At 56.2% G+C, this 70,599-nt stretch overlaps 3 protein-coding genes, 1 long non-coding RNA gene and 1 other non-coding gene across 5 annotated transcripts in view; 2 read left to right on the plus strand and 3 right to left on the minus strand.

The window, feature by feature from the left end:
• Window positions 1-4,209: 4,209 nt before the first annotated feature.
• Window positions 4,210-37,007, minus strand: LOC119111319 (importin-13). The gene is made up of 19 exons (XM_037235133.1): window positions 36,809-37,007; window positions 30,917-31,119; window positions 25,348-25,515; window positions 24,078-24,218; window positions 22,693-22,765; window positions 22,263-22,426; window positions 21,318-21,458; window positions 20,636-20,848; window positions 18,134-18,313; window positions 17,532-17,664; window positions 16,606-16,731; window positions 10,833-11,014; window positions 9,293-9,463; window positions 8,760-8,957; window positions 8,122-8,259; window positions 7,140-7,356; window positions 6,501-6,656; window positions 4,926-5,055; window positions 4,210-4,321 (listed from the first exon to the last, which is right to left on the minus strand). The coding sequence occupies exons 2-19, from the start codon at window positions 31,091-31,093 to the stop codon at window positions 4,210-4,212; spliced, it is 2,820 nt and encodes a 939-aa protein (XP_037091028.1). The 5' UTR covers window positions 31,094-31,119; window positions 36,809-37,007.
• Window positions 37,008-46,859: 9,852 nt separating this feature from the next.
• LOC119111736 (uncharacterized) lies at window positions 46,860-50,726 on the plus strand. Its single transcript, XR_005095598.1, has 3 exons — window positions 46,860-47,140; window positions 49,666-49,797; window positions 50,589-50,726. It is a non-coding gene; the product is annotated as an uncharacterized LOC119111736 (long non-coding RNA).
• TRNAG-UCC (transfer RNA glycine (anticodon UCC)) lies at window positions 50,174-50,245 on the minus strand. Its single transcript has one exon. It is a non-coding gene; the product is annotated as a tRNA-Gly (tRNA).
• A 977-nt stretch (window positions 50,727-51,703) lies between the features above and the next one.
• LOC119111320 (zinc finger and BTB domain-containing protein 17) lies at window positions 51,704-56,248 on the plus strand. Its single transcript, XM_037235135.1, has 7 exons — window positions 51,704-52,313; window positions 52,590-52,763; window positions 53,183-53,272; window positions 53,665-53,829; window positions 54,911-55,096; window positions 55,380-55,516; window positions 56,060-56,248. The coding sequence occupies exons 1-7, from the start codon at window positions 51,704-51,706 to the stop codon at window positions 56,246-56,248; spliced, it is 1,551 nt and encodes a 516-aa protein (XP_037091030.1).
• Window positions 56,249-58,581: 2,333 nt separating this feature from the next.
• LOC119111321 (PHD finger protein rhinoceros) overlaps window positions 58,582-70,599 on the minus strand; it is a 26,452-nt gene continuing 14,434 nt past the window's right edge. The window contains exons 13-17 of the mRNA XM_037235136.1: window positions 64,146-64,255; window positions 61,568-61,661; window positions 59,128-61,306; window positions 58,827-59,057; window positions 58,582-58,736 (exon numbers count right to left, since the gene is read on the minus strand). Of these exons, the coding sequence (XP_037091031.1) occupies window positions 58,582-58,736; window positions 58,827-59,057; window positions 59,128-61,306; window positions 61,568-61,661; window positions 64,146-64,255 (2,769 nt within the window). The remainder of the gene's footprint in view (window positions 58,737-58,826; window positions 59,058-59,127; window positions 61,307-61,567; window positions 61,662-64,145; window positions 64,256-70,599) is intronic.

The following is a 70,599-nucleotide window of genomic DNA, read 5'->3' on the forward strand; positions in this document are numbered from 1 at the left end:
TCTCATAAACTGTTTCACACTTACACTTTACCTTGTCAAAACACGACACAGGAATAAAAGCTGAAAACGTTTCACGCACAAAAAGCAATCCCGGACCGCGATCGATCCATCGTCAGCACGTTTATCAGCACCAGTCACTACCCAGTATTTTCTCTACGTCACGTGACCGCAAAGTCACGTGGTTTGTGGCACCGCGCGCCGTCTGACGCCGCTGCCAGGGCCCCGTTCGATCTGTCGTCGGCATGACTGTCGGCGGTATGTGTGACGGCATACGTGCTGACGGAGCGTTCGGTGTGCGGGATGATGGAAAAGTCTTCAACTTAACCTTCTTTTTTCTTTTACTTTTAACTACTCCAGTTCAGACCACGCTCTAACTCTGGCGTACCACCGACTATGGCACACCTATAAAGTGGTGTTTGGAAGTGTGGCTCCTGTTCCGGCATTACCAGCAGCTATCCCATCGGCAAGTCAAAGGCTTTTCTTTGACTTCTGGCCGGCTCTTCAAAGGCTTCAAAGTCAAATCCCATTCTCATGTCATTTAATTTCTTCTCTTTTCATTTTAAGCGTTCACTCAATTTTTGTGTGGAAAAGGTCTATCGATCCTTCACTGCTGCAATCGCTAAGGCCTATCGATAACAACTTAACGATATTTCACCGGACACGGTAACTCACACTATTGTCGCACACACGATAACACTATTGGTTTTCGGGGAGCGCAACTACACCACACCAATTAATGTCACCAATCTTTTCGTGGTTACGCATGGCACTTCAATTTCCCCCTTATCTATCCTATGTCGCTTTCTCCCAAAATTAGAGATAAGTGCCCCCACCCAAGGCAATATGCACGCCAGCCCCACCTAAGGTGCTCGCAAACGCAAGAGCTACCGAATCGAAGTCCCGCTTCTTGGTCGGTGCGATTTTTACCCGCTAGTCAGCGAAGCGCGTTTTCGCTATGCTGACGGGCTAACATAAAATTCTGGCAGCAGCGTCAGCAAGTGCGTGACGTCACAGATCACGTGAGCTTGTAGTCACGTGACGTGACGCACGCAGAATACTGGACCGTAATTGGTGCTGACAGACGTGCTGACGAAAGACCGAACGCGGCCGTTGTCTACAGGTAGAAGTTTGATAACATAATGAACTACATGCCAGTATAAGTAGCAATGAAGGGTCGATAGATTTTTTGTACAAAAATTGAGGCGAACACTTCAAAATGAGAATGGAAGAAATTTAAATGAGATGGGGATAGGACGAAGCACTCAACCTGCGAATGGGATAGACGATGGTAATTCCGGAGCAGGAGCCACAATTTCACACGCTATTGTAAGACTAAAGACAGTGTGTCATGGTCGGTGGTAAACCAAATTTAGTGCATGGTCTGAGGGAGTTAAGAGGTAAAGGGAAAAAGGAAACTAAAGTTAAAAACTTCCCTTCAGTTCGCCCACCGTCAGCACGCATAACGTCACGCATTTCAGCCGACAACCGTGCTGACGACAGATCGAACACGGCCCAAGACTTCGGACCAATGTGCATCTATACCGGCAGATATAAAAGCACCACAGATGCCACTCATAGCAAAAATGTGCTGCAAAGCCACCAAGTTCGGGAAGGAACTAAACTGCCAACCAAGCTTATTGACAGCCCTATGCTCCGAGACCATGGCACGGATTGACATGAAACCTTCACCATTCGATGCCGCTTGATCGATAACCTGTCCTCTCTGGAATATGATGACCTTGGGTCACATCAAAGGTCACACAAATTCAAAAAGCGGAAAAATAAGTTTGCCGACAGCCCCATGCTCCACGCCCATGGCACCGATCGGTATGAAACCTTAACAATCGATGCGTCATAATCGATATCCTATCCTGTTCAGAGCATGGTGACCCTGAGTCAGGTCAAACGTCACCAAAAAACGGCCGAAACCACCAAAATAGGTTGCAGAGAACCCCATGCTCCGTGCCCATGGAACTGATCGCCACCATGCCTGTACCAAACGATATACCATAGTCGATAATCTGTCCCTTTTCAGAAGATGGCAACCTGGGGTCAGGTCGAAGGCCACTAAAAACGTCCAAAACCGCCTGGAATTAATTTGCAGACAAACCCACGCTCCGAACCTCTGAGACTGATCAGCACCAAATCTTCCAATGAGACTGATCAGCGAGTCAAAGGAGCCTTCTAAGCTGTCATTGATCTCTTGATCACTTGATTGATCATTGAACATTTTTTCGAAGGTGATCCCGGCACTGCTGTTAGGACACTATCTGCTTCCATGCCTAGGCACCATGGATCGACCAGGGGCCATCCACGTATTCTTCCCAGTCGCCCGAAAAGCTCTATGCGCTTCTTCCGGGGGCCCATACGCTAGGGTACTCAAATGCCCAGGGGCCTTCATATTAGTTTCGGGTGTGGCCTTGGGTAATTCACCTTTGCTCAGAGGGTCCCGTGCACTGGCCGGGACCTTAATATCAGCCTGCTGGGCATTACCGATCGTTTAGATTCTTCGACGTTGACCTTGGGTTCTTTTCGCTTGCTCTGAGGACCGTTCCTATTTTTGTTGATCGAGGCCTTTTTGTTGGCCCAACGCGGCATCCACGATCGCACAGGTTCCGTCTGTAATGGCTTTGGTGCCTAGACTTAGAGCAGCAGTCGGATATACGCCGATGATTTTTTGCGCGCAATTGTCGAACATAATTTTACGTGTCGCTGACGTCGTGTTATTTCCCTGGGATATTGAGTGTGACACTTGTCATGCTTGTGGAACCCGTTTTTAACACGTTTTGAATGCTAAGATGTTTTGTACTACTTACTAACAACAAAAAATTCTGCATTAGTTATTAGCCATCAGCTGATTACATCGCCCAGCCGGCTAGAGATAAACAAGCTAGAAATGAAGTACGCGCTTGGTTTTGGTGGTACTTAGCAGTCAACTTGAGCTTATTTTGCCTGCTGTTCCGAGACACTTAGCCTCAGAATCACAGGACTCAACATGACACGGAGAAAATGAGTGGGCTGCATGTCTGTGCACGCGTAGCATGTCTGGCTTTGTAAGGCTGCGCTCGGTAGGATGGGTTCCCATGTTTACTACTATATATATATATATAGGTCTGGTGTCTGCAAGGTTATTGAAACGTACAAAAATCCTTGATATTTCGCCAAGAATGAGCAGGGTTAGCTGTCATATCAGGCAATGCTGGTTATCTGTCAGGCAGTAAAATGAAGGCGAAGTACCTCCATTTCACGTGACGTGCTTCTCTTGTGGGGAGAAATGAGAGTGAAAGTCGTGTCTAGTCAAAACATGCACTAAGATCCATTGCTTTCTCCTGGCCCAATATTTGCAATGCCGACCTTGCCACCACCGTTGTGCTGCACACCTTCATGGATACAGCAGAATGTGCGCGGTTGGTACCCAGCTCGTTGGCTGATTTCACTGCACAGCACAGTATAGAACGCCAGCCCGTTGGGCACCGAACTGGATTCCCAGCTGGCACACTGATCCGGGCTGACTCCAGTCCACTGCGCCGGCATCCTCGCAGCGAATCAGACAAAACAATGAGACATCGGTGTATTCGACACATTACTGAACACGTCTCCGCCAAATAAAGCGATGCGTGGCCCGGCGCTGAAGAGCGACGTCCGGCGCAGCGTGATCTGGCCGGGGTAAATAATATCACAGAGCGTCAGCGGCTAGCCTGGGCTGGGGTCAGCAGGCTGGCAGGCTGGACGCCGAGCCGCCCGGCCAGCCGTGCCGGCTAGCGCACCGACTCACCAGCAGCCGGGCGCGCCGCACGGCGCATCGACGCTGGCGCCGACCACGGCAGGGGGGCCCCGACCGAGTGGGCCGGCGCCCTGGTCACGCGGCACCGCACCGGCACTGTCCGGACAGCCTGGTGCCCCCCCCCCCCCCCTGTCCCTCCCCCGGTGACGGAGTGACACGTTCGAGATTCGCCGCCACGGATCTGGTGAGAGAACGCGTGCCTCCGATGTCAGCTGCTGCTAAAGCTAGTGGTGCGCCTGCCCTCCGGCTGGTCCCGGTGGCCGCACGCAGCGCTCGGTGCCTCGAGCCGGTCACCAGCCGGACCGTCCGGGGGCGAGGCCACCCAATAGGAGCGGCGGCCGGCGCACGGGACCGGCCCGGCCGCAGGCCGGCAGCGGGCAGCAGCGGCGGCCGTGCGCAGCTGATGGCCGGCTCGGACGCGACGCTCAGCCGGCCGTGTTGAGTGTAGCCGCCGCGTACTCGGTGCCGTGCAGACCGCGGCACTGCTGACTGAACACGGCTATCTTGCTGCGCAGGAACGTCTTGTTGTTACGGTTTCTGGAGGCAGGGGATTCGCCGTTAAACTCGGCCTTCGGTTTCCGGTTGTCAGTAACACAACACAACACGAGATGAACAGATGGCTTTGGTATGTTTTGGCTCCAGTCATAAACAACTCAACAGAGCAAGAAATAACGCAGAAAGCCAGCGTTCATGTAATGAAGATTTCAAAGATTTCTCAGGTTTCTGATCAAAGATAGAAGACTTCGGGCGAATGCTTTCAAGCTGACTTGTTCAAGCCATCAATAAATCCATAAGGTGTCGTAGAAGATAGAACAACCAGGCAGGCAACAAGACTCCTCCAAGACCGGTGGCGAAATTATTCACAAGGAACATAGCCAGTGCTGAGTGGCGGTAGTGGCGTAGCCAGTGCTGAGAGTGGCGATAGTGGCGTAACCAGCGCCACCCTCAGCCCGAGCGGTGGTTCTGACCGGAATTCCAGCCAAGTTTAACTTGTCCGCAAAAATGCCAGGAGACAAAACATTGCCCTGATCACGGGCACCAGTTCGGCGCCGACCCTGTGACCCCGCCAAGCGCGTACGCGGCGCGCCGAGTACTAACTGGAGCACGTGTTAATAAAGGCCTTCTTGTCGCTTGAGGTGACCTCCGGCTGGGGAAGGCGTCCTGGGCCAAGATGGCGGCCAGCCACCGGCTGAGCTGGCCGGCGTTGGCTCGGTTCAGCGCCAGTAGTACGTCGGCCGTGTGGTCCACGCAGTCCCGCGGCACCGCACCGCCTGAGGGGAGTACACCGGCCGGGCGGCGGTCAGGCACGGCACGGAGCACGCAAGGCACAGGTGGACGCGGGAGGTGACACACCGCGCCGCCTGAGGGGAGTACACCGGCCGGGCGGCGGTCAGGCACGGCACGGAGCACGTGCGGCACAGGTGGGCGCGGGAGGTGACACACCGCGCCGCCTGAGGGAGGCACGGCACGGAGCACGTGCGGCACAGGTGGGCGCGGGAGGTGACACACCGCGCCGCCTGAGGGGAGTACACTGGCCCGGCGCCACAGTCAGGCACGGCACGGGGCACATGCGGCACAGGCGGGCGCGGGAGGTGACACACGGCACACGGACAGCGGAGCCACGCGCTATCGCCACAGGCGGCATACATGACACATGTTTGACGTTTCAGTTTTGACGTCTGTTCGGTTACGACGGAGGGCTGCAGTAGTCTTTGACTGTAGTAGTCTGCTACTACTGCAGTCAAAGGATGGGGGTCGGGGAGGGGAAGAAGAAGACCTGCTGGAGAGGAGGTCCGACCGCGGATCAGCGCTAGTAGTCCGCACGGGGACATGACTGAGGTACGCATGCTTTGCCTGCTCTCACAAACAACGGGAGCGGGCTTGTTCTGAACCCTCACACTTTCGACCAATGGTCAACTGACGGCCTCGATTAGCCGACGCAATGCAACGCAGGGAATACTACACTGCCGTGCGTCTCGCTGTACGCTGCACATGCCGAATAATGAATGCCTCAGGCGCTGCAGCCATCCTCGTCCAGAAGGATGAACCGAGGTACACTGAGCAGCGTCACGCGTTGATGAGTTCCGCATAATGTGGTACATCACGGTCTCCGTGCGTTAGCTAGCATCATTGCGTAACCTCCATTGATCGATGTTTTTTTACGGGATGAGCAGTTGTGTACAAACATTGCTTTACCTCTTAACAGATTATTCACAAATATTGAAGCTACGCGGAAGATGCCGTTTTAAGTCGCAATCGTTAGGAGCAAACAGCCCTTCAATCTGTGAGCAACAAGACGCGACCTTTTCACTTTCCCTCTGGGCAGTAAAAAGTTCACCTCCGGCCCGAGACGGTTCCGTTATGCCCCAAAATACCGTCACTGCAGATTACGACGTGCATTGCTGATTACGACGCGATACCGGCGATGGCGCCAGATCCACACTCACGTGGCATGACCTCATGACCCGAGGAAACATCCAACCCAGGAACGTACCAATGACAGGCGATACGCGACGGCCCACAGCAGACGCCACGCGAGGGCCCAAAGCAGGTGACGCACGGGGGCCCAGAGCAAGTGACACACGAGGGTCCACAGCAGGCGACACACGAGGGCCAGAGCAGATGACGCACCAGGGCCCAGAGCGGGCGTCGACTGGTGTGACATCGATGACACCACACGGCCGGGACCGGTGGCGGACCGACGACGCTCACTCACCGATCGCCCGAAGCAGGTTAGAGACCAGCCGGCCGCCGCCCTGTTCCAGCGTGGAGGCGAACAGCTGGCTGTCGGCAGCCTTGGCGGCGAACTGCGCCAGGAACGACGCGGCCGAGCGCATCACGCGCCGGTCCGACTGGCACACACACTCGCAGGCTGCCGGCGGAGGGGGTAGCAGTCCGGATCATACGGCCGGCAAGTAGGCCGTGCACGACAGACGGGGCACAGTGCACACCGACAGCGAACAGAAGCGACTGCAACTGCTAAACGTGACGCGTCGTCACTTTGTCTTTCCATGGACGCTAACAGCCATACCTAGTTTACAAAACCTAGTTTACCTAGTTCTACAAAAAAATCGTAACCTCACGACATGCAGTCATGTCGTGAGGTTATACAGTCATTTAGTCATAGAGTAGAGTATCGTTAGTATCATTTAGTAGTATCGTAGTACATAGAGTATCGTTTTCTACGCACCCACGGTCCAATCATAAGGCTTCCTACCCACCCACAATTGTGCTTTCTACCCACCCACAGGCCAATTATGCTTCCCACCCACCCACAGGCCAATCATGAGGGTTGCGCCTGGCCAGCGGCTCTACAGCCGACCGGCGACACGCTGTGAATACCGGCGCCACGCACCGAGCAGGAACAAGTCGTTCAGCTGAGCGGTCACGCCCGCAATGTACACCGACTGCTTCTTCATCAGCTGCGCTAGAACCTCGAGGAACTTGACCAGCGCCTCGGGAAAGCGTCCGAGGTCGCCGGCGAAGTAGCGCAGACTGCCGGCGCACACCTGGCCGAACACGGCCTGCATCACCGGGCCCAGCGGACCATCCAGCCGGAACGTCAGCAGCATCTGAGGTCAGCCGGACCGCAGGTCACCGATACACCAGGTCACAGCCCTCTATCAGAAGCTGAGACGAGATGAGACAAATATGTGGTCAAAGGGCAACTGATGCATCGCTCGACGCATCGCTGGCCACCGAGACGGACCGCTCTCCGCACGTGGGGTGGTACGGGTCAGCTGCGATTTCTCACCCCACTCCTGCTAACCTCTGCTCTCAGTATGCGGTCGTTGCTGTTTTTACCACAGGTGGGTGGCCGGGCCTGGCATCAATGTCCGGCTCAGATTAACGGAATAATCGCGAGTCCGATCACAGACCGCAGACAGCTGTCACACACCATAGGCCATAGACAGCCGTCACACATACCAGGCCCCAGACAGCCATCACACGCCTCAGACCCTAGACAGCCATCACACGCCTCAGGCCCTAGACAGCCGTCACACGCCCCAGACCTTAGCCAGCCATCACACGCCTCAGGCCCCAGACAGCCGTCACAGGCCCAGGCCCCAGACAGTCATTGCACACCCCAGGCCCCAGACAGCCGTCACACGCCCCAGGCCCCAGACGGCTGTCACACGCCTCAGGCCCTAGACAGCCATCACACGCCCCAGGCCCCAGACAGCCATCACACGCCTCAGGCCCTAGACAGCCATCACACGCCCCAGACCTCAGCCAGCCGTCACACGCCTCAGGCCCCAGGCAGCCATCACATGCCCCAGGCCCCAGACAGCTATAACCCACCGCTGGAAAGTGCCAGTGGGCGTAACCACACTAACCTGCCGGACCAGGTCGAGGACCTGCGGGTGCGGCTCCTTCGAGTAGAGCGTGCTGAGTACGGTGAGCGCCGGGTCGACGAACGGCTCCATGCCGTCGCCCAGGCTGGCCATGGTGCGCTGCAGGAAATGGCAGATGCACTGGCCGGATAGGGCCAGATCAGGTTAGGCCACCGTCACCCTCAGCTACCCCGGCCGGTGAAGCCGTGTCGAACAGATCATCGCGCCGTCAGATGAATGGCGCATGGATCAGCTTCAAAAATGGCGTACCCATCCTATACATTGTCGAGCTGCCCAGCTCTCGGTGGCCTGAGGTTCTGGCGTCATAGGTCCGTTCCGGCACATCAAACAGACATGTTCAGTTACAGCAAGACCACGCCATGAAAACAACTCAACCTGCACACCATAGCACAAAACAGCAGGGGTCCTAATCCAGCGCAGATGCGCGTAACAAAAAGAACAAAACAAAAAACAAAACAAAAACAAAAAAACACGTAACGCTGAAACGGCACCCCACACGCTACTGATCCACAGCAAATAGTGTAAAACTTATCGATGATGACTGGTTCTTAAGGGCATGCCCACGTCCAACAGACAGCGACAGACTCTCGTACCCAGGCTCGCGTGCCCAGTGTGCTCACCTCTGCCATGACCTCGTCCTCGGCGCTGCACGAGGCCAGCACGAGCAGCGAGGGAAGCGTCTCCCGCAGCAGCAGCAGCAGCGGGTGCACAAACTGGCCAGCCGTCTGCTCCGGCTCCTCGAAGCAGAGCGATGACGCTAGCGAGGCGAACATATTGACGCGCACGACCAGCAGACTCTTGTTGCTGACCACCTTCTGCTGCCGGAGGCGGGGACGGGCCGTCAGCTGGCTGGACCGCGGTGGCCGTCTGCTGAGGTACGCACCGCCGGCAGGCCAGACTGCGGTCCATGACGCCAGTGCCGTGCTCCAGCCAGGCCCCACACACAGACGGATCAGGCGCCGCCCGCCGAATGTAACAGCTATACCGCCGGCAGCTGCCGGCTGCGCTACCACTCCAGAGACCCGCCGTATCTGACGTCCGACTCACCTGATGCAAACAACGCAGTAAATGCTCCCCGCACAAGAACAGCGGGTTCACAAGGTCGGTGGACGATATCCAGCTGCGGGGCAGCCGGCGGTGGCTGGTGCCTTACCGAGCTTTTTTCGTCCAGCAGTTGTTTGAACTCCTGGACGAATGGCCTAACGATGTCGTCCATGCCTTTGAGTCGCTCTTGATGGTCGGCGACGAAGCGAAGGAGAGCGCCGACAACGTACATCAGACGCACACACTCCCGACCCGACAGCCGGCCGCCCTGCAGAACATCCTGCAGGAAAAGGTCACACGTCACACACCTCCAGCCGGGACAGGACACATGTCACACACCCCCTGCCGGGATAGGTCACATGTCACACACCTCCTGCCGGGATAGGTCACACGTCACACACCTCCTGCCGGGACAGGTCACACGTCACACACCTGCCGGGACACGTCACACACCAGCCGGGACAGGCCACACGTCACCCACCCACTGCCGGGATAGGCCACACGTCACCCACCCACCGCCGGATAGGCCACACGTCACACACCTGCCGGATAGGTCACACGTCACACACCTCCTGCCAGGACAGATCACACGTCACATACCTTCTGCCGGGACAGGTTACATAATGTTGGGCGAGACAAGTCACACTTCACATGTCACGACAGCGCAGGTCACACAACGCCTTGTCAGTATATGAACACACCGTTTGTATGCATGGCGAATGCGTCGTTTGCGCACAAACGCAGCAAAATTCATCAGTTGGCTGGGCTGCCGCGACGTTATATAACAGTATTTCTTACGAAGTCAATAAACACCCCTGTAGCTGGACATTACGTAACTGCTAATGACTCATTACCCAGCCTACAGCCACAGCAAAAAGCGGGGCGCATGTATGCGGGAACCTGGCGCCAGTTGACAACCTATGGACCTACTAATTGACCGCAAACCATGTATTGCGACGGCTTTCACCGTTAGGCGGAGCTGGTATGTAGCTATCTGGCCATGCGGTACAGTACTACTGTCTCAGCCAGGCACAGCTTCCGAAACAGCAGGATCTGGACCAGCACTGGTCCCGCAGACCAACTGGAACTCGATCTGCCTCAGTCAGGCACACCTTCCGAAACAGCAGAATCTGGACCTGCACTGGTCCTGCAGACCAACTGGAACTCGGTCTGCCTCAGTCAGGCACACCTTCCGAAACAGCAGGATCTGGACCAGCACTGGTCCTGCAGACCAACTGGAACTCGATCTGCCTCAGTCAGGCACACCTTCCGAAACAGCAGGATCTGGACCTGCACTGGTCCTGCAGACCAACTGGAACTCGATCTGCCTCAGTCAGGCACACCTTCCGAAACAGCAGGATCTGGACCTGCACCGGTCCTGCAGAGCAGCTAGAGCTCGATCAGCCCAACATGCGTAAATGGCCAGGACCTTGCAGACCACACCTAGCCTGACCTTGCACGCAAGGTCGCGTCCTAGACTGACATTTCAGATCGGCGGAACGCGTCATGACCGCTTAGATCAGCAGGACCTTGACTGACCTTGGGTGCTGGCACCACCTGGCGCCGGACTAGTCGCCCGGATAGAAGGGCATGCATTGACGTTTCATGCAAGCAGTTCTCTGCCTGACCTAGGTATGACCTAGACTGACCTTGCAGGCGACCAGGACGGGAGCGGCGTGCGGCGCCATCGAGTGCGGCGCCTCCTGACAAATGTCCTTGAGCGCCATGGTGGAGTAGAGCGCCACATCCGCGTCCGCCAGGCCGGCCAGCAGCATCGGCAGCAGCTTGTCCAGACAATCCGGGTGCAGGTCCAGACACGGGCTGTTCGAGTCTGCCAGAAACAGACGATCTCGTTGTCAAACGAGGCGACATGCCGCTGCCCGCCGCCCCGACGCGGAACAAACGCGTCAAACGAGGCGGCGTGCCGCTGCCCACCGCTCCGACGCGGAACAAACGCGTCAAACGAGGCGACATGCCGCCGCCCTCGTCAGGGTCACAGAACAAATGTGCGCAGGGCAACACACGTGCGGCGTGAAATGCCAAGCTGGGAACTGACACGGAGCATGAATTGCTGAGAAGAGTGCGAGTGCTCATCTAGAAAACGCCTCGAAACCAAGTGCTTGCACTGAAGTTAGCGCAGCCCAGGCGGCACACAGCTACCGTTCGCAGGTGTCGTCCGCGGAAAACTACAGGTGAGATCGAGGTGGGCTTTTGGTAAGCACGGAGCTCATGAGTTATCACATGACGCTGCGCATGTCACCTTCACTCAACCTCCACCAGCTTTCGACGAAATGCATGCGGCACAGTTTGCAGCCTGCGTAACACAACTTATACTTTTAACATACTACAAGGCATCAATGACTTGGTAAATTCCATCCAATTATTCACATGACACCTTAAATAGTTAACTGAGGAGTTTCTTATGGGATACGCTGTTTTATATACTATAATGGCTATGAAAAAAGCTTCCAGTTTAACCAGCTTGCGTGGGCTGGTTCACTATTTCAAAAATACTTTGGATTATTGATGCTGGATTTATGTATATTGGCGATGTTGATGCTCCTGGCGGTAGTGATCGTATGCTATATGCACTGTTTGTCAGGAAACGATCGTTTACATAAATAATGCATGCATTTTTCAGTGAAAGAATATATAGAACCCAACACCTGCCTGCTAGAATTCCAGAGGAAGGGCCTAATTTGACTGAAAAAGGCGCTAATATCGCTCTGTCTCGAACAGTCCTGGTTACCACTGATCATGGTGACGTCCCAGCCGTCAGTCAGTCGGACAGTCACGCCGGCCGTCTCAGTCGGCGAGGGCGACACTTCGGCAGCCACAGTTGGCGAGGGCCAGTTCACCGAGTGGGCGGGATGGACAGTCGTCACGTTGGCAATCGTCGCGAAGGTTGTGGTTAGACCGGTACATTCGGCAATGGTGACGCTGCCTCGTCACCGTCACGAACCCGCCGGCTACCGCGGTCAGCTGGCGATGACACTGGCCGTCACAACAGAGCCGCCACAGCTGGCCTCACACAGCGTCAGTGATCAATAGCCATTGCGATGCCGTATTCATGAACGGCGACTGATTGAAATGAGCCGTCATGCCATCATGTATGGAGTGGGCGGATAATCATTAGCCGTAAATATTGAAGACCAGTTTGCTGAAGATAATGGGGAGTGGGGGATATACCGGAGGGTGGTATGATGGTCGAGCGTTGATTTCGTTGCCGAAAACAGCGAAGGTCTGCGCATGTGACACTGCTATAAACGCGCCGTCGGTCGCACGTTCAGTGCTAAACGCGCACATGCGGTACACACGGATACAAGAGGCGACAGAGCCGAGTGTGGGAGGTGGATATGAAGGGGACGACTGGAGCTTCGTCGGCTTCGCCCGAGTTATAAATCAGATGGAGGAAGCGGCTGTTTGCACAGAAACGTTCTGCTGGATTCAACTGTCTCATTTCCTACACATTTCAAAACAGCGCCTCTACCAATAATCCCAGAACCGGCCCGCATACATACCCTTGAATATTTTGTCACAGGAATATGTTCCGATTTGCCCCACCATGCTTCTGGTGGGGCAATATTCCCGGCTTTCTGGGTGCAATACCCAATTTGTGCCTGGATGAAGGGCACGTTCGGACCAAACGCTGTCGTTTGAGAGTCCGCTGGACAAAAGAAATCATGGACATTCCACGTCCCGCGCATGGATGCACCCGATGGTCCCGTAGAATTCGATAGACATTCACGGCACGAGAAAACATCTATATTATATAGATGCCAGATAAACTCATTTCAAAGCGCACTGGCAAGAGGTCATCTACAAATTACGTTACGCATGGAGCGGGAGGAGAAGGGGTGATGAAGGGCAAGCGAAGCCTAGCAAAGAGGGGGGCGGGGGGGGGGGGGGGTAGTAACGTTGCGCTCAGGCGTGGTTGCAAATCATTTTGAAATATTTTCGAAGTACGTTTTAACAACGTAACCATGGGGTCCCGCCAGTGTAGCTCGCGCGCAACCAAAACAAAGGGAGTCTCTGTCAAAGGCGTCAAAGCAATGTGTAACGCTATTCATGGACGTCATTTATGGCTGGCCTCTACTCCCATATATTTTTCCGGCACGACGTTGCCAAGAATCAGCTTACGCGATTTGCGATATTCAAACACCTGACGCTGCCTCATTCTGTCGCACATGCAGTATCTGCGTTGTGACCGGACCTCCACGTGGGACAACACGGGCCCTCGAAGGACCCGCCTGACGCGTCCGCCTGTGCACCAACGCTGACCGTGACGTAGTGACCCAAGATCACCACACGTCGCTCCTCTGCCGACTCTGTCAGAGCCGGAAAATGCCGAGAGGGCCACACGGAGGTCGTGCGTCGCTGGCACACGCCTTCTGTGGTGGACAGCAAATACCGACGCGCGCTGCACTGCATCTCCGTGCACCACTGTACGCAGAGTCCGGGTCGGCGGCACATACAACACTGCTCTGCTCACGACGCCGCGGTCAATACCGGTACATGCGGCCCGGTATGATGATTTCAGGCTCATCGCATGGAGAGCATACTCATACCAGGCTTCAGTTCGAGGTTAGGCACATGTACGCCGGTTCCATCGTTGTCGTTCACTGGATAAAGCACCACTTCTCGAGACGTTTTGTGCCGCCACGTGTTTGGCCAGCCGGTCGACAGCCTGTTCCTTACCTCACATGTCACGTGATCAGAACGCACAAACAGATTTTTGCATCTCACTGCCCATTGTCCCCACATCTTCGTACCAGAGTACTTTATTTTTTACCCCGTATGCAGCCTTGGGCCGGCCGAGGGCGTACTTACTTTGTTACAGGTCACGTAACCACACGGTTAATGCAATCAGACCCCTCGACCAATAGCAGATAGTTCAGCCAAACTGCCAGCGTTCCTAACTTTTCGGACTAAAGCCTTCTACCTGGTGCACAGTCTTGGAAAATGAAATACAATTCAGTTCACCGGATACCATTGATTTCAACTAGAGCGATACGGAGCACACTACCAGACTTGTCCTCGATCCAGATTTCCTTGTCTGGGTAGAGTCGCTTCTGAATCTGAATAAACGCGAATATTCATTATCACCAGTCCGAACGTGACAGCGTGGTCATAAAGAACCACCTGTCCCACGACACCTCTGTGCTTCCATTGGTTCATGAGATGTACCAGTTCCGGTGTACTGCCGGCGACTGTGCGCTCCGCAGACGCTGCCTGGCGCGCTTCAAGAACGGGACCACCAGCGAGCGTTCCAAGCGCGGCAGAAGCGCTGGCAGTGGTGTCACGCTCCGAGAGGTAACTACGTCGAAGGCGACGGCGGCCAAATTGAAATCGAATCCACTTCCTGCCTTTTTAGTGTTGTCTCGGAACTTTTAAGATCGCCGTGTGCAAAATAACTATACCCCAATGAATATCGCAGCCTGTCAGGCGACTGTCTTTTACGAAACAATGCAGAGCTTTTATAATGCACCTGTATGAGGGAACAGGCGCAAACTACTGCACACAACGATGTTTAGCAGGGAATGGCATGACATATGAACACTACAGTTCAGATATAGAAAATTTTTGATTCTGTCGCAAAATGTGAATAAATTCCGAACAGGATTCGCACAAACAGCCGGTGGAGCCGAATCCAGTCCCCGACAAAACGGAAGCAGTCCCGGGATCAGATGCGACTTTGCCAGTTCGACTCACGCCTAAACACAACTGCGAAGTTTCAGAGAATAGTTAAGCAAGCAAACGCGACAGAAAATGAAAGAGACCCTCAGAGTGAGACTGCCTCACGCGATATTTCGCGATTGTGGAAATAACGCGCACGTGCCCCGGTGCAGCATAACCGCGTGCAGAACAAATAGCCCGTCGCAGCAGCCACTGAAACAAGAACGTGGGACTGGAGGCAGACAATGCAATATTTCATTAATTTTGCGATGGGCAGTCTCATGATAGGTCCGTGGTGCTACGCAGAACGCACAACCCACACAGCTGCCACGCTGAGCCGGGACCCCGCTGGGGACGGGCCGCCGCCTAGGCTGGGGACGGCGGTGGCCAACGCCGTTCTGCGGGACTGCCATTCCGGCCATTGCTGTCCTTGCTCCCGAGATCGCGGGCGCGCAGGCTCAAACCCTTTGATGCTATTTGATTTACTTGGAGATTCGGCACAAGAATGACCGCCCTTATGGGAAAGATGGAATGAATAGAATTGTTTATTTTTAACTCATTTCGACCCTATCTGTTCAACAATCATGGGACCTCTTACCGCTTTTCGGGCAAGGGGCCCCTTGAGTCTAACACTAGGAGAGGCGCATTCTTGTTTCCGGTCAAGGGCTGAAGGGCCATTCCGTCCCACCGCGGGGCGTCCTCCGGCCGCCATTCTGACGACACGGGGCGGAATTCTCTCGTCGATCCGGAGGCCCTTAGAGGGATAAATCACCTTGGCCTCCTCACTGGTGCGGAAGGCCTTCTGAACGCGCAGTCCTTGACACAACGACATCCCTGATCGCCGCAGGTAGTCCGATGATTGGCACGTAAGACTAATCTGGCTTAATGGGCCCAAGCTGAAACTGAGTTGTAGGGCTCAACGTTCGGCACTCGGGGTACTGACCGACACAGGGCCGTTCCACTGTCTCATTATGAACGCTCATCATAAGTTCTGGTATTTTCTTTCATTGCCAGAGGTCCCCGACCAACGTAAGAGGCCCTCTGTCCTCTAAGATTCCGTCCCCATGCCTGTTGAGCCGACGTTCTCCTGGCCGATGCGAGGCCCCTTGCTGACACAGGACCCCCTGTTAGGCACTGCGGGCCCCTGGCCATCTCGGCAGGCCTGGCCCCAAGTCCGGTACGAGCCGAGCGCCACGGCAACAATCACAGCACCGACCACTGCCAGAGGAGAGCTGAACAGGTTCCTATCCCAGATCATACATATGCCATATGTCACATCCAAGGCTGGTAAGACGTGCGTAATACCAATCAAGACTAAAAGAAATCGGTACAGAAGCACACTGGGAGGCGTTTATAAATCAACAGTGCCAGCTGAAACTAAGACAAGCTTGCACCACACCAAAGCGTAGACACTTTAGCATAACTAACGGGAAACAGTGAACGCCTTTAAAGGCCTAATGTGCGTGGTAAATTGTTCGTAGTTTTATCGTTCACTTGGTACGGCGGACTGCGCAATCCATCAAGGGTACAGTAAACTGACGCCTGGCAGCTGGCTGTGCGGCACCGAGGCCCAGTGGTGTCAGCTCCGTGTGGGTGTGCACAGTGGCACCCGTCACCGGGCCTTCGCCGATGTGTGACCGATAACCTAGTCCAGCTATCCAGTGTACCCTGCATCCTGACCGAGTGGTCACCGCCGGAGAGCAGTGGCGCCGACGTCAGTGCCGACATCCCACGCTGCGTACGTACCGATCAGCTTGAGCGCCGCCGACATGAGTTTCTTGTTGTTGCTGTAGGGTATCTCGGGCAGGGTGAGCAGCACGGTCCGCATGCTGTCCGCCACCGACAGGTCGTCGTCGCAGGACTCGCCCAGTCCTGCACGGCCAACCACGTCACTCGCAAGCCGGCCGAGGCGGGGTCATCACACGACTAACACAGCCCTGCACGGCCAACCACGTCACTTGCAAGCCGGCCGAGGCGGGGTCATCACACAACTAACCCAGTCCTGCACGGCCAACCAGGTGATTCACAAACCGGACAAGGCGGGGCTATCACACAACTAACCCAGTCCTGCACGGCCAACCAGGTGATTCACAAACCGGACAAGGCGGGGCTATCACACAACTAACCCAGCCCTACACGGCCAACCGCATGATTCACAAGCCGGACAAAACGGGGCTATCACACTACTAACCCAGCCCTACACGGCCAACCATGTGACTCACAGTTCGGACAAGGCGGGGTTATCCCACAACTAACCCAGCCCTGCACTGCGAACCACGTCACTCACAGGGTGGACACAGCAGGGCCATCACATGACTCACCCAGCCCTGCAGATCATGAGCACCAACGGGTGACGGCACACATCTGAACGGGTCGGTAACACCGGCCACACACGTGGTGCGATACAAACTACACATCAACCTTCCTACAATTTATCAATATAACAATGCGCCAAGGAAAAGGCTATACACCACAAGCCAATATGCGACGCATCCTGATAAAAAGCACACAAAAACAAAGCATGTCATAACGGAAGCGATGTCCAGGCGCAATTGACTACCACCGCAGACAGTACTTTGACGACCAACGAAGGGACAAGGAACGACCAACGACGACCATTCGCGGGCGCGTCGATCCTGTGAGGGCGCGGACCGTCCGGCCGTTCGACGCACCCGTCAGCCCGTGCAGCACCGACTCCAGCGCCGGCCAGGCGCCCGGGTCCTCCCGCACAGCCTGCATGGCGCCGTGCAGGTAGATGATGAACGAGTTGAGGATGTAGTCGCCCAGCAGCGACTGGGTGTACGTCTGCAAGGGCCGACCGACAGCACGGTGAAGCACGACTGTCATCTACGGGGCGCCGGTAACAGCCAGCGGCGCGACACACGGCAAACAGCTCCACATTGGGCATACGTGGGGACGCTGCCTAATGTAAAACCACAAACTGCTGATCCCCGAAGCCGCAGCGGAAGCACAAGTCTCTGAATAGTGTGGAGCGGATTAAATGGCAAGAACTTTGCCTCCACATGCTAAGATGAGACTACACGATGTTCACGCGCAGTGCCTAGTCCTTCTTGCCTGCCCCACATAGGCGATACCAGTTTGCCGCAGGCGACACGGACAAACGTCAGCCGACACGAGTCCACCGCAGTCGATACAGGTCTCTAACTCGGACCCACATACGGCCAACACAAGTCTCTGCAGTCCACGCAGAGCGCACCACAGTGGACAAAGGTTCGCTCGCGGCCCCTTTCTCGCCGGCGTCCGCCGCACTCACATAAAAGTCGAGGATATCCTGGCGGTAGCGGCGGAATGCCTCGGCCTCGTCCGAGCTGTACTCGCCCGGGTCCCTGGGCAGCATCGACTTCTGCACCATCACGTTGAGCAGCGAGCTGTAGACGGGGTGCAGCTGCTCGGTCAGCATGGCCTGGTGCTCGTCTGACGCCAGGATGTCGTCCTGTGGTGTAGGCGGCGACCGGTCACTGCCGGGCGGGCCCCCCACATGCCCCTCGCACACTCGGCGGACGTCCGCAGCCGTACAGACGGCAGGAGCGCTCGTCGACAGTCGACTCCAGCCCGGCCAGACACCGAACGCTGTGTTCCGATGCGCACCGTCGGCGCACATCAACGGCTAACCTTGCCCGACAGATGGCAGCGGCACTCGGTCGGTGTGCCGACAACACCGCAGCATGTGGTGTAACGTGCCTGCGGCTGTACCTGCGGCGTGTACCGTGCTCAGGCGCTGGTGTACCGTATCTACAGCGTGTGGTGTAACGTGCCTGCGGCTGTACCTGCGGCGTGTACCGTGCTCAGGCGCTGGTGTACCGTATCTACAGCGTGTGGTGTAACGTGCCTGCGGCTGTACCTGCGGCGTGTACCGTGCTCAGGCGCTGGTGTACCGTATCTACAGCGTGTGGTGTAACGTGCCTGCGGCTGTACCTGCGGCGTGTACCGTGCTCAGGCGCTGGTGTACCGTATCTACAGCGTGAGGTGTAACGTGCCTGCGGCTGTACCTGCGGCGGGTACCGTGCTCAGGCGCTGGTGTACCGTATCTACAGCGTGTGGTGTAACATGCCTGCGGCTGTACCTGCGGCGTGTACCGTGCTCAGGCGCTGGTGTACCGTATCTACAGCGTGTGGTGTAACGTGCCTGCGGCTGTACCTGCGGCGTGTACCGTGCTCAGGCGCTGGTGTACCGTATCTACAGCGTGTGGTGTAACGTGCCTGCGGCTGTACCTGCGGCGTGTACCGTGCTCAGGCGCTGGTGTACCGTATCTACAGCGTGTGGTGTAACATGCCTGCGGCTGTACCTGCGGCGTGTACCGTGCTCAGGCGCTGGTGTACCGTATCTACAGCGTGTGGTGTAACGTGCCTGCGGCTGTACCTGCGGCGTGTACCGTGCTCAGGCGCTGGTGTACCGTATCTACAGCGTGTGGTGTAACGTGCCTGCGGCTGTACCTGCGGCGTGTGCCGTGCTCAGGCGCTGGTGTACCGTATCTACAGCGTGAGGTGTAACGTGCCTGCGGCTGTACCTGCAGCGTGTACCGTGCTCAGGCGCTGGTGTACCGTATCTACAGCGTGTGGTGTAACGTGCCTGCGGCTGTACCTGCGGCGTGTACCGTGCTCAGGCGCTGGTGTACCGTATCTACAGCGTGTGGTGTAACGTGCCTGCGGCTGTACCTGCGGCGGGTACCGTGCTCAGGCGCTGGTGTACCGTATCTACAGCGTGTGGTGTAACGTGCCTGCGGCTGTACCTGCGGCGTGTACCGTGCTCAGGCGCTGGTGTACCGTATCTACAGCGTGTGGTGTAACGTGCCTGCGGCTGTACCTGCGGCGTGTACCGTGCTCAGGCGCTGGTGTACCGTATCTACAGCGTGTGGTGTAACGTGCCTGCGGCTGTACCTGCGGCGTGTACCGTGCTCAGGCGCTGGTGTACCGTATCTACAGCGTGTGGTGTAACGTGCCTGCGGCTGTACCTGCGGCGTGTGCCGTGCTCAGGCGCTGGTGTACCGTATCTACAGCGTGTGGTGTAACGTGCCTGCGGCTGTACCTGCGGCGTGTGCCGTGCTCAGGCGCTGGTGTACCGTATCTACAGCGTGTGGTGTAACGTGCCTGCGGCTGTACCTGCGGCGTGTACCGTGCTCAGGCGCTGGTGTACCGTATCTACAGCGTGTGGTGTAACGTGCCTGCGGCTGTACCTGCAGCGGGTACCGTGCTCAGGCGCTGGTGTACCGTATCTACAGCGTGTGGTGTAACGTGCCTGCGGCTGTACCTGCGGCGTGTACCGTGCTCAGGCGCTGGTGTACCGTATCTACAGCGTGTGGTGTAACGTGCCTGCGGCTGTACCTGCGGCGTGTACCGTGCTCAGGCGCTGGTGTACCGTATCTACAGCGTGAGGTGTACGTGCCTGCGGCTGTACCTGCGGCGTGTACCGTGCTCAGGCGCTGGTGTACCGTATCTACAGCGTGAGGTGTAACGTGCCTGCGGCTGAACCTGCGGCGTGTACCGTGCTCAGGCACTGGTGTACCGTATCTACAGCGTGTACCGTGTCCAGGCCCTGGTGTACGTGCCCGGGCTCTGGTGTACCGTGCCCAAGCTCTAGTGTACCGTACCCAGGCTCTGGTGTACCGTGTCCAGGCTCTGGTGTACCGTGCCCGGGCTCTGGTGTACCGTGCCCAGGCTCTGGTGTACCGTGCCCAGGCTCTGGTGTACCGTGCCCAGGCTCTGGTGTACCGTGTCCAGGCTCTGGTGTACCGTGCCCAGGCTCTGGTGTACCGTACCTGCAGCGTGTACCAGACGCCAAACGTGAGCTCGGAGACGGTCTCGTCGGTGGGATAGCGGCCAGGCACGGAGGCCAGCTCGAGGATGGCGGCGACAGTGCGGCGGGCCATCTCCGCCTGCTCGCCGCTGGGCCCGGCCAGCGCAGACACGAACGTGCGCGAGTGAGACGCCACCAGCGAAGTGAACACGTTGCCGAGCGCCACCAGAGACTCCTGGCGGCAGCGGCGAGCAGCTGTGTCGGCATCGGCGGGCCACAGCGGGACGGACCCTCGACACACAGCGTGGTCGCGTACTGGTGTTCCAGGAACGCCAACGGCCCGCTCTCACTCAGCGACCAGCTCAGTTAACTTAGTAACCAGATAGCCAGATTGCGACATTTTCTCTGGAAAAGGTGAGTGAAGGAAAGCTTGTCGCATTGAGCGTTTTTCGGTGGTAGAGAAACACGCACTATAATAAACCACGGCAAGATTAAGCAGCATACATGACATGACGACTTGAGTGCGACGGTCCCAGTGCCATCGATTCATCAATGACGCGACGATTTGAAGATTCACCGGTGACCAATACGCAGGCAAGCAAGTGAAGCATTTGCATATTATAGACAAGGCTTACTGTGACATCAAAAACAGTCGGCATGTCCCTGAGGGTCGCAGCTCTCGCCGCGGCGAGTCAACAACGTACGGGCTCCTTTTCACTGACGAACTGTTTGATGAACGGCGCCAACGTGAGCACACGGCTGGCCAGCTGCATCACTGTGCTGGGGTAGTTGTAGTTGAAAGGACTAGTCACCACCCTGTCCATCATGTCCAACGTGACGCTGATCTGGCGGCACAGGCGAGGCGTCAGGACACGCCGACAGGGGGAGCAGCGATGCCCAGCACCGGCGCCGCACGTCCGAACAGGGCGGCTCGGCCACAGGCGCGGCGTCAGGACATACCGACGGGGGAGCGGCGGCGCCCAGCACCGGCGCCGCACGTCCGGACAAGGCGGCTCGGCCACAGACGCGCAGCTGGCCCGCCGCACCAGACTGCACGGCGCTCTTGCTAACCAGACTGCACAGCGCCTTTGCTAGCCAGACTGCACGGCGCCCTTGCTAGCCAGACTGCACGGCGCCCCCGCTAACCAGACTGCACAGTGCCCTTGCTACGAATGCTAAAGACGCGTGGGTGCAGTTAGTAGCTATCAGCAGCAATAAATGTGAACATTCCTGCTGCCCGCTCAAATGACGGCTTACGTTAGGTGCCAGTATAACTTATGATGCTTTACACCAAAAGCGAATAAAACTATCAGCCATTTTTAAATACGCTTTTAGCCACGAGTACTAATCAGTTGATTAAATTTCGGGCGATCCTGGAACTTTGGGCTGCGCCGTCACCGATGACATAATCAGCCAATCTTTCACTGCCAAAATTGGATATGTAACCAAGCACAAAGTTACAACAGTCACAGCTTCAAAATAAAACCAAACGTTAGTAAACACGTTCTCCATGAAAAGCCAATAAGGAAACGACGCCAATTCGGATCCCACAACTTTCCAGTGTGAGCATGAGGTGCCCTACGTGGCCCGGAACTAGACCGCTGCTTGTCCCGACGCGGAAACGGTGGTCGGACGGCTGGCCAACTGACCAGAGCCGGCGAGGCGACAAACGGCACCAGCACCAGGTCCAGAATGGGCAGCAGGTCGGAGCCGAGCACCTCCAGCTCCACCCAGGAGGCCAGCAGCTCCATGCAGCGGCTGGCCACTTGCTCACTGGGCCCCTGCTTCAGCAGATTCAGCACCAGGTCCAGCACTGGAGCAGCGCCACAGATGGGTCAGCTACAGCCCCCCTCCCCCCGCAATACGGCCGATACGATACAGGTTCGGCGTTCGAGGTTAGAGTTCACGGCATAAGCTTGGAGTCGGCGTTCGCGACATCACCGGTGTCATCAGAACATAACCTCGACTGAGACTGCAATTCTGACACGATTGCAGGGCTCCGATGACCTTTGCCTTGGAGGTATGACTCTCCGGGCCGGGCTGCTCCAATTCAGCACAAAAATCACAGAAGATGCTTACCGTGCGGAATGTGTTTCTTTAAGCTTTCTTTTACCGCCGCTCGCTTTGTTGTACTGATGTGGCATTTGTTAAGCTGAAAAGTAACACAACCTGGTAAATATTAAAATGGGCTTTTGCCAAATCAATTGCACTACACAAGTACAATGTAGCACATTACAAAGCACCATTAAAAAAACAAAGTCCGCCAGCGGCACAGAAAAGACTCGAATACGCTGATGAGGGCAGTCAAGTGTACATATGTGAGCCACTCTGAGGCAGTCATGTTTCGTTGCCGGCTCCGCAGTGCTTTTGCCCCCGGGAGGCCCACTGGGATCGGCGGCTGTGTCATCATATCCAGAGGGCCGCGTGCCGTTCGCCGGGCTCGGTAATGAGGCCACCCGCGGCCCGGCAGCATATGGCAGAAATGACAGCGGTGACGGGCCAGGACCGGGAGCCGGGCGAGCTCCACCCGACCGGACTAGGACCGGGAGCCGGGCCGAGCTAAGCCGGACCGGGCCAGGACCCGGAGCCGGGCCGAGCTCCACCCGACCGGGCTAGGACCGGGAGCCGGGCCGAGCTCCGCCGGACCGGGCCAGGACCCGGAGCCGGGCCGAGCTCCACCGGACCGGGCTAGGACCGGGAGCCAGGCCGAGCTCCACCGGACCGGGCTAGGACCCGGAGCCAGGCGAGCTCCACCGGGCCGGGCCAGCCTACTGGGAGTCAGCAGCCTTATAAGTAGGGAGCCGTGTCTCGCGACGAAGCCCCACTGTGCTTGCACACCATACGGGAGTGAGCAAAGCATGACGGCACGGCTGGTGACGAGGCGACAGCCGGCCAAGTGATTCACCGGCCCCAAAGTCCATCGCGCCTGCCGTCTGGACGCCTACGGCGGGGCGTGGGCGCACATCCAGCACCCTCTGTTTGCGCCCCCCCCCCCCCCAAGCGTTGTGTGATCAAAACTGACGTCTTCCCACCGCCCCCACCTCATCAGACCACGCGACCCGCCACTCCGCACCCGTCCCCCCCCCCCCCCCCTCCCCCGCCGCCGCCAGCAACGCCGAACTATGTACGTCGCACACACAACAGAGAGGTCAGTCTCAAGGTCACAGCGACGCTGAGCTGTCCACTGAGCAATAGCCCGCGATAGGAAATCTCAGTAAAACCACGGCCGCCGCGCTCTGTACGCAGCGCACTGCGTCGCCACCCTCGCTCCATATCGCCAGCACAGGTCGCAGCATGTCCCAAGCGGCATGGGTCATGGACCTCTTAGGTGTGATCCGGTCGCAGCCGACAAAACGTCACCTCTTCTGCTCTGGCCCACCGGGGTCCTGACCCCGCGCCGAGGGAAGGTCAGATTCACTCAGCGTGGGTCACGGGCGAGGCGGAGCGGAGAGGCCGACCCCTACCTCGTTCGGCAGCTCGGTGAGCACGCTGAGCAAGACGCGCGCGCCCAGGTGGGCGTCGCCCAGCGCCTGGCAGGTGTGCGTCAGGTCGGGCACCACGTCTGGCCAAACATCCGGCGTCAGCTGCACCGCCAGCGCCGCCAGCTGCCGGACGGTGGCAGATGATGACGTCACGCGCACTGTCACCGAGACGGTACAGACCGACGGCCGCAGACCACGGAGCGCGCGCGCGCGCAACCACCCTTCTCCCCCCCCCCCCCCCCCCCCACACACACACAGCAGACGCATGGTGCAGAGAACACAACAGACACATGGCAAAGACACGGCACAGACGACACAGCAGACACATAGCACAGACAACACAGCAGACACACGGCAGAGACGACACAGCTGACACATAACACAGGCATGACATAAACGACACAGTAGACACATGGCGCAGACGGCACAGCAGACACGTGGTACAGACGACGCAGCAGACACATGGCACAGACGACACAGCAGTCACAGCAGTCACATGGCACAGACGACACGGCAGACACATGGTACAGGAGACACGGCAGACACGGGGCACAGGCGACACAGCAGACACATTGCACGGACGACACAGCAGTCACATGGCACATACGACACAGCAGACACATGGTACAGACGACGCGGCAGACACACGGTACAAACGTCACAGCAGACACATGGTGCAGACAACACAACAGAAACATGGCAAACATGGCACAGACGACGCAGCAGACATATGGCACAGACGACACAGCATATACACGGGACAGACGACACAGCAGGCACATGGTACAGACGACACAGCAAACATACGGCGCAGACGACACAGCAGACACATGGTACAGACGACACAGTAGACACATGGTGCAGACGACACAGTAGACACATGGTACAGACGACACAGTAGACACATGGTACAGACGACACAGTAGACACATGGTACAGACGACACAACAGGCCGCAGTTAAACACAGATCAGTTCCAGCACGGAGCTGCAGTCAAATGCAGATCGACCACAGCACGGAGCCGCAGCCAAACACACGAACTGCACGCCAACCCGGCCACGGCCGACCGTGGTCATGTTCGCTGCCAAAGGCGGGTAGTAGCAGTCTTCTGTCACCGGCCGGCTCTGTCACCGCTGCAGCATCGAAGCCGTGCGCCTGACACGCAGCACGCACCACCAGCAGCCCAACAACACAAGAAACGCTGTCCGGGCCGAGCCAGCCTCCGACGGACACCAGCCAAGCGCAGGCCTTACCGCTTCGTTGAGCGTGCGCGAGCACGAGTCCTGCTTGGTCTGGGCGGCCACGGTGCTCTCCAGGAGGCGCGCCTTCAGCGGCACCGCCTGCTCCGGCGGCAACTCTTCCCAGTGCTCGCGGATCTTGTCCCGCAGGAACGAGGCGCCCAAAAACTGCTCGGCCGAGCTCTGAAAGCGCGCCCGGCCGCGGTCAGCGCGACCCGGAGCGCCGGCCGCCGGCGTGACGTCGTTCCGGGGACGGCGAGTGAAGAGCCGAAAGCGGCTGCGTCACGGCCAGTGCTTCCGCTGGGGTCCGCAGATAGTGCCCATGGCGCGGCCGCCGCCGGACGGGGAGACGACCGCACCCCCTCCCCCGACGACCATCCAGTCCCAGCCTTACACCGTGGCTGGGACTGGGCAGAGCTGCAGCTGAACCGCAACATCACGCGGAGCGGGATACGAGGTACGAGGACATGTAGTCTTCGACATGATTACAACACATCAGCAGACCCATGCGGACATCCACGGCAGCTGGCTACTGTCAACAGCAAGGACGACCCGATCTGGGTTCCAACGCACAACGGCGAGTTACCAAGTCAAGTCACGCAACAACATGTTATGAGGAAGAAAACGGGGCTAGCCGACCAGGATGCATCGCGCTAATGGCGACAATCACCATTCGGATTTTGGGGAACGTCGATAGCTGCGACCAACTTACGCCCATAGTGGTGTTTAGGCGAGAAGTGGCGTCAATGGTGGGCATGAGGGGTGCCGATCGCTGAGAACTGTTGGTGCTTTAGAGATAAAAACCACCGACACGAACAAGTATGGAGAAAGTCATTCAGATAGTGCCGCAACAGGTCATCGTCGGAGTTTCCCGACCGACCTTACGCAACCACGCTGCCTTTAAAGTGGATACGACTGTATCACGTCGTTAACGGTAAGTGGCGTATCACAGTGAAGGCAACATAGCGGATCTTCATCTCGTAACAGACAACAAAGGGTGGCATCGCACGCGTATTTCCGATTCACTGCAAGGGAGCACTACCTTCTTTCTGTCGTGCGTGAACACGATGTCCCAACTGTGGTCTTCTTTCTCCCAACATCTTTCCCATATCACCCTAGATCGTGACCATTTGCCTTGATACCCCGGCTGTGATAGGATGGTAACAGTCTGGCAGCATCGACAGACATGCGACAGGGGTGCGCGTGCTGCCTGCTTTGCAGTAGACATGCGCCAGGGGTCCGTGTGTTGTCCGTATTGCAGCAGACATACGGCAGGGGCCCGTGTGTTGTCCGTATTGCAGCAGACATACGGCAGGGACCCGTGTGTTGTCCGTATGCAGCAGACACGCGCCAGAGGTCCGTGTGTTGTCCGTATTGCAGCAGACACGCGCCAGAGGTCCGTGTGTTGTCCGTATTGCAGCAGACATGCGCCAGGGGTCCGTGTGTTGTCCGTATTGCAGCAGACATACGCCAGGGGTCCGTGTGTTGTCCGTATTGCAGCAGACATGCGCCAGGGGTCCGTGTGTTGTCCGTATTGCAGCAGACATGCGCCAGGGGTCCGTGTTTGAGTGCAAGCGCTAACATAGCACGCCAGTGAATACGTCCCCATATTACTCGTAAGTCTAAGACTGCAGGAGCAGTTGTATTTCGGCGCTTACAGATCTTGATGACAATCCCCTACATATTCTAGCGATGCAACTGCCAAATGTATGTCATACATCAGTCTGTCGCATTTCGCTACTTGTGGCTTTTCTGGACTCTTACGAATGGCGGCCTCTATTTATTTGCTATAAGCATAATTTTGGTGGAAAAAAAACGCCATCCAGTATACAAATTGTGCATCAGTTTGCTGCAGTTACCGGAACATAGATAAGACAGTGGTAATAGCCTTATTCCTCGAAGAAAACCAGGAGAATGTATATATATATATATATATATATATATATATACATCCAATGATATTTCGACAACATGCCTTTATCGAAAAAAGCAGAAAATCGTCTGCTTTATCCTATATCTTCATTCTCCTGGTTTTTCTCCGGTGAATAAGGTTATTACTACAGTCCTATCTACGTCAACAATATTCCTCGCAAATGCACTTCACAACTTATGTAACCAGGACATCTCAGATTCCAGGACTGCATTCCGACTCCTCTGAGACCATTGCATTAAAAAAGTACCAGGATTAACATCACCTGGCGTCGTTAACCCATCTGACGCTAGTCTTCCGCCAAATGCATCCAAACATGCCGACATGCATTTGAAACAAACCCGGTGGGCAGACATTCCTAAGAGGCGGTGCACTTTATAAGGCTCGGTGCTATAATGCCCGAGATCGGGGCGTCGGCATGATTGGCGAGAGGAGGGCGGGGAGACGGCACGTCTGACCACCGCCAGTGCGCGGCGGCATCCATCCAGCGCGCGCGCCAGCACCAGCGGTGCGGGAACATGCCACCGTTACATGACGTTCTGACCGCAGACACATGCTTATATGGCGGCGGTCGTCGCCGCGGCCGGAAAAGGTGACCGCCGACGCGGGCGCCGCCTTCCGCAGCGTCACCGCTATCGGACGCTGGGGGTCCATCCTCTCCCGGATGCATAATAGAGCGGACGGCGTCGGCCTGCAGCCAGTTCCGCGCGCTGCTGTGTAGACGCCACGACGGAGAGAGAGCGTCCGACACACGGCCGGACTAGCCGCACCCTCAGGTGAGTCGAGCGGGCGGAGGACGGAGAGAGATCGTCCGACACACGACCGGACTAGCCGCGCCCTCAGGTGAGCCGAGCGGGCGGAGGACGGAGAGAGATCTCCGACACACGACCGGACTAGCCGCGCCCCCAGGTGAGCCGAGTGGGCGGAGGACGGAGAGAGCACACGGCCGGACTAGCCGCACCCTCAGGTGAGTCGAGCGGGCGGAGGATGGAGAGATATCACCGACACACGACGGACTAGCCGCGCCCTCAGGTGAGCCGGGCGGGCGGAGGACGGAGAGAGATCCCCGACACACGACCGGACTAGCCGCGCCCTCAGGTGAGCCGAGCGGGCCGCGACCCCGACACCGCGGCTCACGTGCCACACCGCTGCTGCAGTACACGCGCCGTCGCGGCGCCAGCCTGCAGCGGGACGGCATGTATCACAGGCGCGTGATGGGCGGCGGAGGTGCTGACGCGTGGCCACTGTCGGACAGTGACGCACCAATGCGCGGTGCCGCTGCCAGCCCACGGCGTGATGGCCGGGGATTCAACGTGAGCAGTGGGAGCGTTCACGCCGCAGCCAGGCGCCCGACGAGACGCGCCCTGTCGCTCCCTCGCTCCCGGCCGTGTGACACCTGACGGTAGCTGCGCGTCGTGCGTGTGCCATGATTCGCGCAGTCTCAGCAGCGCTGTGGGGTCCCGCAGGCCAACCCGATGCCCGCGATGTGCGCGCCGTCTTCGGACGACCCGCTGCCGCGGCTGGACTTCGCCGACATCATGCCGCTGGTGTCGGCTGTGCTGCAGCGCTGGGGCGGCGCGCTGCCCGTCCCTCGGCCCTGCCCGATCGCCCGCCTGCACAAGGTCTCGCGAAACCCCGGTGAGAAAGCGTGGCGTCGTGAATACACCGCCAGTCTGGCTAGGACGACTCAGTCCCAAAATGCAACGCACGATTTAAAACAAGTCCCGCCGGGTGCAGAGCGTCACCTCTGGAGACCCGCGGCCTGAGAGTGCGCGTCATGACCTGGTCAGCAGACATCTTATCTCGTCGTACGCAGACAGCGCACGCCGTCCTGTCCGGTTATAACCACCTGTGAAGTTGGCACTGGGCGGTGCGCCCGACGGAGAGGCCCGAGCCGGGGACGCGGCGCCCCCGCCCGCCACGTGCCGTGCGTGACGCGGCCCTCTGTCGCCAGGGATCGGGCCGGGCCCGTGCCGGCGGCCGTGCTGCACGCCGCTGCTGACCGTCATCCGGCAGGACCTGACGCCGGCGCAGCGCCGCCAGCTGCTCGACCGCGTGCGAGACCTGCTCAGCGCGCTGGGCGTCAGCTGCCTGGCGCAGGCGCGCCACATGCTCGCCGCCCGCAGGGACGCGCGTAACGCGGTGCTGTACGAGCTGGACCAGCTGGTGGCGCGGTACCAGCTCCAGTAGCGCGCCGACCGGACGCCGCCGCACCTGAGTCCAGTACACAGTGGGGCCGGCTTTGCCACGGGGCCGGTGAATCGCGTGTGAAGACGCATGCGGGCTCCTGCCGATCGAGGATGACGCAGTGCATGACGAGTCTGGCGATTCAATGGTCTAGTTTGGTTTGGCCATTCACGAGACTGCTCAGACACCCGCAGTGCGACGAAATGCATTGATTGCTGCTTCGCCTTGCGTGGCATGGCCTGTTCACTAGTCAAGGCATGTTCCTCAGCGCAATACCTGGCCACGGTCAGGACGGACGGAAAGGCCGGCGCCAGTGCTGAGTATCACATGTGGTAAATGTTTGAATGTGTGCGTCGCGTGTCCTTATGTAGTTATCATCGTAATGAGGGGGGGGGGGGGGGTGACGAAACCCATCGCGTGGAGATCTCAAAAATATATGGGCAATGTACATGTGCAATGTCTTATAATGATGACAGGAAACGGTAATTTTGGGTAGGTCTGCCTACAGATAGGCCACACGGCCACGTCACTAGCTTACTTGAAATTTGAGGAGCAGACTTAGAACATACGCTCACGACAGCTTAACACGCCATGCACAAAATGAAGGCTTAAACATTAAGCGTAAGAGCTGAAACCTTAGTTTTCCTGAAAAATTCAGCGCTCACACCCGCAAATTTTGCAGCTTCCCTGGCCATGACAGAAGACAGCAGCCCAGCGTGCGACGCCACCAGTAGTGCGTATGGCGATAGCCGACTGGTGCGGTCTCCGCTCCGGTGTGGCCAGACTAGCGCGGTCTCCGCTCCGGTGTGGCCAGACTAGCGCGGTCTCCGCTCCGGTATGGCAGGGGAGCTGCCTGGTGCAACCCCGACCTTATCAGACGTGAGCAGCTCCCAGGCTGCAGGGCGCAACACTGACCTTGTCAGACGTGAGCAGCTCCCAGACTGCAGGGCGCAACACTGACCTTGTCAGACGTCAGCAGCTCCCAGACCGCAGGGCGCAACACTGACCTTGTCAGACGTGAGCAGCTCCCAGACTGCCTGGTGCAACATTGGCCTTGTCAGGCGTGAGCAGCTCCCAGACCGCAGGGCGCAACACTGACCTTGTCAGACGTGAGCAGCTCCCAGACTGCCGGGCGCAACACTGACCTTGTCAGACGTGAGCAGCTCCCAGACTGCCGGACGCAACACTGACCTTGTCAGACGTGAGCAGCTCCCAGACTGCCGGGCGCAACACTGACCTTGTCAGACGTGAGCAGCTCCCAGGCTGCCGGGCGCAACACTGACCTTGTCAGACATGAGCAGCTCCCAGACTGCCTGGTGCAACACTGGCCTTGTCAGGCGTGAGCAGCTCCCAGACCGCAGGGCGCAACACTGACCTCGTCAGACGTGAGCAGCTCCCAGACTGCCGGGCGTAACACTGACCTCGTCAGGCGTGAGCAGCTCCCAGACCGCAGGGCGCAACACTGACCTTGTCAGACGTGAGCAGCTCCCAGGCGAAGTCCCAAGCCTGTGGCGACACCTTGGCGTCCGTCAGCCAGCGGCTGGCCGCCTGCATGGCCTCCGGGTTCGCTGAGCCATACAGCTGGCGGATCGCTTCACGGACGTTGGCCAGCGTCACCGGCAGCTGGCCCAGCTCGCTGGCCATGGCTGTGGGCACCGCTCCACCCCGATCTGTGGCACAATGGTGGCCAGCATTAGATGAGAGCGGTCTGAATGCTGAAGTACGTGATACTGCTGAGGCAGCTGCGTGTCAATGTTGCGGACTGCTGCACCCAATACCACCATAACAATGCACAGGATGTTACACAATATAAACAGGCCTATGCTTATGTTATGCACAATACAGAATAGCGATGTGATGGTGGGCTTTAAACTCTGCAAATGTTACAGAGACTGGCTCCCTCCAGCAAAGTCAAGTCATAATTTTCTACGAATCGTTTGGTATGCATGGCTTAATGTTTGATTCTAGACAATGGGTTACAAGTTGCGCGACACAAAGAAGATGGGGCGACTATGATGACACATCAAGAGGATGAGAAAGGCCTACAAAGTCACACAAACCCCTCTTCTTCACAATGATCAAGTTTAGATCTGAGCCCAGCACGGCTTCGGGATGTGTGTGTGTGTGTGTGTGTGTGTGTGTGTGCGTGTGCGTGTGCGTGTGCGTGTGCGTGTGCGTGTGCGTGTGCGTGTGCGTGTGCGTGTGCGTGTGCGTGTGCGTGTGCGTGTGCGTGTGCGTGTGCGTGTGCGTGTGCGTGTGCGTGTGCGTGTGCGTGTGCGTGTGCGTGTGCGTGTGTGTGTGTGTGTGTGTGTGTGTGTGTGTGTGTGTGTGTGTGTGTGTGTGTGTGTCATTGGGGCTTTACGACGCTCTCAGCTGCTGAGGCTATATGGCGTCACCTGCCTCTCACCCTGGCAGGAAGGACGGGCACCACGGGGAATCGAACCCCGTACCTCTGATTCCCCAGACGCGTAATGGTTAACGCAGACGCGTTAACCACGACAATACCGGCACCCCTCTTCGGGATGTCATAATGATCGGCGGCAGGTGGTTCCAGGACCGCCACCCGGCCACGAGGGAAATTTAGAGCTCTGAAAACGCCAATGTGGTCGCGGAGCGTAACGAGGTCACTGATTCCGCGCCAGCTCAGCGACCTGACGACCGGTGAAATATTATCTCGACCCCACCCCCCTCGACGATCCTGGCCACGAAATTCATTATTTTCTGCACCCGGCCGGGATGGCAAGCGGCAGCTCCGCCCCAGACTGAGAGGCAGAGGCAGAGGCGTGATGTTGGGGGAAACAAGGGTCTGGATGAGTATGCGAGCTTCGGGTGTGAGATGACAAACTTTGTACAGACAAAACAAGATCGAGTTGCACTTTAAACTACTTTGGGTAGGAGCCACTCCCGGGGAAGGGTACGATCGATAGTCATTCTCGACATCTTCACAGACAGCGAGGGGGCTAATCTTAAGTTGGAGGTGTTAAGATGGAAGGATGATGTTTTTATGGCTTGGGGCGTGCCAGTTACAAAACGGGTAGTCTTGGTGGGGTTCATCCACAGGGAACTGGCAGTAAAGTAGAATTGAAGGGCCAGGATGGTTTCTTACTGACACAATTTTTGGGTCGACAAGTGGTCGGGGTGGGCGGAGTCGGGGAGCTGGGTATCGTCAGCGCGGGAAATAAGACGCCCGCGAGGCAGGTGGGATGAAAGATCATTGATGCAGACGCTGAAGATGATTGGGCCTACCAAGGGCTCCTGATGGACACCGTGGGACAAGGGAAGGAATGGTGAACACCTCTCACCGCCTGCCGCCATTCATTAAGACAACTTTTAAACTATCGTGGATCGATGCCGTGCCACTGCAGCTTCGGCAGGAGGACGCCGCGGTTCACGCTGTCGAAAACTCGACTTAGGTCTACGGAGGTGACGGCGGCGACATGTCCAGAGTCGATCCGACGCGTAATCCACTCCACGGCGTCAACCACAGGGTCCTCCGTTGAGTGGCACGGCCTACACGCATACTGTGAAGGGGCCAAGAGGCTGTGGGCATCAAGATGAGACAACAACTACTGACGGACAACCTCTCGACAACATATGTATGTTTTCGACAACACAGCTAAAATTGATTTGGGCCAAAAATTGCCGGCAACGTCGTGTGTACCAGACTTGTGGAGGGAATGAACTGAAGCTTAATTCCCCGCACAGGAAAACGCGCGTGACAATGGAAGAATTGACTACATGAAGCGAGTGGGTACCTATTAGAGCCAAACAGTTTTTTACCGCAAGCAGGCACGCCATCGACAACCACAGCTCTAGATGAAGACTCTCTCATAGCCATCTCTCAACTCACTCATAGCCTTTGAAAGCTCGGGTAGGGCCGTAGGACGTAGTACCAGCCCAGCTGCGGCTACGCACGGTGGCCTCTGAGGGAGAGACGGGGCCCACGGCTGCTCGCCAACAGCTCTGCCGCGATTTTTGGACCAACTGAGGCAAAATGACGGTTAAAATTGTCGGCCATGTCAGAAGACTTACCTCCTCCGCGCCACCTTCCCCTGGCGGGTCCAAGCGCAAACTCACGGACACTCCGCCAGAAACTAGCCCGGTCGGATAACATACTAGCGCATAGAAAGTCGCGCTTGGCCTGAGCGCAGCAGCCCTTAGCCCGGTTTAACAGACGCCGATATTCAATGCGGTCGGTCTCCGTATCGTACCTGCGCCATGACCGGTAAGCGTGGTCGCCCTTCCGCATCACACACAGCAGACCGGGATTATCCCCAATCCAGGGACAGCGTGGACGGCGGGGTGTCACTGTTTTCAGAGGACAGTGCGCATCCATGGCGCCTGACCCGGCGCACATGAACTCCTCCAGCTTCCCCGCCACGCCCACGGCCCGGCACAACGGGTCCCAGTGTGCCTGCGGCAAATGCAGGCTGAGCACGTCCCAGCAGACTTTGCAACAGGAGCGAATACGAAAAAAAACAGGAGGCAAATGCTGCCGCCTGAACGGGGCACGAACGCTGGTGGTGAGATGGTCTGCAATCGCCACCGGCAGCACAAGAGCGGGGTCCTCCAGTTTCGGCATGCTGGTAACGACGTGGTCCAGGAGAGTAGCGGCCGGTTCCAAATGGATCAGTGTGTGAATAAGCTGCACAAGACTCAGACCATTTAAAATGGGCATGCAGCCATGCGCAGATGGGTTGTTGAGACGCATTAAGCCAATGTTAATATCACCGAGATAAAAAAATGTCCCCTGATGGCAGCAGTTGCTCTCAGCTGATCATGTATCTCGTCAAGGCCGCCCGACGTCAGGTGAGACGGAAGACGATAGACAGCGTCCACGGTGGCCGAAAGCTGCCTACTGCCACTCAGTGACATGCACAATGACTCACATGCTGCAATGGCTCTGGAGATGGGGGACATGCTGCAGTTTGGATGTTCCTAGCACAAGACTGCAACACCACCACTGCTCCTCTTCCCAAAGTGACCCTTCAAGCTCAATTGATTGCATGGAAATAATCAAGAATACACACAGTGGCAAAATGAATTTGTTACAGCTTTTTGGTAACAACAAAAATGTTTCATCTCCTCCATTTGTGGTTCAGAGTAAGTTGAACACACATTGACATGACACCTGCTGGCATCAGACAACATTTTTCCCTTACGCTGGTGGCCCGCTATCCTTAAGGCTGGTGGCCCGTGTGCCATATCATGGGTGGGGCTTGGAAAAGACCATGTGATGCTTGTGAACCTTTCGGTTGTGAGTCCTCTTCAGTGCTACCCTCCATGGCTTCTGTGGGGTACTACTGGTGTTTTGTGACAAGATGGGGAGAAGAACTCACTGGAGGCTTGAGTCAATAGTCTGAAAAAGACCATAACTAGAAGGTTCCAATAACACTCCAATGCTTTCTAGGGATACAGACTATACAATATGGTAATTAGGCCATCATCCTATATGATTCACAAAGGTTTCCCTGTCCACCATGTAGCAAACCCTTTGGGTTTCCATCATTTCCTTCAAAGATAGCTGTATGCAGCTTGCATGCAGTTTTACTGCAATTAACCCCACGAATACCTGCACTCAAAAATTTACAATTGCAAATTTGAGCTTAATCATGCAGAGGTACCAGCTATATTTTTATGACAAATATGATATATTCAGTAGGATCTTAAGCCATGCTTTACCTATACAGATAAATCTAGAAGTAGTTTTTGTAGGTCCCAGGCCACCTTGACACTCATGTCTACACACGTTCATTCTATCAGTGACATAATCAGCTGAAGCATGAATAAGGGACTCAGACCCATGATTATTAGGAGACCCACAGTTTTAAATGAACACATGCCCTTGGCAACAATGTACCTTCAACCTGATTTGGTATATATATATGATAGTATTTGATAGGTCTAATCCTGACACCAGTCATGGAACAAAAGCATGCCCACTGTACACAAACATGTGTAAATGCTGAGGAAAGCTGTGGAAGCTTCCTGGATTTAATAAGAAAAGTTGTGTATCAAAGCATCAAACAATAAAACACACAATACAGAACACCACTATCCAAAATCAACCAGCAAATACCCAATATAAGCAGGGTGGAATGTTGTGCAAGCATGTAGTTGGTGGTATTATTTATTTTCACATTTACTGTCTATTTTTTAGTGCATTCAATGCAGTTGCACAGATCTATAGTACACATCTGCTTTTGTAACAGCATTTAACCATTTGGTCAAGGTGGATATTTGTACCAACTTTATGAAAACAGGTTGCACATAAATTACCCCTTTCAAGCTAGAAAGCATAATAATTTATCATAAAAGGGGACATATTGCCCATCAGTTATAATCTTGCCTCCAAAATAGAAAGATTACCAGCACTAGAGCAGATGTCTATCTATATCACTGATAGCATGATACTGACAAATCATGGCTGGCATTTCCTTTTCATGGACTTTTTGTGTACTGATGGTCACTTGGTCAATATGACAAAATAATTCAATAGCCTAGTATGGTGGAAATATATCATTTTGCATTATAGATATGCTTTCAAGCTGTCCAACCCAAGTTACACCCACATGCCAGTTTCTGATTAACTTAACTGAACCCTAATCCTAATTCTAAACTTAACCCAACCCTGAACCTACCCATATTCCCACCTCTACACCTACTTCTACTCCTACTTATTGCCATACTTGTCATTTCTCACCCCCTTACCACCTGTGGCTGTGCCATTAATGCAGTGTGGTATTGAAATTGCTATTGTATTTCTACCATATTAACACAGCATATCAAGCTGCTGCATTCACCAGTTAAAGCTCAGTATGCAAAAGTTGAAACTGCTGTGAAACACAAATGCTGACTTGATTTGTATGAATGACCTCCATGCACCAGTAATGTGCTGCCACTGTTATGCATCAGATACCTGTCATTATTATCATAATTTGTCTAAATCATAATATATCATATCATATAAATCTTATCATAAATTGTCTAAAGGCCAGTTCATACAGAATGTAGCTATGAAATAGGTCAAAATGTTGATAATTCCCCAAGTGAATCATGTATAAGTACAAAAGGCACCCTGGATGGCCAGAAAATAAATATTAACTGTGTATCATTGTTGTGTATCTTCTGAAATGGCATGAGGAAGCATACTGCTCATACAAAAATTGCAAATAGTATGCAATATGGCTGTAAAGAGTATGGCTGCTCATGAAAAATGGCATCATTTTGAAAATATCTGCTGTCATCACCAAAAAAAAACAACACTGAAAGCTATTTGACTCGTAAATCTGTCTTGTAAAGGTTTGCAATTTACTAACGGGTAAGACCCAGCGCAGTACTGGAATCTCAGCAACATACCTACCCCTCACACAGTATGTTCCTCACTCCCAGACGTCAGCCGGCGGACTCATAAAATGGTTGACAATGACACCTTATCTCGTTGTAACGCAACGCAGGAACGCAAGTTGAAAACGTCGTACGCACGAAAAGCGACCCGGCCAAGACTTAAGGATTGATGCGTGTTTATTCCTGCAGATATTGAAACGCCACTGGTGGATAAAATCTGCTGCAAAGCTACCAAATAGTCTTCGGGGCAAAATTAATTGGACAACCAGAGTGACCACTAACACTTCCAGCTGATTGTATGGTGACGTCACAAAGCCACAATCGCTGTCAACCTGGCGATAGCATTTGCAGCTAAGCACGGCAAGTCATTGATGGGGCCTGGGCGCTTCCCGTCATATGACGGTCACTACTAGTAGGACGGCAAATGATGACTGAAAGTTATGTGCTGTGAGAATAGGTTCATGGCTTACTGCATGATCTCTGAGATGAAGATGAAATGAGGCAGGATGGCAACGAGCGTGACCCGATAGCACGGGTGTCGATTTGTATCTTTTAGGGTAAGCCACTGCCCCCCCTCCCCCTCCCATGTCCAATTTACCCCCTTCCTCAGCGGTGAGCCTGGTCTCCGCTAAACTTCTGTAGCCTAAGTACTAGCAGGGCATTAACACATGCCCGGTTGACCGGCTGGATACCCCTCCCCAGGTGTGGGGGGTCAATTTGACCTCTCTGAGATCTTGAAAACTATGAGGGCTAGAGGCACCCAATTCACAGGGTATGTTGACCTGTGCGTGAACTCACTTAGGTCAAAGTCTGAGATTCCTAGCCTTCGTGTCAAATAAGGTCAAGGAAGGTCAGATTCCAGGCTGGTCTCCAAAGTGCCCCCAGAACCTAAATAACAGGTTCTAAGCAAAAGGTCACATTCTCATTTAAGATCAGTGACCTTGCTTGACCTTTTGACGGTCATGGTGGCCAAAATCATATAAGACTGCTCTGAGTTTTGCGTTTAAATAAGCGACAAAGATTACGCTAGGCAGTATGCCCATAAAAACCCAATGTTAACCTGGGTCATTTCAGGTCAGTGTCCTATTCTGACCTCTAAGAAGTCCGTGGAAGATGTAGAGTGTGGTTCCTGCTATCAATAAATTTGAAATGAGCACCAGAAGCTATCGCATACAGCAAGCCCTAGAGTAATAAAACGGGCTTGTTTTGACCTTGGTCTGACCTTCACACTTGACCTTAGGTCAACGCAATTTGCTCATTCAATTGTTGTGTTGTCTGAGAAAGTGTTTCAGAGATGTATGGTTTCGTCTAACACTTCGTTGTTGCATCAGATTGAACGATTCCCTAGAAACTGGATTCGCTGAAATCATGGCCTGACTTTGATCTGCCATAGGTCAGCGCCTTACAAGGTACATCTAAGAAGTTTTCGCCAAACGATCCGCTAATCAATTGTTTACAGTCATGCGAAATTTAGCGCGGCTACACCGCGCTGTTCGAAAACCATTATGAAATGCCTTTGCGGGGGTCAATTTGCCCCCCCCCCCACGCGTTAGGGCGTGTTAAAAATGGTGGCTCAGAATTATATTAATTTTAAAGACGGCTTTTACTGATCGCTTCGCACGGAAAAGAAACAAAAAAAGTGCAAACTAAGTTGTCATGTTCAATTGAGTGCAGCTGTCTGGGCTACTCACACTTAAAAAGCTTTACGTTCGTACTCTGTTTACTTGAGTCCTATCTTCTGTTCTTGCGTGCTGCATGATTTTGATCACGAAATTCATACGTATCATTGACTGGCCTAGTTGTGTGCTATTGTCTGAGTGTTTTGCTATCATTTAGCAATGTTTTAGCCTCTGCAGGCTGCAACGAGTTGCATTATTTTGCCACGGTGTCAGAAGTTTTATTGAAAATTAAAAACAAACCCGTGCAATATTAGCGTCAGAAAACGTGACCAACTTGAAAAGCTATCTACGGTTGGAAGAGCCCTTGAAATGTGCAGGCGTTCACTTCCACGTGGACACCAGCTGCCTAAACCGATAGCGGTAACCATCCGACAATGACAACCAATACAGCACTAGCCGTGTCAGGCGTGCCGAACATAAGTATTGCGCTGTTACCTGCGTCCCATCTGGTGAATACCAGCCGGAGGTTTGAGTGGCAGCAATAGTATATAAAAGTCATAGTAGGTAGCATAATAGTCATAATAGCCATGAACCTAGTATATAATAGTCACATAGTCATAGTCAATGTAATGGTGTATAATAGTATATAGCAGTCTTTAATAGTCGCGTACATCAGTTAACGCTCTTTTTCCCCGAAGCCATCCTACAACCGTCCTACAACGTTCCCAGCCACCCGTCCTACAACGTTGGCAGCAGCATGCAGCAATAAACGTCAAGTTCCGAAACCTAATTTTGACGATAGATGCCAATCAAAATGACTACGTCGCCCAACAATAACAACTTCCGCCGGGAAAGAGTTGGAAAACGTATAAGAGCAGGAGACAGTGATTTTAAATGTTTTTAGGGCTAGGTTTTCCCCGTTCAGCCCTTCTCCCTCCCTCAATCCTAATTTGCGAAACACGCCCCTGTGGTGGAAGCTTAACGACTGTGACACACGACCGACTCGCCGCCAGATGACACTGGCGCCAAGTCTGGGACCAAGAGTCCATTTCCCAACAGAGCCAAGACGAGAGCACGCGATTTTTATTAGTCGGGGCTCCTGAGTCAATGAGAGCCCCTTTGTTGGTCAGGGCACCACACCGCCCAACAGGGGTCTCGTATTTGCAAGGGACACAGACTCGGCCTGAACAGTGTTCAAGGGACCTGCAGAGGAGCCCTAAGGGCCTCTTGGGACCGACGATCAAATGCTTAATTGGAGGGCACGAAGGGTCAAGTACTGTAGGTCATATTAAGGACTCCGGCCAGCAGGAACGGGCCCTCAAATGTCAGTCAGATGGCTTCTTGCACCGATTGAGGACCTCTGGAACACTGAGGGCCTCCATTTCGGCCAAAGATTACTAACACCGAACAATCGGCTCCGTGTCGGTCTGAGCCCTGAACCCATTTCCCAAACAGGGACAGGGTCGGGATCCGCGATTAGCATTGGTCAGAAGTTTGGGACCCTGAAACAATGAGGATTCATTTGTCGCTCAGCGACCCACAGTGCATGACAGATGGTTGACTCTGTCGGCAGGACGCCCTGGGTCCGCCAGGGGAACTTATGCTGAACTGGGTCAAGGACGGGACCCCGAATGCCAGAGCACCTTTTGCGTTGGTCGGGGCTCTCTGGCAATAAAGGGAGATATGACAGCATATGACTAGAGTATCCGATAAGACAATTGATAGGCCCTGTGTCAGTCAGGGCCCCGAGCGAACCGAGGCCCTCCACTCCATTCCAGCCAAGTTCCGTCGAATTGGAGTCTTTGTGCCAATTATTTGATCACCTGCGGCGATAAGGTGTCTTGTTGCGTCACTGAGGGCTCTTGTGCCGATTCGGGTTCCAACTGCCCGGGTCAGAGGCCCTCCGGCGTTAGGCAGACGACCAATGTATGATTGGTCCCACTAAGGGCTTGCGTATCGACCAGGGGACATTGCCCCTTTACCAACGACATTACAGCCGGCAGGCACCACGCTCTGTAACGAAAAGTTCCCCTAGTCCTGGACCGGACGTAGAATGTGCCCCTTCCAATGCTCTTTCCACTGGACCCTTTGCCCGGAAAAGGTAAGGGGTTTTCGTAGTGCCCAATAGGGTTCATCAAAATCAAGTAAACAATGAAAAAGGCCAACACAAACGAGTGCGTCCATCCTTGTTCAGAACCAGCTTGTATAACAAATAACACAACAAAGTTTTGAGTCTGCGTGCTCGCAATCTTAGGAACAAGGATACCGATGGCCGGGGATGCAGTGTCCATCGACCCAAATGGCGTTGGCTGCTGCAGTGAACACCGGGTAGCGGACGCCTGGCGCGTGAGAACAGCCGTCATGAAATAATCTCCACGAAAGTTGTTTTCAAGATCATTTTAAGCCGTTCAGAAATTAAGCAGGGTTCGTATTTTAATCACATTTTCGGTATCGCCCTTTCGACAGCGACAGACGCACCCAACTAAAGATTCTATCCTTTCTTGTCTAGTTCCACCAACAGAGTCCTATACCGGTTCGCGATGCAGTGCTGATCCGCTTCGTTTCGTTAACCCGTTTCTCTTGCAGCTCTCAAAAGTGCGCTGGCGAAACCCGCTTTTGGGGTACCTTCAAAGCGTACAAATCGACATCATAAGTCGTTTAAAGATAGCTCTTTCCAAAACATCACTGCATTTGTCTGCCGTTGTTGGCCGTCTAATGCTAGACGCGGTCCAACGCCGCGCGGCCTACGGAGACTGCGGCGTCGGGCGTCGGGGTTTGTTCCGAGACATGTGAGTGCTCAAGGTCAAAACTGCTATACAATTATTCATTTCCCGATTCTAAACAAAGATTGAACATTCCCAGATGACCATGGGTTGTAAATGTCGATACAAATTCATGATCCCACTTCCATCTACAGGCCACGTTTACTATCACCTACGTTGACATAGCTCTCTACAACCCAGAAAAATTCAGCACAGCCACTGGCTACGGTGGACAAAAAAACTGCTTGCCGTAGCATTGCAAGCGGAGCTTCGTTCATTTGCTCCATATTATTACTTAGCGCCTCGATCCTTCAGTTCACAGATATCAAAATATAAGCAGAATTGTATCCTTTGGTGGCTTTGGGCTTTCGTTTCAGTTAAATAAAAATACTGAGATACAACGAAGAAAATCGTACGCTCACAATCAAGCGAACCAATGCGATGGTATTTTGGGAGGCCTTCTTTTACAAGGAGGGTTCCTTTGTCACCCATGTGTCCCTGCCCCACATTGCCAAGACTGGCCGCGTCCCTGCGTGAGAGAGATCATTGATAAGCATAGAGTAAGCGTACAAAAATGTAATCTCTTGGCCACTGAGGAGCCAACTCAACTAGTTGCGCTGTTAATCAAGACTAACCTGTGTTGCACATGTTATCGCACTGACGCGAGCTTCATTTACCACACATTCGAAATGGAGCGGGAAAGCGTGGCTTTCCCCTTAGAGTCACAACAGCTCAGGACAGTGCCCCGCAGGTATTCTCAATAGGTTATCTGCCTAAACGTAGTTGGGGAAAGGCTGATAACTGCATGCTCTGAAGTGATGCATGGAGGAGTGCTTACGTTTTGTTTTACGTTGAATGAAATTCCTATGTTGTGTCGATGCAATTTTTGGATCTGATTATGAAATGTTGATATTGTAACTAACTTTGAATTTTTATTGTACACCTTTAATCTTGGATTGCGATAGTCACATATATGGGGGATGTATTATTCTCGTAAATATGACAATAAATGCACCACAAGTTACCAAAGCATATCATCGTAAATTATGCCCAGATATTGATTTTCACAATATGAGCTTTATCGTTGCAACTGCAAGCATCCAGATATGCAACTCAGATGCATTTATAAGAAGATTATGCAAATTGCCAGGCTTTCACTTGTGATTGCTGTAACCATGCACATCAGCTTTAATAATAATTTAAGTGTAGATTATATATGTATATATATATATATATATATATATATATATATATATATATATATATATATATATTTGAATAATGTATCGTCGCCATCGGTAAATCAAACTGCAAAGTTTTTCGTATCTGTCTCCTTATGGCGACTCCCACGACTCTGCACCCCACCCCATCCCCACCACAATCATTTTGAGACATCGACACCCATGCCTGATAGGACTAGGCTAGCCTGAAGACAGGACCAGACGGGACCCGACGGGAAAGGCAAAACCAGACGGGATTAGACGGGATCCGAGGGAACCATATATAACTGAAAGGAGCCTGACGAGACGAAACATACAGAACGGGACCAGACGAAACCGGATGGAACGTGATGGGGCCAAACGGAACCAAATGGAATAAGATTAGGTGTTACTGAAACGGACTGGACAGGTACGAATGGGCCCGGAGCAAACCGGACCGGATAACACGACCGGGCGGGATCAGACAGGATTGAACAGCATCTTAAGTGACCGAAAGGAATCGGATGCACCAGAATAGTGTCATGTAGACCTCGACAGAACCGAACCGGATCAGATAGAACCGGATATGACGTTATGAATGGAGACGGAACCAGCTAAAAACAGGCCAAATAAGGAATAACCGGGTAGGACGAGACCAGACGGGACCGAATGGACCCGGAAGAGACCTGACCGGACCGTACAGGACAAGACGGGACCAAACAGGACTTGGCGATGGAAGGCCCCTTCTTCGGCACTGCGGGCCCATGACCAACACATGACCCGTCCCGTTTTCCGTCTTGTCTCTCCTCTGGAAATGGACCCCCTGGGCTTAGACCAACACGGAGCTAACTGTTGGGGGTTGGTGGTCTCTGGCCAAACTAGAGGCCCGCACTGTCTCAGAGGATCTCAATCGATGCGAGGGTTCATCCGACTGACATCTGAGGTCACGGTCCCGCAGACTGGGATCTGAACGTGACCTACAGCCAGCTCTTCGGGCCCTTCAGCCTTCCAATCACGCCTTTGATCGTCAGTCCCAAGGAGTGTGTTGGGCCTCTCTTAGGACCCCTCGAACACTGCCCTGGTCGACTCGGTCCCCTTGTTCGCACAGGGCCCCCTGTTACGCACTGTTGACTCCTGGCTATGAATCGTCCACTAGACGTTTAGTCCCGTACGAAACTGTAAACAGTTTGGCAGTTTTTCGTGTATCCCCAAGGGGCTAATAGGTTGCGAAGGGGCCCACAGCCGGCAGACGGAAGCAGCTTTAGCACAAAACGTAACACATTTGGGCAAATATTAAGACTCACTACGCTGTCCAGAGGGCTCTCCTGCTAGGGCCCTGCATGTTTTCTTGCCGGGTTAATCTGACTTGTGAGAAACCTTCCACGTTACTATTAATTTCCTCACATCCGCTCGAAGACCCCTTACAATGCTGCCTGGGCAACGGTGCATGCAGGAAGGTCACAGGGGCACGTGCCGCTCCTCTCGGCCTGAATTACGATGCCAGACCCTTAATGGCAGCCAGAGGACCATTTTCGTCGACTGGGAGCCCCTGAGTCATTAAGGTCATCTATGTTGATTGGGCAGCACCAGTACCTAACAGCTAGCCTCGTGTCGGGCTGGACCTGTGGACAATTTCCTAAGCAAGCGCAAGGCCGGGACCCGTGATTTACATTGGTTGAACTCCTGAGCCAGTGAGGGCCCCGGGTTGGCCGGGAGTCCACAGGGCCCCGTATTGGCGAGGCATCCCATGTCGACCAGGACAGTGGTCGAAGGGTGCAACGAAAGGCCCAAAATACTCCTCGAAACTGACGATCAAGGGCCTGGCTGGAAGGTTAAAGGCCGCGAAGAGCTGGCTGTAGGTCACATTCAGGATCCCAGTTCGCAGGGCCATGGCTTCAAATGTCAGTCAGATGGGCCCTTATATCGATTGAGATCTTCCGGGACAATGTGGGCCTCTAGTTTGGCCGGAGACCACCGACACCCAACAATTAGCTCCGTGTCGGTCTCAGCCCAGGAGGTCATTTCCCGAGGAGGAACAAGGCCGGGCTCACGATTTGTATTGTTTGAGTCACCTGAAAACGAGAGCGGTCATGTGTTGGTCAGGGGCCGAAATGCCGAACAGGGGCATTCCGTCGGCAAGTTCCGTCTGTCCCGTCTTGTCCCAAACGGTCTGGTCAGGTCTCTTCCGGGTCCATCCGGTCCCGTCTGGTCTCATCCTGCCCGGTTCTCCTTATTTTGGTCTGTTTCGCCAGTTTCCGCCTCTGCTCATGACGTCATATCTGATTCTGTCTGGTCCGGTCCAGTTCTGTCATTGGTCGGGCCCCAGCGGCTGCCAGGGCAATGCAGCGCCTATCAGGGAGTCCTGCGTTGGCAAGGGGCCCGAGTCGGCCAGAGGTAGTATTCGAGGAGGCCAGAAGAGTCTGGAGGCGCCATCGGGACCGACGATCAAGGGCCCCATTGGAGGTCTTAAAGGCACGAAAGGCTGGTCGGGTTTTATTCAGGTGCTTCAGCCTGCGGGAACGGGTCCTTACATGGTAGTCGGAAAGCGCTTTGTGCTCATCGGGGAATCCCTGAGTTGATGTGGGCCTATTTGTCGGTCAGGCACCACCAGTCCTGCAAGTCAGCCCTGTGTTGGCATGGGCTTGAGGGCCCACTTCCCAATCAGCTACAAGGCCGGGGCCAGTGATTTACACTGGTCGTGGTCTCGGCATCTGTCAGGGGTCCGGAATGCCCAACAGAGGGTCCTGTGTTTGCAAGGAGTGCCGAACCGACCGAGGGCAGTGTTCCATGTGACCCTTGGGGACCCCCTGAGACGATGCGGATGTCCCGGTTGGCCAGAGTCGCGAGCACCGAACAGTTCGCCCCGTCAGTCTAGACCCTGAGATCCAATCCCCGAGCAGGAGCAAGGCCGGGCCACGAACTACATTAGTCTGGATCCCTGAAACAATGGTTAACGCCCCTGCGTCGGTCAGGGCCCACAGTGCCTAACAGGGGGTCATAAGGCGGCGGGCGGCCCCGAGTCTACTAGGAGCGGTGCTTGAGGGGGCCCGAAGAAGGGCCGAAGGGCCCTCGGAACCAAAGATCAAGGGCCCGATTGGAAAGCTAAAGGGCTCGAATGACTTAGGAGTTACCGCTCGTAGGCCCGTGGACTCAAATGTCAGAGAGTGTCTTGTACCGATTGGCGACCGCTGAGACAGAGCTTTCCTCGATTTCGGCCGTATGCAATCATAAACAAATGGGATATCCCGTGGTTTTGGAGAGGAGGTGGCTTTTCATTATGGGAAGGCCTTTTGTCAACCCTGTGCCCCCCCCCCCCCCCCCCACTGCCAATGCTCTGGCCGCGCGCCTAGTTTGATTACGCCTTGTCGTTTTGTCTAGTCCGGTTTGGTCCGGTCCCATTCGTTCCTGTCCGGTCCGTTCCATAAACATCTAACCTTATCCTGCTCTGTTCCGGCTGGCCCCGTCACGCTCTATCCGGTTCCGCCTGGTTTCATTCTGTATGTTCCGTCTCGTCACGCTCCTTTCTGTCATGTACGGTTCCCTCGGATCCCGTCTCATCCCGTCTAGTTATGCCTTGTCCCGTCTGGTCCTATCTCAATCTGTGCGGCCCGCCGGTCTCGTCTTTTTTATCCAGCCTTCTTGTTTTGTACGCCCAGTTTTCCTGGCTTGGTCTTTTCCGTCGAATCCCATCTGACACTGTGTATATGCTGGCCTGGTCCTATCGGGTCACGCTGGTTGCCATCCGGCCGCATTTCATACCCATCTCATAGATCATGCAAAAAGGGGCAAGAGCGTATTTCTATACCATACAAATTTTATTCATTATTTGCCGTCCTTCTGGCGGGGACCACGTGATGGAAAGCGCCAGGATCTGATCACTTATTTGCGGAACTTACAAACGCGACCTACCACGGTTGACAGTGATTTTGTGGCTTTGTGACGTCACCATACAATCAGCTGTAAGTGTAAGCGAACTTCACTACAATCAGCTGACAACTTCACCGCTGATTCCTGCGCCCGGTCGTGTAAATTGTGTGAGTGACGAACGTGAGGGGAATGCGATTTATTGACATGACATAGGGCAGAGAAGTGTATGAAGGTGTTTGACAATTTGATAAATGACCGGCGCATATGTTTATAACAATATTGTATAGGTGGCCCGCTAGATTCAGGTGAAAGGGACCGTTTTGCTGAGTGTGAGGCTTACTGAGGCGTTACCAAATCTTAGGGTCGCATCGACCCTGCCCCGCTCCTTTCAGGTTGGGGGTTAAGTTTATGACATCGAGCGGCTTTGCATGATATGACGTGGACGAAGTTTACCGAACATTTGCTTGCAGTGCCTTAAGTTAACACACCATCGCCTGTTATACGTTGCCATTTATTTGTCACATGCATGTCTGATATTCACATCACACATTGAAGCATTTCTTAAAAAATTGGTGTTGTCATTTGAAGTTAACAAAAGTCAGAGGCTATCCTTAGCTGGAGCTCACTTTTCTTGCTGTCCTAATTTGCTGGGTTTTGTGTAAGGTATGCCCCATCAAAAAAAGCTTGTCATGTGATCTCCTAAAAACATCCAAATTTTTAATTCAGCTGCAGTTGCTGAGGGCAAAAGTTGTGTGTTAAATCATTTGCTGTAGAACTGTGCTTTGTATAACATTCTAATTTATTTCCAGAGTTGCCGGCCCCCCCCCCCCCAATGTGTCATCTTAAAAAGCAAGCGTTCAGTGTCCACTCCGCATGATGACAGAATGGCTCAAAATGGTAAGTGAACCATGGACCATGTTGTGTACAACTGTGTGCATATCTTAAAGAGAGATTATTTGAACCTTGTGCTTTTCTCTTGCATCCAAGTTAGATTCATCTGATTGGATTGATTATGGCAGGTTTTTAGAAGTCCATCTGAAAAACTTAGAATTTGGACTTGAGGTAGCTGCTCAGTGGCCAATACAGTCAGATTTTGTCAGGCTCCCTGCTCACCACTATGACATAAATACTTTTTGCTTGCCTTGCTTTTATCAACATGTGTGTTCTGTTATCTGTAAATTTTGTAATAAACTAAATTATAAAATGGCTGTGTTATAAATGTTGGGAAAGCTTAAGACACAGTTTGGGGGAACAGGTATGCAAACACTAGGCTGTTGTGATGCAAATTCATTGATGCATTATGGCATGGTTTTTATTTGTCCACTGTCATATTAAGCACAGTGACATTTTTGAAATGTGCTTTCTCATTGCAAAACAGTGTTACATGGTCTGTAGTGTGCACTAACTCAATTTTCAACGAACAGGCTTTTTGGTTTGTCCCTCACCTCCTGCCCACCGCCATTTACAAATGTTTGTTTGTACCAACATGATCCATGCAAGTAGAGGTGTTTCTTTGAAGCCTATCAGCCTGCATTGAGCTGGTTAAATCAGCTCAAATACAGTACCTCTAGTCAATAGCAGATGATGACTGTCCAGAGCAGATTCTCCCATGTCATATTGAGGGCAGTCACAACATCCACATTGTCATGGACTCAGAACTACACTGCAGTACCAAGAAGGCAAGAAGGGTAGTGCTGTGGCAAAAGTTTAGCAAAGTAATTGGGACAAAAAATAATTAAAGGCAATGTTTCACATTTGAGGATTTTGAAGCAAGCATCAGATATGATCAAACAAGGTGACTGATAACTATTGCTATGTTTTTTAAGTGAAAAAGACTGCTCTGGACAGCATGACCCTCTGTTTAGTGAATATGCTTTTCAACACATCATGGTTTGATTACATCATGGTTACTTGCACAACATTGATTTAGAGCTGATTGATGGCTGTTAGATGTGGAAATGGTGCTCACAAATGCCAGGAATGAATGCCTCAGCAATTATACATTTGTTGGCTTTGATGGCTGTGTGGCTTATGGAGTGACATGATTTGAATGATACTATGATGTCATGAATGCCAAGGTGACTGAAGTACTCTCCCCAAAAGACCCTCCCCCATTTTCACAGGCATGTAGCTCAGAAACTAAATGGGCATGGGTCTTGAGAAAGGCAGAGTTGTAGATAGAGTTGCAGAATTGAGCCAACAGCACTCAAAGGTTTTCAAGGTGGCTATCTCAGTTCAAAACCCCATATTAATGTGGAATACTAACATGGGATCTTAGAACTGAATGTTTCAACAAATGCTTGTGAATGTTTGTGAACAAATGAATGTTTAACAACCTGAATGTTTCAGGTACCTTTTTAACAATCATTGAATTTGTTTTCAGTTTATCTTGATAGTGCTGCAGAGACACTACGCAGTGCTATCAATAGGTGTCACTGGTCCGGAGGTTTCACAAGAGGACGTTTTTTAAATTACCTCAAAGTCTTGACACTCCCAGTGAAACTTTATGACTAGTTACATCTAACAATAGCATTGAGTAGTGTCACTGCAGCACTGTGAATACATGACAAGGATATCAATTCTACTCATTTTCTAGTCCAAATTATGCCGTAATCGCTTCATGGCAGCTCAGTATTCCTTCCCCGCAGTGACGACCACCGTCGTCATGACAACATCGTGTGCACCTTTATTGGTGCAAGAAAAGAACATTTGTGATTTACCCAGGGGCAACAGGGCCTTTTACTGAGCAGCACATTGAAGTTCAAACCAGTGTGTCACATGGGTCATGTGATACCCCCATTCCCAAATCCAAAGTGCGCCTAGAAAAGAACTGCTGTGGTAAATGCCATGGGAGGGAAATTAAATGGAATGTGCAACATTCCATTGAATTTGTGTGATTGTGACATCATGTTTGGATTTTTTGTCTAAATGAAGTGTTTTAAGCTTTCATAGCATTTATCACAAGCATTTTCTCACAATTAATGTTTTGCAAACAGAACATGCTCATTGGAAAACAATGCAACTTATATATATATATATATATATATATATATATATATATATATATATATATATATATATATATATATATATTTCTGTCATAGAGGTGATCAGGGAGTCAAATGAGATTTCTCCCGCAGTGTAAGCTACCTCAAATCGATATCCTGAGCTTTTGAGAAGGATTTCGAGAACACTGGTAATGCTGATCAGTGTCCGCGTCTGATGTAACAGTAAGTGAAAAGTACAAGCAAGGTGAGATACTCCTTTTAAATCATGAAATTTTAGCTTGATTATGTTTTTATTTAAGCGAGTAAGTAGCTGGATAATTTTGAGGAAGAGTACTGGGATTTGTCGAAGCATAGCAGAAAGATAGCTGTTTGTACTTTTGATGTTTCTGAAGTGTTTCACGGTGTTTATTTCAGTCGGTAGCGGCTGTCCGCAGTGTCGCCGCCTGGTGGCTGGAAGAGGTAACAGGCTCGTCACCGACGCCTGCGGGCATGTGAAGTGTCGGTACTGCCTCCTATCAGAAGAAGATGGGTGTTGGTCTTGTAAAGGTACGATCCTGCAGTAAGGTGGTTGAGGTTACAACAGCTTGTGCTGCTTCTGCATACTGTGTAGCCCCATGTAGTACTTAAATTGCATCATTTTTGGTGTAACATGCTTTATGTTGTAATGTGTGGTATGTCGCTTTACATTACCTTTTTACCACATGTATCTGCACAAAACAATGTCATTGCCATTTTAAACATGGTCATATATGGTTACTGGTCTGTATGTACCTTTTGCGTTTGTGCATGGGCATCATTAATGTCAATGGGGTTTTTCCTGTGCATGATTCATGTTACGCCTGTAAAGGTATGTATAGTGCCTGCAGTGGATTATCCGACTTCAGAGTCGTTTGGCGGAAATTTCACTACACAAAACGCTGAGTGCGATGGCCGGGAATCGAACCCGGGTCAACTGCTTGGAAGGCAGCTATGCTCACCACTATACCACCATCGCCCGCAATTGGAGCCTCTCCTGGCGCATTTAGATCCTTGAGGGTCGTTTTTGCCCTGAGGTCGTGTTGCGAATGACCAAATGTTTTCTTGTTAAGGTGGTTATAGTGTGCCACCTGCGCTACAGGTGCTATTCGGTGGCATCTCTTAGCACTGGCAGGTGCTACGAGTCCTTGCATTTGTCGTCAAGTGAAATAATGTGGATGTTTCTGGGCGTACAAATCCGTGACTGAGGCATAAGGTCAGATTATTGTCATTTACTTTAGGCTGCTCGTTACGGAAATGCACCGATTGTTGTGCTACACGGACCTCAAACATGCCGTGATCGCGACCATTTCTGACGGCAGCACCACAGGCAGAGGCGGCGGCGGTGGCCGGGCCGTACTGGAGCTGCGAGCAGCTGTGGCCGTCGCGACGTCACGAGGAGGCGGCCGGCGCCGAGCTGGAGCGCAGGCTGGGCCCGCTGCTGGTGCCAGGATGGCGTGCCGACGGCCCCGCGGCGCCGCTGGCAGGCTTGGCACCGGCCGGAACGACGGAGCGCGCGCCGCCGGCCCGGCCTGACGCCAGAGGACAGGGCCAGGACGCCCCGCCGACATCCCCCGCTCCGCCGGCCGGTCAGCCGGGCGCCATTTGCCCGACGTCCGGCCTGGGTGCGGCCTGGCTCAGCGCGCCGGCGGCCGGCGCCTTCTCCGTATGGGCGGGCTCGTCGGCCGCCGGCGCTGGCTCGTCCCCGGCCCGACAGCACGGCGCAGCTGACGAGCCGGCCCGGGTGGCAGCCTTTCTGCAGCCGTCGGCGCGTATCCTGCAGCTGCGCAGTCAGCTGGCGGGCGCCGGAGCGGCCGACTCAGCGTTCCGTCCGGCGGGCGGCGTGCTCCGCAGTCGCGGCCGCTCGTCACCGGCCGGCGCCGCGGCCTCGCCCACGCCGGCCGAGTACCCGTCGCCGGGGCCGGCGGCCGCCACGGCGCCTGTGTCGGAGAGCTGGTCCGTGTCGGCACCGAGGTCCGCGGCCGGGGCGGCGTCCTCATCGGCTGCCAGAGTAGGAGATGTACCGCAGGGCTGGCCGAAGGGGTCTGGCCGGGTGAGCGGGGACGCACCGGCGCCAAGGCCGCCTCGACCGACCGATCGGGCTCCGTCTGATGGCACAGAAAGCGGAGAACGGGCCACCCGCGCGCGCCGGCCGGCGCCTCAGCGCGGAGAAGTGGGCACACAAACAGCCAAAGACGTGGACAGCCGAACGTTGTCCGGCGAGGTGAACGCTTCTGATGCATCCTCTGTGCACCTGAAGATGAATGACACCGCTGCTCCTGGGCAGTCCCCCGTAGAGACGGCCGGTTCCGCTCCGGCTGCGAGACCGCTGGATGAGAACAGCTCGACTGGACTCCGGGGGTCGAGCAGCCCCCAGCCCACACGCAAGCCGGCGAAACGAAAGTCCCAGACACTCGCCGAAAGTACAGCACTCATCATGAACAAGCCCGTCGGGAAGCACTCCCATGCGGCCAGCGCCGCCGAGCTTCTGCCGTCGAAGAGCGCCAGACCGCGCACCAAACGGCAGCGCCGGGAGGAGCCGGCGCCAGCGGCGGACGTGCAGCGGCCGGCCAGCCCCCGCGGCGGCCCGTCGTCGCCGTGCCCGTCCGCCGCGCTGCCGCCTCCGCCACCCCGCTCTATGAAGGCCCGCATCCTGGCCCTGGTCGACCTGGAGAAGAGCAGGAGCTCGCAGGAGAAGGACCGCAGCGCCGGCGAGAAGAACAGCTCGGGGCTGACCGCCCGGGTCGACCAGCAGAAAGCCAAGGGCTCAGCGCTGGCGGCCCGGCTCGACCAGGACGAGAGCAAGAGTGCGAAGGCGTCTGCCCCAGTCGACCAGGAGAAGACCGAGCGGCCGGAGTTAGTCGTCCGGGTCGATGTGGAGAAGAGCGGCAGTTCTGACATGGCGGGGGACAAGACGTCACTGGCCGAGCCTGAGTCCAGGGCGAAGTCCGGTCACGGCGAAGGTCGGCGCAGCAAGACTCCTGGCTCCAAGAGGGGCAGCTCGCGACGGCTCACTGCCTTCATGGTGGTCCGCAAGGTGGAGACAGGTGGGTGTGTTGGGCGCGGTATGGGCGGGTGCGTGTGGTTGGGGGGCGAGGGGAGTGGCGGAGGTTGCGTGGAGCGATGTGTAGCTGAGGGAATAACGAGCTTTGTTTCTATAACCGTCCCAACATGCAGCACTTCTGTGGCTCTACATAGTGCCTTGTCGCCGTGGGCGGGGATGCATACACAACATATGCATCGCACGGATGTGGTTGGTATTTGTTTACCATGGACGGATTGGACCAAGAAGGCCGCTAATTTGCGTGCAACGTTCTCCACAGAGGGATCAAAGCCCGAATACGAGTGCATCGAGTGCAAAAAACACTTCACTACATTCTCCCACTGGAAGAGCCACGTGCGCTGTCGCACGGGCAAGGCTCGCTTCAGCTGCTCTCTGTGCCCTTGGAGAGGGAATGCAAAGCAGCATTACAACTATCACATGGACAGGCATAAAGGTGTGTTGTAGCCAAGTCAGTCATGTGCTTAGTTCGCCATGTATGTGCTCGTGTGCGGCTGTGTTCCAAAGCTCTGTGTTTGCTTCAGCTGACTGACATCGCTGCTGCAAAAGCACGGCTAAGCTGATTGTCTGGAGTCTCTAATTATGGCAAAAGAAACGCAAAACAAAACGGTTGCCTGTAATGGCGCCTGTTGTGTTGTCTATGCTCACTTTCGCGCAGGGATGGGCATGTTCAATGACAACGGAGGCTATCGTAATCGGATAGGCTCTGATAACAATATCGACAATTCATCGGAGCTCGGTGATTTCATGGCAGGCCATTTAGACTTTCCAAGCTGATTGTTGCCATTTACATGAAGTTGTATGTATGTGCGCATCTGACTCATGCTGGTCACTCACGCGGATAACTCTCACCAGGCACTCCTCCATCTCACGTATGCTCAATCTGCTCGGCCAAGTTTCTACAAAAGTCCACCTTGGACCGCCACATGGCCACCCACAGCACAGGTGAGTGGCGTGTCAGGTCCGGCCCCCGCGGCGTCCGTCTGACGCAGCGGGCACGTCTGGTGCGTGCCCTGCCACCTAACGACACATGCGATTTACGTAAGGAACATGCAGTATTTTCCGAAAATTCTTCAAACAAGATTGATCACATATGGCACATGATCCAGCTTCCAGTTTCATCGATGGTCTCCCGGGATGTCAGATCTGGCTTGGGAGTTGAAGTTCTCGCAGTGTCCATATGCGTTTGGGAACTTTGTGAACGGGTCTTTGTTAGTTTTGTTCGTTCGCTCGGTTGGCTTTTATGTCTGGTTGAGGTATCTACGGTGCTGGCGGACTGCCATACTCGGCTCGCGTGCAGCGTTGCCGGCTTTATAGCGGCGGCCGCCACTTTCCAGAGGGCGGTCTGCAGTGTGCCGTGTGCTCCACCCGCTTCACCTGCCAGTACAACTACCAGCGGCACCTGCGCACTCACACCGGCGAGAAGCCTTTCTCCTGCCAGCTCTGCGGCCGGGCCTTCTCCGACCAGGGCAACCTCAAGAAGCACATGCTGAAGCACAAGGGTGGGTGTGCAGCGACCATCAGACGGCTCATGGCTACCGAGCCAGGGTCGCCACCGAGCCGGGGTCGCCGCGGTACACTGTCGGCAGGACGTGATGTCTCCGTCTGCGGCCACCTGGCTGTCGTATGCCCGTTTGGTGTAGGCTATATTTGGCTTATATGCGACGACGATAATTTGTATAAGACGTTAAGTTAGCCCGTTTCATGGGGAAGGGAAGTCTCCCGACGAACGTTGTTCTCAACTTTAGCGGCGTCTTTGGACGAGCGCTGAGGTAGGTTTCGGTTGTCTGTTTCATAGACGCAGCTGTGTGCATTGTCGGATAGACCTTTAAAACGGGCATTTGCGATAGATGGAGGTCGAACCCGCGCTAACTGCTGGGAAGGCACCTATGCTTACCACTGTACCAACAACGCCTGCCTGTGCTTCTAGCGCAGATGTCTGTACCCGAGGCTGCAGCTGCTGTCGACGCCGTGTGCACATTCGTCCACGCCAATTACAGTCCAGTCCGGTGGAAGTTGTCATGTCATATCTCTACCCACTCAGATTGCTTTCTCCGAGCCTATCCGTCCAGCACGTAATCGCTACCGTGTCATGTCTGTGTGGCGTGACGTGTGTCTACACAGCGTGACATGTACCTCGTCATGTTGGTGTACCATGCGTGGACTGTACCCTGTTCGTTTTGTCCGATGTCCGCGGAGGGTGCGGAGGAGTGGTGTTTGGTGTCCGGAGCCGCGCCTGTACCGTGTCCGTATGTCCGCAGAGAGTACGGAGGAGCGTATTCTGTGTGTCCGGAGCCTCGTCTGTACCGTGTCCATTTGTCCGCGGAGGGTGCGGAGGAGCGGTATCCTGTGTCCGGAGCCGCGCCTGTACCGTGTCCGTATGTCCGCAGAGAGTACGGAGGAGCGTATTCTGTGTGTCCGGAGCCGCGTCTGTACCGTGTCCATTTGTCCGCGGAGGGTGCGGAGGAGCGGTATCCTGTGTCCGGAGCCGCGCCTGTACCGTGTCCGTATGTCCGCGGAGGGTGCGGAGGAGCGGTATCCTGTGTCCAGAGCCGCGCCTGTACCGTGTCCGTGTGTCCGCAGAGAGTGCGGAGGAGCGGTGTCCGGTGTGTCCGGAGCCGCGCCTGTACCGCACGCCGGCCACGCTGTCGCAGCACCTGCGCGAGTGCCATGATCTGCCGAGGCCGGCGCAGCGCCACAGCTGCTCCACCTGCGGCAAGCACTTCTCCCGCCGCTCCGACCTGCGCAGACACCAGCGCATCCACACAGGTGAGCAGGCGCACGCGGGTCAGTACTGACGCAACGACAGCACCGACACGGTGTCAGCTCCGACACCACACTTGGGGATAGTGTATTTGAGGCCATGTTTGGAAGAAGTTGGATCCAACGAATGTCAGAGTGTCTTGCCAGCATGTTGTGTCGTGCTCGGGCGTCTAAATTGACAATGTGCATTGCCGAAGGCTGCGATGTAGTGTCGCGCTGCGTTAGTTGTCTCTGGGCCGGTTGTGGCCTGCGCGTGATGTCGATTGACGTGTGCGCCGTCCTGCGGCAGAGGAGAAGGAGTTCGGCTGCCCGTACTGCCGTGTGACCAGCCGGCGGGTGGACACACTGGCGCGTCACATGGCCGCCTCGCACCGGCTCAGTCGGGACGAAGCGCGCGCCAAGATCCGCCGCGCGGCCGGCAGCCCGGCCGGCAGCCCGGCCGACGACGAGCCCGACGAGCCGGCGCCGGCGACCACCGCCCAGCCGTCGCAGCTTCCGGCTGACGTCCAGTCGGCCGCGCCAGCCGTCGCGCCGTCCGCCGCGCCGCCCGCCGCCGGTCACCTGGTGCTGGTGCAGGTGGCTGGGTCGGCGCCGCCGGCCGACCCGACCGGCGCCCAGCTGCTGCTGGTGCCGGCCGCGGCCGGGCAGCCCGACAATCCGATGGCCGCGCCGCCCGCCGGCGGCTCGCGCACGCTGCCGCCGGCGGAGCGGCCAGCCGGCGTGGCGGGCACGGCGCGTCGTGATTCGGTGCTCAAGTTTTGTCAGCCGGCGGCGGGCGACGAGCCGCGCCTGGCGGAGCTGCAGCCGGTGCGGCTGGAGGGCGGCCAGCCGCCCGTGGCCGCCCAGCTGATCCACCGGTACCCGGCGGCCGAGCCGGCCGACTGGCCACCGCAGTCGGAGCGGCCCGGCCACCCCAGCCTGCCGGCGGTGGCCGGCGCCCACCCCAGCGCCGGCCACGCTTACGGCCAGCACGGGCCCAGCAGCGTCGACCAGCGCTCGGCGCAGCAGCTGACCAGCTCCCAGAACCACCTGCGCCAGCTGATCGGCAACGCCGCCTTTGAGGGTCTGTCCACCATGTTCGACAACCTGCGGACCAACGTCGTGGCGTGCATGTCAGCTCACGGCCGCGCCCAGCGGCCGACGGAAGCGGGGCCGTAGCGTGCGGTCTGCCGGGGAAGGACCCGTGAGCTCGGGACCTTTGGCGCCCGAGGGCTGAGCAGTGTTACCACACCGCGTGACCTGTGCGAGCGCCACGTGTCAGACCGGGGCCGCGCGGGCGACATCACGGAACGGTGTGGAGCGGCGTCCGGGACGTCTTCCGGGCCGAGTCGTGGGCGCTCGCGCCGCGTCGGATGGGGCGCTGACGTCGCCGCTGATGCTGCCGTCAGTTCAGGAGGCTGAGCGGCGGCGCCGGGGGCCCTGGCGGCTGATGTATGGGCGAGGACGGACTGCGGGCCCGGAGCCAGACGGAGCGCGGCGGCGTATTGCTCGACGCGCGTATTTTGTACCTGACCAGGGAAGGAACACAAGACGGGTTTGCAGGTTGTACGGACGTCCGTGTTGGATTGCATGTTGGTTGGGAGGAGGTACTTGATGTATCTCCTACCTTTAGGTAGGGGACCGTTGAAACTGCCTTTTAGTGCTCATGCGATCGCGTTTTTGCGTTTGTATTGTCTGAATTGGTCAGCTCTGCGCTTGCGTCGGGGTCTTTGTGGCACCTTTATAAAAAGGAAATATTATTAACGGGATTGCTAAGTGAAGGTGTAATCAGCGAACAAATTATGTTGATGTTCTGTAACTTATAAACATTTATCATGTTTTAATGTTACCCGTCTGGTTACGAACCGAGTGCAATTAACGTTTTCCTTGTGAGCTACCTTTCGAAGGAGTCAGCAATGCCATTGCCTTGTGGCTGTGAGATGGAGCCGGGGGAGGGGGATGTTCGGTGCCGTGTTTATACATTGGGTATAACCCAGCGTGCGCCGATTTTGTATGTACGGGTGCAACCCTGACCGTGTCGGTTTGTGCGTGCAGTTGTATTCCTAGTCCGCGTCTTTTCGTACATAGCGCGTAATTCGGGCCTGCGTGGGTGTGAACGTGCGAGTCTAACTCTGGTGCGAGCTACTGCGCACGTGTCGGGCGCAGTGCTGCTGTGTGCACAGCGAGCGCTGCGAACAGCGCCAGTGGCGTCAGTGCCGACTGCCAAACGTGGTGTGCGCCGTGCCCGGCCGCTGACCAAGTCCGGCAGCCGTGGTGCCAGGTCTCCGGGCACCACTCTAAATACAGATCAGTATAGCTGACGGCCGCCTGGTCTGGTCGACAGTGGCGGAGGGCCGACCGCAAACGGTCAGCGGATTCGGAGTGCGCACTGTCTGCGGCTGACGGCCAGGAGCCACCAGGGGCAGCGAGCTGCCGGGGCTGTTGCTGGCACAGGGAGCCGACAGTGGAGAGTCGAGCTGAGAGCCGACATGGGGGAGCCGTACTGAGAGCCGATACAGGAGAGCCGAACTGGGAGACGGTACGGGAGAGTCGGGCTGAGAGCCGGTACAGCAGAGGCGGGCTGGGAGCCAACACGGGAGAGCGGGCTGAAGACCGATACAGGAGAGGTGGGATGCGAACCAACACAGGAGAGACGGACTGGGGACCGAAACAGGAGATTCGAACTGAGAGCTGATACAGGAGAGTTGGACTGGGAGCTGACACGGGAGAGTCGGACTGAGAGCCAATACAGGGGAGTTGACTGGGAACCGACACAGGAGAGTGAAACTGGGATCAGATACAGGAGAGGTATCTGGTACACAGCGGACGACAGCAGTCCAGGCGGGGGAGAGGGAACGCGAACTGATGCTGACGTGCCGGGCCACCGCACCAGAGGCCGGGCGCCTCCCCTGCCAGCAGCCTGATCTGCCCCACACCACCGCCCGTCGCGTGTCGCTGGACACAGCGTCGCTGTGTGTGATGGCTCGGAAAGTTATGACACACGTGGTGGCCTACCTTGCACCTGTCCAATGTAAATGTTGTCTCTTGCCTTGCATTGAGACAGCGTGGTTTTGACATATGACATATGACACAAGGAGGCTTTGAGCAAGGCTAGAAAATGAGAATACAAAAGCTGCTTGTTTATTATGCAATAAATTGCCATATACGAGCAGAGGAGTACACAATGATACTCCATCCCAGTCAAGGCAGATACAGGAGCGAGTTCAGAACTAGGCAAACGCGACGCAAAGATCCTCTATCACGGAACAAATACAATTGAAAAAATCACCTCCTTAGGTTCAAAATCTATCACACCAGACAGAAAACCGCATGGTACGGTCGCCCCTTCGGGACGTTGAGAGAAATAGCGAATACTAGTACGAGCTCCGGAGCTGAAGTGAGCGTCGGTTCTGCGGCCCGACGGAGGAAGTGGTGTATCCACGCATCACACGCCACCGGCACCGCCCGAGCTCACAGTATCACACACATCACCCTGCGGCCGGGAGACACAGTCAGGTGGTTGCGAGCGCGCCGGACTTGCGCTTGCGCTTCTCAGCACCGTCACCAGAGGCGCTGGCGGCGGGCCGCGCCGCGCCCGCCGGCGGGTTGTAATTGAACGGCGGGATAATGGCGGTGGTGTGCGCGCGCGGCGGCTCGGTTGGCGACTCTGCCGGCGAGTGAGTCCGGCGCCAGCCGTGCGGCGTGAAGAGGAGGTGCGCGCGCGGCGCCACGCCGTCGGTCAGCGGGCCGCGCCGGCCCGGTCGGTTGGCGTTGGCGTCGCCCGGCTCGCCGGCGGCCTTGAGCCAGACCCGGCTGTCGGCGCCCTTCGGCTGCTGCTTGGCGCGACTTTCCTCGATGCGGCGCCAGAGGGCAGCGATCTTGCCGGTGCTCTCCTCCTGGCGGCCGCCGCCGCCGGTGGAGGCGTTCGAGCTGACACTGGAGTTGCTGGCGCTGCGCTCGCCGCGCGCCGCCGCGCGCGGACTGAATGCTGGAGTTGCTGGCACTCTGGCGGAGCTGGCGGCCGCGGCGCGGAGAGGCCGGCCGCTGGCGGCGCGCGCCTGGCGACTGGCTCGAACAGCGCACACGCAGCGTTAGCGTGCTCTCGTAGCTGGGTGACTTGGGGATGCGTGAACGCTGAGCGGCCAGCGCCTGGCCGCTCTGTGACTTGGGCGGCGGCCGGCTGCCGCTGGGCGGCCGGCTCAGCTGGGCCGATAGGGCGCGAGCGATCTGGCCGGCCCGCGTCGGCGCGGGCGGCGGGCAGTGCGCTTTGTCCGCCTCCGCCTCGGCCGCCGTCTGCTCCTGGGTCGGCTCGTCCAGCGTAAACGTGCCCTGTTTGACGAGCGGCGCCGGCGCCGGCGGTGGCGGCTCGGGCGAGGGAAGGGCCGGCGCCGGCGCCGGCGCCGTGCGCGTCACGGTCGCCGGGCGGGACGGCCGCACGGAGCCCACCCAGGAGGGCCGCTGGAGCCGAGACGTCGGCACCGCTGCCGGCACAGAGACAGGCCGTCGCACAGCGGCGCGGCCCGTCGCCGCCGCCGCCGCCGCCGCTGCCGCCGGGGTGGAGGCCGGTCGCGGCAGTTCCCGGCTCACCACACCTGCCTTACCGGCCGAGCCGAACCGGCGAAGCGCCAGCTGCGGGCTGGAGGTGGCGCTGCCGGCCGGGCTGGGCGTGGTCGAGCGCGAGATTCGCGACAGTGTCGTGCCCGCCACCGCCGCGCCGCTGATCACCTTGCGCAGCTGCGTCGTCTTGGTGCCGCGCACCGTGCAGCTCGACGACGAGCTGCCTGAGCCGGAGCGGGCCGCCGTCGCTGCCGGCTTGGCCGTCTTGGCGGCAGACGTCACCTTCTTGGGCGTGGGCGGCTCGCGCCGGGCAGCGTCCGACCGGCGCGGAGCCGAGTAGAGCGGTTTCCGCTTCCCGCGCACCCCCTTGACCTCCGGTTCGTCGTCCACCGGTTCGCGGCGCGTCTCCTCGCCGGGCTTGACGATGCGCGGCCGCAGGCGGGCCGGCGAGCAGTCTGCCGGCGCCGGAGCCGGCGCCGGCTCGGGCTCGGGCTCGGGCTCGGGCTCCGGCTCGGGCGGTGGCGGCGGCGGCGGTGCGGTCCGAGGCAGCGGCGCCGGCAGCGGGGCGCCTCTTCCGGCTGCATGCAGACAGGCGATCGCCTTCTGCGCCTCCTGCGCCAGCTGGCGCAGGCCGGTCGGCGGCTCCTGCCGCGTCGTGCGCCGCAGCGCCTCCTGCGCCAGCTGGCGGATGTCTAGCCGGGCCGGAGCCGGTGCCGGCGGGTCGGCCGTCGGCCGTCGCAGCTCGTCTGAGGCGCTCTCCACCGTCTGCGTGCGGTAGCGTTCGCGCTCCTCCTGGCGCCGCTGGCGGCAGGTGCGGCGCGCGCGCGCCGACGCTGGCGAGGCGCACAGCGTCTCGTCCGTCTCAGTGGCGGCCGAGTCGGCGCCAGGCGTCAGTGTCAGCTCGGAGCCGGCCGTGCTGCTCGTGTCGTCCGAGACGGCGGCGCGCGTGAACGTGCGGAACCGCTCGTCGGAGCGGCGGCGGCGCTGGCGGGCGCCGCGGCGCGGTAGCAGCGGCGACGCCTCGGGCGTGACACCGTCCAGCGGCAGCTCGGGCGGGTCGAGCGGCAGCTCCTCCTGGCCGCACATCTCCGTGTCGCTGCCGAGCGTTTCTGAGCCGGGCCCGACGGTTGAGTCGCACCGCTCTGTCATCTCGTGAAACAGCGTGGGCGGTTCGAGCAGCGCCAGGTTGTCGGCCGCCGCGCCGCGCGACTCGGCCACCTCCGAACGCAGACTCTCCAGACTCAGCATGCTGTTTTCCATGTCGAGCTCCTCCATGTAGGAGGGCGGCTTCACGTGGTCGATGTTGGATTGGCAGCTGCTGAGGCTGCTGAGGCCTTCGGCCGACTCCTGCATGCCGGGCGGCGGCGCGCCGGCGCCCAGCGCGCGTCGCATCATCTCCGGCACGAACCGGCTGTTAGTCGACGGCCGGCGCGGCAGCAGCGGCGAGCGGCCGTTGCTCAGTGAGCCGCTCGACAGGAAGCCGTTGACCGAGGCGCCGCTGTCCATCATGGACGGCGGTCCGACGCCCTCCAGGTACTCGATGCTGCTGGTCAGCTCGGTACTGTGCGCCATGACGGCGCGCGACATCTCCAGCGCCGCCGTCACCACCGACGCGTCGCGCGCCACCCGTTGCGAAGCCGTCATGCTGTCGGCCTCGGCTGCCGGCGGCGAGGCGCGCCAGCTGGCGGCGGCCGGCCGGGTGGCCGGCGCCGCTGTCGCTTCACATCGTCCAGAGGTGAGCGACAGCGACAGTGCAGCGGCCGGCGCGGGCGGCGGCGGCGGCGGCTCGGTCGAGACCGGCGGCGGAGGTGACGCCGGCTCCCCGGCGTCCGACGGCGGGCCCGAGTGGCCGGGCGCGGCCGGCGAGCGGCGGCGGCGGCCGGGCCGGCCACGCGGCCGCCGCAGGCAGCTGCCCTCGGAGCGGCTCTTGGGCAGCGCGGCACGGATGCAGCGCTCCAGCAGTCGCGCACCCTCGTCATCCGATCCGCTGCTCGCCTCGCCCTCGGAGCGCGTGTCCAGCGAGCCGACCGAGCTGCTGCGCGACAGCGGCGAGCCGTCGGCGGCGAACAGGCGCGTGCCCCAGCCGGAGCCGGCGGCGGTGGTGCGCTGCTGGTCCGGCTGCCGCCCTCCTGATGCCCCGCCTGCCAACACAGCCACGAGGACTGAGCACGCGTGTAGCGCGTCTCGCGCGAGCCTCCGAGCAAGCGCTCACTGATCTGGCCATCGGTCGTCAGGTATGTCACGTATGTCAGGTATGTCATATAATGTGCCACGATCATGACGAGCCTGTCATGCCTTCAGAATCCATTGATGTTGGTACTACGCAGTTTTGATTGAAACTTTTGGTTCTATATACAATTCAGGAATAAAGCACTTGAAGTTGCATTGGTCTGACTCTTGAGCAATTTTCAATGAGTCGATTGCAAATCGCCATGCGATTATCAAAGCCAAATTTAGCTAACTTGTTTGCAAACGTCAAGCGATCATCAAAGCTGAAAAACTATCCGTAGTCACGTGCAATGTCGATAGCATGTTGGCATACCCGCATAAATTGCTGAAATATAAGACTCATGACGAAGTCATGCGAAAAGCTACCAAATCGCAACGGAAAGAGCCTCATAACTGTTGCATGCAATTATATGCCATGATTTTGTGCTAACCGCGTCTAACAGGCACCCAGTTTCCTAGCATATTTCCCCATCGACGCCGACTTGGCAATACGTTTATACGGGTTCTCGCACGCACAAACGACTGCATACGCCTATGTGCCGGGGGGGGGGGGGGGGCGACGCACCTCTGTTGCCGCGGGCGTTGGCGACGGCCTCGCTGGCCGAGTTGGCTGTCCACTCTGGCGGCAGGGCGGCGCTGCTGGCGCGCTGCGGTGGCCGCTCGGCTGCCTCCAGGTCCTCCACGGTCAGCGCTGCCGCTGCGGAGGCGTCAGCCCCCGTCTGGCGCTCCGAGCGTCTGAGGCAGCAGGCAACGTCGTCCAGCGCGGAGCTCACACGCCGACAACGGAGACAGCGAAAACGGGCACCAGCGACGGGGAGAAGAAATGTTAACGGGAGTCTTGCTCTTAAAACTAACTCGGCAGCTTTAATAGCAATCAAATAGCCCACGCCCCAGAGCTAACGCACAGAGCTGGTGAACAGTGATGGAGAACTCCTGATGCCACACCGCACTCAGATAAGTCAGGGTTACACGAACGGCGGAGCCGTTGTGAGTCCAGCATGAAGACAGCTAATATGTATACATGCTAATTTCTTCTGAGAGCAGCGATGCCACATTCCCAGACCTCGGCACGGGCATTTGGCACGATGCCGGTCTTATCCGGCTGGCCTTGCAGACTGATAAATGGCCAAAGTTGGCGCATGACTTTGGGGGCAGGGATGCGACCCATGCCAGGCTAATAATACGCGGTGTGTTTGAGTGCTGCGGCGGCGGGCGGTGGGCGGTGGCCGCGGCGCCCGCGGCACACCGCCCTCCCGGATCAATAGGCCGGTGACGTCATACGTGCCGCGACACAGCTGACCGGGTCAGAAATCGGGCGGCTGGACCGGGACGCCGGCCGACGCCGGCACCACACATTAATGCGGTTGACACTGGCGGTCTGCGGCGGCGGCATCGCGACCGCACGTCACACACGCAGCTGCCACCAGACGGCCTTCTGACAACGAACGTGCGAGCAAGTCTCCAAAACAGGGCGTGGCGGCGACAGCAGGAGTTTCCGCTCAGGAACTTAAAGGGAGCATGCCGCCTTTTTTGTACTTTTCACTGATTGTAAAATCAGACGCGCACGATACGAGCCAGTCCCCTCGAAATCCGAATATGAAGCTTTCATCCTGCGAATTCAATGAAACGTTATCCTATGACTTTGAATTCTCTCCTATGGGATTTACTGCAAGGGCTCTTTTTGAGGTGTATTTTGGCTTTGGAAATGGGAGCATCACATATACCGTAGTGACGCACCGTTTAAACTTCAACCAATGTGCTTATCGGTAACAGGCCCTTGCCGCCCACTGGGCCTATCACAAACGTTCTTTTATTCGCACTGATGCCACCGCGGTGGTCATGACTACGGCCGTCGCGACTGCAGGGGAGAAGCGTAGTGCTGTTACAGAGCGCTGACAGCATAATATGGAATCGAAAATAATCAAAAATAATATCTTTACCACGTCTTGCCGGTACTACAGTGACCCTACCAGGTGCTATTATTAGACCTAACTGGTCCTGAGGCTTCAGCAGAGTATATGCGTGAAAGAAGTAGGCAAGAAGCCGTTAACCCCATAAGCACTTATCGGGCTTCTTAAGACACTGCTACCGTGCCCATCGTGTTACGGCACAATATTCCCTCTGGATATATCGTGCTTCTGTCCAGAGAGAAGAATATCTCCAGTCAATTCCGCGGCGCCGGCAAGGCACCGTGCGCGCCGTTCCCTGAGGTGCTGTTTGCCGCTCCAAGTCTGTGAAGCAGATTAGGCGTGCCAGCCGCGCCGACGTGGCCCAGTCGGCGTCACGTCACCTGTGGAAGTGCCTGACGCTCCAGGTGTGCACCGGCCGGCCGGACGGCGAGGGGCCGGATGTCACGCGCTGAGGCAGCCGGGAGACGGCCGGCCGCCCGATCCGACTCTCCTGAAACAGGCAGGTGTCGCCTCAGTCTGCTGTAGGAGGTGGAGAGGGCAACAGCCCCAGCCGCGCCGACCGGCGCGGCACGCAGGGTGGGTGAAATGCCTCGGCGGAGGCCAGAGGTTGGCATTTATTCGTACTGAACTTAGGTCAATGACACTCAGATATGTACCTAGTAACATGTGTCAAAATATCAGGTATGAAAGTAGAAGAACGCAGCATCCCAGACAGCCCGGCCCACCTGCACGCATATATCATCACACAAGTCAGACATGTTCCGACAAGAGCAGACCTTGAAAAGAACGGGAGGCGTCATCCTACCCACATCGGTACGAAGAACGGCGCCATTCCACCCACATCGGTTCACCGTCCGCCGCGTTATTGCCGCACACATTCGCGGCGATCTGTGTTGTCAGTCGCGACCGGAGCTGACTGGGCAGGAGCCCGAGCAGCCCGGTTACCGGCCCGAGCCGCAGCGGACAGGAGGCGGCGGCACCGGCCGACGATAGCAGCTGTGACGCGCGTGACGCCTGCGCTCGACCCTGTACGGCCGGGTGCGAACGCTCACAGCTGGGAGCTGCACTCCGAACGGCTTAAGTGAATTCAGCGGTCTAGCCTGAGGCGTCTGAATGCGTAGTCCGGGGCAGAGGTGAATACGAGCATGATACCATTCATGACTGACGATAACAGGCACGTATTTAGATACCGAGGAGAACCATCCAAGTTTATCCGTAAAATTGTGTAAAATCTTACATATGCGTTGCTAGCATAACTTGCAGTCTTGCTACCCTTTAAATGGAACACAAGCGAGAAGCTATCGTGACAAGAACCCTGTTTTAATTTTGAAGGTGATAAACGCCTGGCAGGCAGGAGGCATTCAACGCCTGAAGAAAGCAGGCGTTAAACGCCTGGTAATAATAAATCGCCGGCGCTCTTCATCTTACAACGGTCCATTGGACTCTTTCTAAACCCATGAATTCAGAACCTTCACCAGAATTTTAATCTGGACCATAAAGCAATATTGAGGACTCCGTGAACGTGGATTGTGGATGGAATGAATCAAAACTTGTCTCAACATGGCCAACCCATGCTTGCCTGGAAATGTTCAACGTTCATTCCGAATCAGTTAATGAGAAAACTAATGTAAGGTTGTTCTGAACATGCACGATCGCACATCTTAGCAAACACAACCTGGACGCCCGGTGTTGCAGTCTTCGTAGGCTGCGTAGCGTCGGCTACGCGCTTACACCGAGCGGTGACAAACGCGCCGACGAAAATCTGGTGTTGAAGCTGGAAGAATGAAGGTAAAATATATAGTTTTCGTGTTCCGTTTACTGCTATCTCTCCAAAGGACAACCTCAAAATTATAAAACGAGATTTGTCCCAGTTTAGTCTCTCAACAGCACGCAAATTTTGAGAGACTTTCGGAAACATTATTTCACGACGGTCGTTTTTGCGCGCCGAGCGCCCGCCGTCTGGTGTTACTTGCAGCGGCCAAAGCCGTTCGGTGGTTGGCCCTTTTTCATTTTCGAAGTCAATTCAACCCACTCTTTTCAACACTTATGAGACCCCTTCCTTTTTCCGGGAAGGGGGTCCCTTAAGCAGAACACTTGGGGGCAAATTATTCTTCGCGGTCAGGGGCTGAAGGGCCATTCCGTCCCAGCACATGGTGCCTTCCCGTTGTCATTCTGAAGTCACGTTGGCGGGGCACCCTGGTCGATCCGGAGGCCCTTAAAAGGGTACATCACGTCACATTGGTCCCCTCACTGACGCGGAAGGCCATCTGAACCGCGTGCTTTTCTCCAGATCGACTCAGGAACCCTCATTGACACAAGGTCCCTCATCGCCGTGGGTGGTCCAACAATTAGCACATGCAGTTCGGTTCGGCTTAACGGGTCCATGAGTGGAATTGGCTTGAGGGCCCACCGTTCAGTACCGGAGGTCCTGACTGACACAGGGCCCTTCCATTATCTCAGTGTGAACTCCCATTATCAGTTCTCAGGTTTCCTTTCATTGTCAGAGGGCCCGACCAGCGCAAGTGGCCCTTTGGCACTCTGGGTCCCATGTCTGTCCGTGCTCAGCAAATGTCCCCGGGTCGACTCAAGACCCCTGACAGACCTAGGAGCCCCGGATTGTTGCAGGGGCCCCGAGCAATGCAAATCGCGGGCCCGGCCTTGTCCCTGCTTGAGAAATGGGCCCCAGAGCTCAGACACCGACTTTTCGGGCCCTTCGGGCCGGCTTGTCGGGCCCTTAATAGTTGGTCCCGAGGGGCTCGAAGGGCTCCTCGAAACGTAGCGATGGGGGGGGGGGGGGGGGAGGGTACGTACCTTCTGCGCCCTCTACCTGCGCCACTGGGCATAAATAAGTTGCACTAGTGCGTTAACAGACCAAGTCTGCAGTTGAGGACTGACGGAAGGTTTCACACGCACAGGAAATAATTTTGTTCGGCACCTATTGGTTCCATATTTATGTATTTGCACCTGTTTGAGAAAGAACCGCGAGACTTGATAAAAAAAATGTGATGACTCTGAAGGCCTCAAACACGTCTACTGGCGTCATTTTTGGCAACATGGAAATCAACATTCCATGCCACTAAACAATTTTCCATAGGTTTGCATTATACGATTTAGGAGATTTTGCCAAACAAAAGGAACCATTCTTTTATCGCGTGCAAAGTATTGCCGAAGATGTTCTGAAATAACTACTCGCCGTGGTTTTAACAATGATATTGTGTGCAACGCACAAGCGTGTGCAGCATTCAAATGATTCAAACACAGCTCACTGCTCTCAGGAAGTTCTCATGCTGGCCAGAAAAAAAACTGACGAAGATTCATTCAAAACGTCATCACCAAGTTGCGCCACATCAATCTACCTCGCCAACGTAGTTTTCGCTTAATGGCCGTAACTCAATAATCGGCGGAAAGCCAGCACTTTGCGCGTTGTCAGCTCCAAAACGCTTCCAACATCAATTACTGGGCGCGGCGAGCAACGCAGCGCCGGCCCCGTTAGCGTGAGTTATGGCCCCTGGAGCTCGAGCCGGGAGAATGCCGCCGAGAGTCGCCGCCGGCGGCTGGGGAAACTTCTGCAGGCCGAGTGCGATCGCGTGCGTCGCCGCAGTTTCCCAGACGTACCGTTGGTTCCGGTGTTGATGAAGAGACTGCCTTTCCCGGCCAGTCACGCCAGAGGGTGTGCCATGTCGGCATTATACTTCTGACCAATGGCACATCGGATTCAGTGACTGCGGTGTCAAGTGGGTCCCTCCGAGCCAGACTCCTACAAAGACGGGAGCCGAGCAGGATCCGCGTATCTACGTATGAGTGGGCAAGGAGTGCGACAAAGGATGGATTGAAGAGGAGGGGAAGGGGGGGGGGCAGCGCGTGGACACGGTCGTCGACCAGAGCGGGCGTACGCAGCGCCCGGCAACAGCACACAGACACGGCGGCCGGCGAAAAGCGGGTGGACGCGGCGGCCGGCGAGAGCGGGTGGACAGGGTGGCCGGCGAGAGCGGGTGGACAGGGCGGCCGGCCAGAGCCATTGGACACGGCGGCCGGCGGGAGCGGGTGGACACGGCGGCAGGCGAGAGCAGGCAGGCATGGCGGACGACAACATCAGGCGGACACGGCGACCGGGCGGCGGATGGCGGGAAGTGCGGACGCGCCAACTGCCCCTCGTTATCGATCTGACCGGCAGCGGCGGCGGATAGGACCGGAACGCTCACCTGCGGCGGCCCGCGGCCAATCATCGCGAGTCGGCGGTCGGCTCGTCACTGCACGGCGGCCTCAGCTGGCCGCCGGCAGCGCGCGGCACCGCGCCGTGGTCTGCGCGGCCGGGCGGGCCGAGGAAGCGGCCGGCGGCACCTTGCCAGCGCCGCCACGCACCGGCAGCGGCTCGGCCGTGGGACGGCTCGCCGCAGCGTCACCACCGCCACGGCACCGATCGATGGCGCCGGCCGAATTTCCACGCGGGCTTGCGCCGCCGGGCCCGGCCGGCATCGGCCGGCAGCGTGGCCAGCAGATGGGCGCGCCACTCGCTGGTCGGGTGAGGTTGGCGAGGGCCGGCGCGGTCGTCCGACGCCCGTCCAGCGGCACGTGTGTCGGCGAGCGGCGGCGCTGCTGGCCGGCCCGAGCGGCGGCCGACCGACGCCCAGAGACGAGCGGCCCTCGCTGCCCGGCCGGCCCGGATCGATGAGGCCGACAGTGGCGCACCCAGGCACCGGTCAGAGCAGCGTCGCTCGGGCCGCGGCAGCACCGGCCCGGCCCAGCCCGGCCACCGGGTCCGCACGGGCCGGGAGGCTGACCTGCACCCGCCCACGCCGCTGCCGCCGACCAGGAGCCACCACGCCCCTGTCACTGCCGTGGCCGGCGCTCGCTCATCGCGAGGCGACGTAATGGATTAGCGGCGAGCGGAGGCATGAATTTTGGGCGGCGGCGACGGCTCCCACGGACGCGGCCTGACCCGGCCCGTGCCGGTCGGAGGACCGCTCGCGGCCGTGCCCGCGGGGCGGGCCGCCGGCGTGGGGCCGTGCGCCACATCGCGGCGGCGGCGGCGATGGCGCGCGCCAGAATCAGGCGACTCGCGGCGCAGCCCAGTGCACAGGCTTGAATGCGGCGGGTGAGAATTGGAACGGCGTTTAATTGTGCTGGGTTAAATGGACATTGCAACGCAGCGTGCTGCGGGCGAGAGGGACGGGACTGGGCCACTGGGGATTGCTGGTCGGCTGCCTGAGAACGCCCGGCGTCCAGCACAGACGGCTAACTCGACTGAGCGGGCTTGGTTTCCAACTCCTGTGACTCCGTCCGTTGGGCACATTTATGACACCACATGAAACCCCACCGCGGATGCGCGGCACCAAGTTTAACATCATGTGACGAAAAGTTCAAACCTGGAGAGTCAATGCCCCGGAGGCGAGTGCACAAAGCACCCGACGGAGTTCTCATGGAGCGCTGGGTTCGAACCGCAAAGGTCAAGAGACGTTGAGTCGCAAGGACAGCGTGTGACGACGCACTCTGGCCGAACAACGATAAGATCAAGCATGACGCATGGAAGACGAGCGACCTCAGCGCTGGAGGCGACGGAGCGAGCTGCACAGCTTCCGGGCGCCGCCGCCAGCCGGCGACACCTTCCCCGCTCGGGCCCCGCTCAAAGGGCGTTCCTACCAGCAGCGAAGCGCCGTCCGTGACGGACACAGCGCTGGCAGATCGATGCTGGCCCGAACCGGCCGCGTTGGGTGAGCTTCACCCGGTCGTCCGCTGCACGGCTGACGTCATCGAAATTGGACTTCAACGCCAGCCGGTACAACGGCCGGGACCGACACGGCAAAGTCCAACACACAGACCGGACCGCACCGCAGAGGTATCGCACGGGAACCAAGCCAGCTGTCGCCATGGGCAGAAGATAGCTGCCCTTCCACCCTCAGGACCCTTCTCGGAACATCGGAAGGCTAGCATGCGAGACGCATGGACGTCTGGTACAAGCTGTACCAAAAATGGCCTCGGCCCGACCGCGTTAGAACCAGAGCCGTGGCCACTAATTGGGAGTCAACAGCCCACTTGACACAGTGGCTACGCTTGAAACGTTCGGTAAGATGTGAGTGTGAATCTTTGTCATCCCATTCGAGACATGCGAGTCGTTCGCTATATTTGCAACCCCTTGTATGACGAGCAGTCCATTCGACACGCTAGCAAAACCTGACAATAGCAGAACATTAGCAGAACCCGACATTTTTGCTGATATATTTGAGACGCTCGCTGCGACCGCATCGGATGACTCTAAATTTTTCAGTCGACTTCAAAGCTTCACGAGTGAGTCTCATACGCTAAGTATCTTAAATCTGCTTACAACGTGTGAGGTTTTGCGAATGTGCGAATTCGGTTGCTGATTATACACGGTCTTCGATGCATGAAATTGGCTGTTTCAAATCGGCCACCATCAATGGTGATATTGAACTGTATCGAATGTGTTTGATCGGCTACCAACTTAACCCGTGATTTAACGGTTTGCTAAAGACCGCTGAGCGGTTTTGACCATAGTTTGTTACGGTTTGGCTGTGCTAAGACAACGCTGTATAGCTTATAGGTCCAAATCGGTGTGGAATACGTCCCCAAGCAAATGGGTCAGTTTTCGCCAGGTTTCTCTTGCAGATTGGCCAGACTAAGTTTGGTTCTGTATATGTACGTTATGCGAGATGCTCACTTTTTACACCCATCGGTCTCACAGTGATGTCATTCCGCTCAAGAATTGCCGTTTTCCGCTTGTGCGAAAGCTGTCATTGTTACCACGTTCTGCTTGAAACACCTGGCAACGAATATCGATTTTTAGGCCTACCTGATCAGTGACCACACTTCATGTCC

Source organism: Pollicipes pollicipes, unplaced genomic scaffold, assembly GCF_011947565.3.
Source record: "Pollicipes pollicipes isolate AB1234 unplaced genomic scaffold, Ppol_2.1 Scaffold_7261;HRSCAF=8764_pilon_pilon_pilon, whole genome shotgun sequence".
NCBI classification, from domain to species: Eukaryota; Metazoa; Arthropoda; class Thecostraca; order Pollicipedomorpha; family Pollicipedidae; genus Pollicipes; species Pollicipes pollicipes.

Coding starts and splice junctions, on each gene's coding strand:
- LOC119111319 (XM_037235133.1), bottom strand. CDS start 31,093: ATGGCCAGCGAGCTGGGCCAGCTGCCGGTGACGCTGGCCAACGTCCGT. Junction 11,015..16,605: donor GGCGGCGCTCAAGCTGATCG/GTACGTACGCAG, acceptor TGTTTCTGGCAG/ACTCGAACAGCCCGTGTCTG. Junction 6,657..7,139: donor GAACGACTTGTTCCTGCTCG/GTGCGTGGCGCC, acceptor CTCCGCCGGCAG/CCTGCGAGTGTGTGTGCCAG.
- LOC119111320 (XM_037235135.1), top strand. CDS start 51,704: ATGAACAAGCCCGTCGGGAAGCACTCCCATGCGGCCAGCGCCGCCGAG. Junction 52,764..53,182: donor TCACATGGACAGGCATAAAG/GTGTGTTGTAGC, acceptor AACTCTCACCAG/GCACTCCTCCATCTCACGTA. Junction 53,830..54,910: donor GCACATGCTGAAGCACAAGG/GTGGGTGTGCAG, acceptor GTGTGTCCGCAG/AGAGTGCGGAGGAGCGGTGT.